This window comes from Arachis hypogaea, chromosome 9, assembly GCF_003086295.3.
Source record: "Arachis hypogaea cultivar Tifrunner chromosome 9, arahy.Tifrunner.gnm2.J5K5, whole genome shotgun sequence".
NCBI classification, from domain to species: Eukaryota; Viridiplantae; Streptophyta; class Magnoliopsida; order Fabales; family Fabaceae; genus Arachis; species Arachis hypogaea.
In genome coordinates, this window is record NC_092044.1 from 10,951,622 (window position 1) to 11,023,710 (window position 72,089).

General features: G+C 33.6%; 5 protein-coding genes across 8 annotated transcripts; 1 reads left to right on the plus strand and 4 right to left on the minus strand.

Annotated features, from left to right (window-relative positions):
* Positions 1-7,486: 7,486 nt before the first annotated feature.
* LOC112710354 (NADH dehydrogenase [ubiquinone] 1 alpha subcomplex subunit 2) lies at positions 7,487-11,182 on the minus strand. Of its 2 annotated transcripts, none has more exons than XM_025762531.3 (4): positions 10,862-11,182; positions 9,717-9,809; positions 9,476-9,582; positions 7,487-8,004 (listed from the first exon to the last, which is right to left on the minus strand). In XM_025762531.3, the coding sequence occupies exons 2-4, from the start codon at positions 9,800-9,802 to the stop codon at positions 7,901-7,903; spliced, it is 297 nt and encodes a 98-aa protein (XP_025618316.1). In that variant the 5' UTR covers positions 9,803-9,809; positions 10,862-11,182; the 3' UTR covers positions 7,487-7,900. The 2 variants fall into 2 exon arrangements, with proteins under 2 accessions (XP_025618316.1, XP_072058604.1); XM_072202503.1 differs by lacking the exon at positions 10,862-11,182 and adding an exon at positions 10,753-10,834.
* Positions 11,183-12,008: 826 nt separating this feature from the next.
* LOC112710356 (NADH dehydrogenase [ubiquinone] 1 alpha subcomplex subunit 2) lies at positions 12,009-15,170 on the plus strand. The gene is made up of 4 exons (XM_025762533.3): positions 12,009-12,184; positions 12,543-12,635; positions 12,739-12,845; positions 14,772-15,170. Exons 2-4 carry the CDS (start codon positions 12,550-12,552, stop codon positions 14,873-14,875), a joined length of 297 nt encoding a protein of 98 aa, XP_025618318.1. The 5' UTR covers positions 12,009-12,184; positions 12,543-12,549; the 3' UTR covers positions 14,876-15,170.
* A 7,662-nt stretch (positions 15,171-22,832) lies between these two features.
* Positions 22,833-31,302, minus strand: LOC112710363 (NADH dehydrogenase [ubiquinone] 1 alpha subcomplex subunit 2). Of its 2 annotated transcripts, none has more exons than XM_072202506.1 (4): positions 31,242-31,302; positions 26,402-26,494; positions 26,164-26,270; positions 22,833-23,338 (listed from the first exon to the last, which is right to left on the minus strand). In XM_072202506.1, the coding sequence occupies exons 2-4, from the start codon at positions 26,485-26,487 to the stop codon at positions 23,235-23,237; spliced, it is 297 nt and encodes a 98-aa protein (XP_072058607.1). In that variant the 5' UTR covers positions 26,488-26,494; positions 31,242-31,302; the 3' UTR covers positions 22,833-23,234. The 2 variants fall into 2 exon arrangements, with proteins under 2 accessions (XP_072058607.1, XP_025618327.1); XM_025762542.3 differs by lacking the exon at positions 31,242-31,302 and adding an exon at positions 30,686-30,918.
* A 679-nt stretch (positions 31,303-31,981) lies between these two features.
* Positions 31,982-35,774, minus strand: LOC112710357 (zinc finger CCCH domain-containing protein 62). 2 transcript variants are annotated; one of them, XM_025762534.3, is made up of 9 exons: positions 35,390-35,774; positions 35,199-35,290; positions 34,431-34,545; positions 34,280-34,341; positions 33,776-33,827; positions 33,406-33,517; positions 32,969-33,067; positions 32,736-32,863; positions 31,982-32,642 (listed from the first exon to the last, which is right to left on the minus strand). In XM_025762534.3, the coding sequence occupies exons 1-9, from the start codon at positions 35,542-35,544 to the stop codon at positions 32,147-32,149; spliced, it is 1,311 nt and encodes a 436-aa protein (XP_025618319.1). In that variant the 5' UTR covers positions 35,545-35,774; the 3' UTR covers positions 31,982-32,146. The 2 variants fall into 2 exon arrangements, with proteins under 2 accessions (XP_025618319.1, XP_025618320.1); XM_025762535.3 differs by having other exon boundaries at positions 34,431-34,662.
* Positions 35,775-46,191: 10,417 nt separating this feature from the next.
* Positions 46,192-52,431, minus strand: LOC112710360 (RPM1-interacting protein 4). The gene is made up of 4 exons (XM_025762536.3): positions 52,184-52,431; positions 47,984-48,496; positions 47,517-47,705; positions 46,192-47,146 (listed from the first exon to the last, which is right to left on the minus strand). The coding sequence occupies exons 1-4, from the start codon at positions 52,187-52,189 to the stop codon at positions 47,117-47,119; spliced, it is 738 nt and encodes a 245-aa protein (XP_025618321.1). The 5' UTR covers positions 52,190-52,431; the 3' UTR covers positions 46,192-47,116.
* Between the last annotated feature and the right edge of the window lie 19,658 nt (positions 52,432-72,089).

Below are 72,089 nucleotides of genomic sequence, written 5' to 3' on the forward strand. Positions count from 1 at the left end.
AACCGAAGCATTTTGGATTCGGGGAACCATAAAGCAAAGACCAAAGGGTTTAGATGCACGTTTCCTCACTCAAGAAGCCGCGGCATGGGCCCAAATCCTAGCTCACTACGTGCTTCCGAGCACCCATGGGTCATCCATTACCGCCGAGCTTGCCTTATTGGTATGGTGCATCCTAACCGAGAAACCGGTCGACATTTCGCATGCCATTCTCCAATCCATAGGGCGTATTCATGTTAAGGGAAACTTATCCTTCCCCGCTATGGTGACTGAATTAGTAGCGGCAGCCGGTGTCCACCGAGAGGCTAAGGATAGGAGGACCTCGATCCCGGTCGAGGGAGATGTTATTCCGACCAAGAGGTGCCTCAAGCCTCCGGAAGTCACCAAGGACCTTGGACTGACCAACTCAACTCGCGACACCACTACCTCATCCGCACCACAAAAATCCGCCACCCAACGCCTTGAAGACCTTCACAAGAAGTTGGACCGCTATGAGAGGCGTAACCAGCGCCGATATGCTCACGTGAAGAAGCTTCAAAGCATTGTCACCCCACCTATGGAGGAACCTGATATCTCCACATCCACCGGAACTTCAAGCGGAAATAGCGATGACAACGGAGATGAAGGACACTCGGGACTCGGCCACCCATTGTGCATCACCTATAGCACGGAGAACCGTGCTAAGTTTTAAGTGTGGGGAGGTCGGCTGACCGATCTCCGTAGGTAACACCCGAATAAATTTTTTTTTCTCTTTGAACTCCTTTGTAGTTAGGATAGGTTGCATGACTAGGTTTTCTTTGACACCATTTGCATGATAAGTTTACTTGGTTGGAACAATGAAACTCTCTCTTAGGAAACTAGTACTTTGGGGGCAACCTTGACATTGCCAATTTTGAATATTTTGATGCCAAACTTGCTTGAAGAATTGTATTTTGGAACATAGATTTTGAGTTAAGAACACAAGCTAGTGAGCTTTGAGCCTTGTTTTGTGGATACATCATATAGTCACTTATCCTCCTTCTTGTGTGTAATTGTTTTCTCTCTATAAGTGTGATCTTTACTTTGTTTGAGTCTATATGTCCATTATTCTTTGTATTCATGCATTTATATGATTGAGGCCATCACTTCATTAGCTCACTAACCAAATAGCCTTACCCTTTATCTCCCCTTGTTAGCCGAATTTGAGCCTACACTTAACCCACTTGTTCTTTAAATTAGCACATTACAAGCCTAAAGCGGAAAACCATAAATATCCCTCTTTGGATCCTTGATTAGCTTAGGCGAGTGTGTGTGAGTATTATTCAAATGTGGGAATCTTGGGACATTGGGTAAATAGAAGGGTAGTTTTATATCTTTATTGAAAATATTGGGAATTGGGTACATGCTCATGTATTGATCAAATGTATAAACCTTATGCATTGACGTTCTTGTATATTGAAAAAAAATGAGAAAAACAAAGAAAGAATATATATATATATATATATATATATATATATATATATATATATATGAAAAAAAAGAGAAGAAAAAGAAAGGAATAAAAGGGGACAAAATGCCCCAAAGCAAAGTGTAGCTCAATAACATCAATGCATGAGTGTTGTGAATTGGAAAAGGGATACATGAGTATGTGGTAAATGAAGAATGGGTAGTTAGGTTAGCTTTGAAATTGTATGGGACATCATAGGCTAGGTGGGGAGCTTAAGCTTATCAAGGACTCAAAAATTTCAAGCTCACTTAGCCAAAAATGTATCCTACCTTGACCCTAGCCCCATTACAACCTAAAGACAAGACCTCATGATATTTGTACGCATGCATGGAATAAATGTTGATTGTTAGATGGAGAACAAATATTGGAAAGCATGATTAGGAGAAAATTTAGAGAATCAACCCTAGACACTTGAGTGAATAGAGTGCAAACACCCCCGGTGAGGGTTCGATGCTCAATTCCATGATTCCCGGCTCTCACGAGCATTCTTCATGCAAAGTTGCGTATATTGCAGTTGATGGTTGAAAATTGGTAAGTCCCATATATTGGCCACTATCGTGCCCTATATGCTTGCATGTATCTTAGGAAGGTTGATTTGTTCCTAACCCAGTAGATAGTAGCACTAGTCATAGTTGCATTCATGTAAGTAGGTTGCACCTCATGAGTCTTATACCTGTATGATCCTTCGGTCTTTTGTGTTTCTTTTGCATTTCTCTAAGCATGAGGACATGCTAGAATCTAAGTGTGGGGAGGTTGATAAACCCCATTTTGAGGGTTTATCTTGTATTGATTTCAGGGGTTTTATCAAAGATTCTGCACGCTTTTCATATGAAAATACAAGACTTTGTGTTCCTTTCCTAATTTTTGCCTCCTGGATGAAAACATGCTTATTTTGTACTAAACTAGATACATTTCTAATATTCCTTTGGTGTCATTCGATGCCGTGACTTGTGTGTTAAGTGGTTTCAGAATATAGGGCAGGGATGGACCGGAAGAGAGAAGGAGAATGGGTGCAAAGAAAGGGAGCATGAGAAATTGAGCATTGGGAACTTCAGCAAGGGCGCGTGCGCGTACCTGGCGCGCCCGCGTGGATTGCGCAGCTAGAAGCCAAAGTCAGAAGCCAAGCTACGAGCCGGCACGTGTAGCGGCTAAGCCACGATCCCCATGGGTGCGCACGCGTACGTTGCGCTTCCGCTCGCATTGCAAGATGCCCCAGTGGCGTGCACGCGCAAATGCTCGAATATGATTTTTTAAAGAGTCACGTGACCTGGGTGTGGAGACAGTGGGAGATCCCATCTTGGGGAAGTGCCTTGGCGGGAAGAGCTTAAGAAGACCAAGGGTTGAAGGGTTAAGGGACTTTTGGTTTATTTTTAGATGGTTCTAGATATTTTTGCTATTGGTAGTTACACTCTTGGGTAGAGAGAGAGATTCCAAGCTCTCATTAGGGTTCATCTTCATCCATTTCTGAATTTTCAATCACTCTTTGGTGAGATCCATTGCAATTCTAAATTTACTTTGTTCATGCTATAGATCTTCTTCTCTAATCTCAATTAGTGCTTGTAATTGCTCAATTTTTATAGATCCTAGATTCAACTTTGTAGTTTTAGATTTTATCAATTTCTTGAGAAGTTCATTTCTATTGTTGTTCTTTGTTGATTGTTGTTAATTTCTTATGTTGGAGCACTTTTAATTCTAATTTCTTCTCATTCTTACTATGTCTTTCATCCTTACTCATCAATTGTTTGATAAAATGCCAACACTAGTTATGGAGTAAAAGTTTCTCACTTGGCATAGGGTATGGACCATTAGAAAGAGTTGAATAGTTAATGTCAATTGTTGATTTGGAATTAGGAAATGCTAATTGACTTGGAGTGCACTAAAGCTAGATTTTCCTAGGGTAAAACTAGGACTTGTGACTCAAGTTAGTTACTCTTATTTGACTTTCCTCTATACCTAGGGGTTAACTAAATGAAGCAAGGCCTAATTGTTATCATCATTGAAGAAACTATAAGGATAGAATTTCTAATGCCGACCCTAGGCCAAGTCTTCTAAAATTGATTGTTTGTCATCTACTTTGCTAAACCCTCAAAGAATCATAACAAGGCTTCCTACTCAATAAGATGCATTCTCTAGCAATTCCAAGGGAGGACGACTCGAGAGACTAGTACTCTCGGTTATAGATTGTAGGATTGTTTGATGCGAAGTTTGAATGTCGATTAGACTATACTCACGATTATATCCATTATTGAATTCTATATCGGCATGATAAATTTCGTTTATCAGTAAACGAAATAAGTATGGTTGTATCTCGTTTACATGGTAAACGAAATAAGGTATGTATTACATCGCGTTCATAAACGTGATACGTAGAAACGTCTGCATACCATATTGTAAACGAGATAAGGTTAAATATAAAAAATCGTTAATACTCTCAAAATTACATATATCAGTAATTATAATATTTATTTTATTTATTTAAAAAAAATCCTATACTCGTTAGTAAATTATATAAAATATTTTTATGAGTATATTATGCAAAGAGTATGTGATGTTTGTTACAATCTCATATTCTTTTAAATAAAATGGTACTATATTAAAGTGAATTCTAAAAAAATATGTGTTAAAATCATTTTTAATATATTTTTATTTACAATATATTTTAACAAATGATAAATACGTTTTTCACTCCCAACATTTATATTTGATTTTAATTTTGTTTATAATCTTTGATTTTTATTTTACTCCTAATTTTTCAAACAGGGGCATATAATATAAATATATAACATTTGATAATATATCTCCTAAGTACAACATTTATATTTATTTTTTTTTTGTGTCAAATTCACACACACACTTAAAATTAAAAATTCCATGTATAAAATTCAACTAACTTAAATTTTATAATTTTAAATAATTTAAAAAATAAAACAAAAACCCATTTAGTACACTTCTTAATTCTCATACTGACGGACTCAAACTCTCTCTTCTCTCTCACTGTTACTAGAGACTCTCTCGGTCTCACTCGAGTCTCGTCTCCTTCACACTCGTCGGTGTCTCGTCGTTTGTCTCATTTTGTTGCCGACATTTTAATGTCTCGTGGCCTTTCCTGGACTCCTCGTCGCCGGCGACAGAGGCGTTGCTCGTCGTCTTCTGGTTTCGGGTCCTCGCCGTCGCCGAGTCGCCGTGGACCGTCGTGGAGTCGTCGCGTGCTTCGTCCCTCGTTGTATTCTGGTTTCGAGTCCCCGCCGTCGCCGAGTCACCGTGGACCATTAGTGAGTCCCTGCATCATCGCTTCCCCTGTTCTGTCTTTTGCAGATTTTCCTTGTCCTTCTATTTTGAGATGATGTTGAATTGCTAATCAATTAGTTTGCCTTGTTGCTGATCTAAATGTTGCTATAAATCATGAATGAAGTAGGATTTGCTGAATTTGTTGCTGTAAGCTGAATTTGTTGCTGAAAATATCACTGAGATCATTTTTTTGTTGATAAAAAATCATCAATGAGTTGAATTTGTTGCTAATTATCGTCGCTGTACCTTGAATTTGTTACTGTCTTACTGAAATAATCACCTAGCTAAATTTTTTGTTCATGAAAATTATCATAGTTGAATTTGTTGTAAAAATTATCAGTGAGTTGAATTTGTTGCTGTAAGAATAGATTTTATTCTTAGGGCCAGTTTGGCTAAACTTCTTAAATAAGTTCTTTTGAAAAAGGAGCTTAAAATATAAGGACTTTTATTAATAACTTTTAAATAAGTTATTTGTGTTTGGAAAGTTATTATAGAAGTCTTTGTTTTAAAGTTGCCAAGTTAAAAATATATACGAGTCCTTCATGCACATTTCAAGAGGTAGGTTATAAGGAGTCACCACAACAGGCCAACAAGAGTACGTGTTATCGAGGTTAGCGTTTGGTGCAAACCTGTCAGAACACAAAGCTAATCTAACATTTCTACCCTCACTCGCAAATATAGGGTGTTCCCGATCAAAGTGCTTCCAAGCATCTCCGTGTGACAGGTGGGTCATAAAACCATCATCTCTCTTGTTTTTACTATGCCAAGTCATGTGAGGGATGAAATTCATTGATGCATACAATCATTTTAGCCTAGGGATTAGGGACAAGTACTGTATCCGTTTGTTTGGAATTCTCTTCCCCCCCCCCCGGTTTACCAATCCATTCTCTTTCGACCTAAAATCTTGGTGCATCACAAAATCTACAAGCAGTTAGGTCGTTGTCCGCCTTGTCCTCATTTGGATACGAAGAGATTTCTAGGAGATCCTTCCTTCCATCATGCTGAGTTAGGTAGCATCCGACCTCTTTTTTTCTGGTAGTTTTCTTCTATTGTCTGTGAATTTATCTTTTTCCTTCTGTGTAATTGTTAGGATAACAAGAATCTTAGGAAGTTGGTAATTGTAATTTCTCTGAAATTATAAAAAAATTCTATCATTGTTATGGTGGAGACTGGATATAGACCACATTATATTAAGTGGTTGAACTAGGATATATAGTGATGCAAGCTCTTCTTCTATGCTCTAACTTTTATACCGTCATTATGAGACAAAAATAATTGTCTTTTACAAAATTATTTTAATAAATACTGTAGTAACAAATCCTCGAATCTGTTTTAGTATTTCTTTTAAAAGATGACATAAATTTAACTCCCTTCTTTAGGTTATTAAAAAATTTCAATTTGTATTAAGAGACAAAGTCTCAAGTATCCAGTGTAACAACTTGGATGAAAGATCCAAATGGCCAACATGGAATCAAATGTGGTAACTTACACATTTATCGAAGAGTAATCCAATAAAAAACCTCCATCTTTAATAGCAAAAACCGCACCTATTAAAAGAAAAGAATAAAGATATTTGTATAGTTCGTGAATTATGATAATTAGAAGATAATCATGAATGTTTCAGACATTTTAAAGAAGACAAACAACGAAGGAGATATGGTTCATAAAAAAGAGAATAAGTGGGCTGATAAAAACAAGAAAAAAAGTGGAGCTCAATGCAAAGACAATCAACATACTACTCTGTGCTATTAATTTTGAGAAATTTCAAAAAGTTTCAAAATGTGAAAAAAAAATTGGAATAAATTTTAAATTACACCTAAAGGCACAAAACAAGTGAAGAAAATAAGGATTAATATATTAAGAAAAGAGTATGAAATATTTTTTTACAAAAGAAGGAGAAAGCGCTAATGAAATGTTTGAGAAATTCTTAATCATTTTTAACAACTTGAATGCTATGAAAATAACATATTTTAGACTAGTATTAGAGAAAAAAAATTCTTAGAAGGCTTACAAAAAAATGAAAAATGAAAAGCAATGTCATAGCCGAGAATAACAACTTTGACAAAATAATACATGAATACGGATCAGTTGAAAGAAAAATTTCTAGTTTATGAAACCACACTTCACCTAAAATAGAAAAAAAAAGAAAGAGAGATTATAAAATCCAAAATAGAATTGTTGAAAGATGGTTCTGGTTATGTAATGACGAACTTGTGTTTTTCTTTTTGCCATTGTTTGCCCAATTAGTTGAAGAAAGATAGGTCTTTTTAATATTAAAAAATTTTAATATGTGGCTGTACAAATAAAACACTTATCAAATAGTATATAAACTTTTAAATCTAACTAAATATATTTTTATAAATTATAAAGTTCAAATTTTAAATTCTAAACCATTTATATAAAAAATATAATAAAAAGAGAATTATTTTTTTAATTAATAAAAAATACAATATTTTCTATTTAATAAAAAATATTTAAGAATAATTTTTCTCATATTTTAAAAAAAAAAATATTAGTTGATTTTTTTTTCCTTTATCCCCCCTCCCCACCTTTTTATTTTTTGGAAGGAGTTTAGGGCAATTAGTTAATAAAAATAACCAAGTTAAAAAGTCCTAACAGGGAAAAATGAAAAATCCAAGAAAACAAAATATAAAGCAGTTTACACGAACCATTAAGAAAATGACTTAAGGCAATACTAAAATTTTGCACAAAAAGTTGCGAATATTTAGAATGTTTTTCCCAAAAATATAAATTGGTCCATGCCTTGTTACACCATATTATTTGACTTGATCAATACCAAAATTCTTTGGCAATGCAATCCAAAATGAATACATGAAAATTTAAATCTGAGTTCTTAATAAATCTCTCATCACAAGTGTGCTCAACATGCAGAACCCAGGACTATCAACATAATAGGATGATACCTTCTTTTTCTTTTTCTTTTTTTCCCTGACAAGAACAGAATCATACTTGAAATGACTATAAGATACAGAGAGACAGACCGAGTCAGATAACATTACACTTTTAAAAGGGGAATACATCTAAATTATTAAAAAGCAAATGTAATCTTCAATTAGAAGTGCAGCATGAGAGCATTATTCAATTTCAGATGGCTGAGAAGGTGCAATATCAGGCTTTCAAGGACTCTCCAGCTTTCACCAAATCTTCAAGTGCCTTGGAGATCTGTGCCTCCGACAAGCCTTCCAGTTTGATTCCTTTCTCAACACCAAAATCTAATATAAAGCAACAAATTACAAAAGAAACGAGGGCTCAACTACGCAGATAATTATTTCAAAATAAAAAAATTAAAAAAAATCATATTAGAAGAAAGTATCAAAGGCTCACTAATGATAGATATCATGAGTCATGACAGTAAATATGCAGTGTAATTAACATGAAATATGTGGATTTATTTCTTATACACATTTTATGTCAGTGGAATCCTTAAGCATTCATCAAGGTCCTCCAAAATCTGTAAATAATGGTAGGAATTTGTTATCTTTATCCCGTTTCTGAGTTGTTATTATTATTATTATTATTATTATTCACACAAGGTATCAAGATGTCTTTGTATTGAATTGTCAGACTCTTCATTAGTTCTTATTTGTGGTGCACAATTTGGTGGAATGCGAGGAGACAATGTATGGTAATTATATCAACTAGGATGTTATTGTCAAGATCCCCTTTTAGTACAACAACAACAACAACAACAACAAAGTCTTATCCACTAGGTGGGGTCAATTAGATGGATCAAATGATGTCATTGTGCCTTATATCACATTTATAGTGAGACTTTTTACACATCAATCTCCTTTAACCACCTTGTGTATGGTCTTCTTTTAGTACGATTAAACATTTTCAAAAATTTAGTATGCAATAGCAAGAAATAAGAAGAAATAATGAGAGGTGAGAATAAAAGACAGTAAGCAACTGAAGAAAGATGGAGTAGTTAATGGGAAAGTGGGAACATTAGTAGGGAAAACATGGAACATGAGTGGCTAAGGCAATGAAAGTAAACTGCAAATGAGTAACCTTAAATTTTTTACCCCAGCAAAAATTTGTTAATCAAATTGCTGAAAGGATGCAAAGGGAATCAATATTTGGAGACCTTTCAATGTTACTAATTTTTTAAGATTATCAATTTTGTTTTGGAACAAGTATGTACGAGCCACTAGAATGTGTTCCAACAGCACAGAGCGCTAGAGGTTGAAGATCAACAAGGCAAATACTAAAGCAAGAGAAATGATAGGAAGGAGGGCACTTTGCAACTTGGGAACCAGTTTGCAGGAATGAGCTTACTCAGCCAGAGTGCTGAGTAAACCAACAGCTAGTTAATCAAGTAGGCCACACATCACAAGATACGTAAATTGGGACGCAAGGAGAAATGACCACATGAGTGCCAACTAAATGGAGGCAGTTCATTCACCGGAATGTTCTGCTGCTATCCAATCCATCTGATCTATCAAATTCTTAAAAATTGTGTCTCCCATGATATGGAAGGAAGAAATCAGCAACAATGAAGATCATTGCTAATTGTAATAGGCTGTTCAGTGTGGATTCTACTGTTTCATTTGTTTTCATTCATTTCATCCTAGATATGCTTGCTACGTTACATATTATTCTAAAAGTCAAAATTAATTTTTATTAATAATATGGTGATAAATTCAGATTAAACAGATAAGAACGGGACTTAGATGGTGATACCATATCTTGCCCATAGTTGGGGTTCCGCTCCACTGCATTCACGGATCAGTATTGGAAATTTCGGGTTCAAAGTCTTGAGTTCCTTATAGTTCTTTTCCACAAATATCCTAAGATAATGAAAAAAACAACATTAATTGATACTCACCTATCTATAAGATGTAAGTAATCAAATCACACTAAGATATCTAAATAATAAAGCGGTGATATTTCCCCCCAAAAAAAAAGTGAATATAAATATAACCTTGCAGGTGAGCTTGCAGGTGACGACTGGCACATCAAAAACCTAAGCTCCCTTATGTTCTTTGAAAGATGTCCTCTCCATGCCATTGCTTCCCTAGCTCAATTTAATAATTTATTTCAGATTTTTCCTCATCACGAGGTAATAAAGAAGGGAGGTAAAACTAAAACCCAACAAACACAATGTAAGATAAACTAATACAGGCAGAACTGTCCAAAGTTGCAATGCTAAGCTACAAATAATTGACAATCAATTAAAAGGCCCCAAAAGTATACACAAAATTCTACTACTTGGAAGTTGGAAACATACTTGCAATGTTCTTTCATTGCACATAGATATAAAAGTCTACATGCCAATATTATGAAGACTGATCTCAAAAACAAAAGTTCCAAAAGCAAGAGAATTTTAAAGTGTCTGAACCCCCAAGCATTCACCCAGACAACAATTAACTAAACTCGGGTTAAGATTTCATGATTATTATCATTTTCAGCCCAACCACTATTGAGTTTTCTCCCAATAAACAAGCAATACTGAGCAATATGATCTAGCAGAAGTTCTACTGTCCAAAATTTGGCCCCTTATTTACTAGAATTTAAAAAACTTGAAAAAAGAAAATAGAAACTGCATATTCCAATCATATTACAAAAGTACAACTCTATACCTACACCCTGATTGCAGAATATCCTTGAAATTCAATAAAATCATAAACAAGAACCATGATAAAAATTTCATAAAAAAAATACATAAATACTTGGGAAGACTTACAACAACAGATCCAAGGTAAAATTGGATACTTCTACACAATACTAATTTCTGAAGAACAATTACAGCGAAAAATTGGAATGTACTGATCCAGGGAAGAAAAAATAAAATGAAACAGCATCTCCACAAACTATAATGAGAAAAAATTATAGACAAAAAAATTACAGATAAAGAAATTATAGCTAAGAAATCTTTGAAAATCAGTATGAAAATGTCATTAATTCTTATCATATTGCAAAATCCCGTATCAAATCCTCTAGGTTCCAAAAATGTCCACCTTGTGACTTGATATCAGTATCAAGAAGGAGGGTTTTAGATTAGACATGTATGTATACAATAAGAAAATCAAACCAAAATTTTGAACAGTTAATGTGTAATTAGTTTACCTGAATGTAATCACAAAGTTTGAATGGCGTTGTTGCGTAAGAAGCCACGAAGTGATGGATACTGTTCGAGTGTTCGGTTCACTTTTGGGTGAAGAACCAAAGCTAACAGGAGGGTAGGCTTGTCATTTCCATGACATTTATATTTGGTATTATAACTGCAAATTTAATAAATAAAAACATAGAATAAAATATTAGTATAAAATAAAATAAACAGCATTTTTATGTGATTTTTCTAAAACGAAATTGATTATATTTGTATTTTTATTGAGTATTTTGACTTTTCTACAAACAAATATTGTCTCGATTTAAATGGTGTAATATGTTATTTATTGAAATATGATAATCAGAATTTGTTATTGATGCATTGTATTTTTTAAAATTAAAAATAATAAAGAATATTCACTTTTGAGCCTCAAACACAAATTTATATATCCGAATTTCTATTTCAATGTCCTGTCCCTAAAAACAAACAGAAAAGTATAGGTAACGAACAATATTTTTGAATAATGTGTGAATAATGTGAATTAATATTGTTAAAAGAGTAAATTAATTTTCAATTTAATTAGTAGCATTAAATTAGGGTATAGTGTATTTTTATTTGATTGGTGATTGTTTACGTTGTTCAAGATAGTTAATGTTTACCTAGCACTCTCCAAAACAAACACAATCTTATCGAATTTACTTTCAACTTTTTTAGATCCAGCTCTAACAAAATCAAGAATAACAAAGAAAAATAAATGCGCAAACAATGGATTTGTTTGTGTGAGTTTTTAAAAAAAAAGACTTTTTTTAATTATCTTTTTTTAAAAGATTTTATGAAAAAATAAAAATAATTTTATGTTTAAATATTTCATGCAAAAAGATCTTTTTATCTATGAATTATGTTTGGGTATAACAATATAAAAATATTTTTTTGTTTATTTATTACATAAAAAAATATTTTTTTAAAAAAATCTTTTAAAAAATATAAAATACAGCTTTTCAAAAAAGATATTTTTTATTTTTTTAGTACTTTTATTTTTACTACTAAAAATTTATCAAACATGCTAAAAAATAAAAAAATATTATTTCATTAAATTTTTTTTATCAAAATAATGATGTGAATCACAATATCTACCGCTTTTGTCATTTTTTGTCTGTTTGCCGTGGTTTTGGTTGGTTTTTGAAATTGCAAAATGACAACACTACCCTCACTTTGGTTCTCACTTCTTAACCCCAACAGGCCAAAACTGAAGCCAGTCCCGAATCAGCGCATGGTTTCCGTGTCCATCACCTAGCGGCTTCTTACGCAAATACCTTGTTCGACTTTGGCATCACATTCAGGTAATACATCTTAAACTAACTACTCAGAAATTCTTGAAAATTTTGGATTGTATTTGTGCAGTTACTTCTACCTGTGTTAGTTTTAACTTAACAATTGGACTATTCATTTTAGAGAGGAAAAACATCTACAAAATTTTCATTTTTATATGAGCATTTGAGCTGTTTATATTTGAAGCTTGTAAAACAGAAGGAATGCTTTCTATAAAAACCACGAGTAAGTTTAATATTTTTCTCACAGTTAGTTTTGCTTTGATTTCATTGAATACATGCATACATGTATGGGGTTTTACTTTTACCTTCTTTTGTTGATGCCTGCTGATGAGGAAATATCTAAAAATAAAGTATTAAATTGAGGTAGGGAATCAATGGCGTGGAGTGGAAATCTTTCAAAGAACATAAGGGAGCTTCGGTTTCTGATGTGCCAGTCATCACCTGCAAGCTCATCTGCAAGGTTATATTATTTACATTTTCTTATCTCTTGATTTGATTATGTAAATCTTGTAGATAGTTAAGTAGTAATGACTAATGAGTGTTCTTTTTTTTGTTATCTTCAGGACATTTGTGGAAAAGAATTATAAGGAACTGAAGACATTGAACCCAAAATTGCCAATACTGTTCCGCGAATGCAGTGGAGCTGAACCCCAATTATGGGCGAGATTTGGTATCATCATTCTAATGCCTCATTCTTTTTCTTCTTATTTTTATTTGAATTTAATTTTGATAGTGTGGAGTAGTTTTACACATGCATCTAATTACATAACCACGTCAGTAATAATAACTACTTTTTATATTGACCGCAAGAATGGTCTTCTAAAAGAACAGATATGTGAACGACTCACTGTCAGTACATCAAAATTAAACTCTCTCTATATTTGAATTTATCCCCCTTTGATATGCTTTTCTGTTCTATATCATCATCAATGAGCCCTTCTATCCCCGTTTGTTCATTGGCACAATATACATAACTAAATATTAGTATACAATACTTTTCGTTTTTATCCTGAGTCAAGAATTCTCAACTTTCTTGCTTACACACTTAATGTATAGTGAGGCTAAAAGTTTTAGTTGTTCTGGTCTTGCACAAAGATCAATCCACACCAACTAGTCCAATTACAATCACAATTAGCAATGATATTCACCGTCAATGAATTGTTCCTTTAATGATTATCTTTTACTAACCTTGTACTCATGGGCATAATAGGACTAGATCACAGAAAATATGCTCGAATTTAGACTGAAATTGCAAGAATAGTAAAATGTGCATGCCTCTTCTAGAGGCCAAATCTCTTCTATAGTTGCGTATTCAAGAAACTTAATACTCTGCTAAGTCTGGTTCATTTCTAACTTCTGAGATATTCCCCTCAATACCCCTCCCCTTACCACTTCTAAAATATTCAGCCTCCTCTGTCTAGTTGGTAGAGTTAGTTTCTATTTTCTAAATCTATCCCCATAGAGCCTTGCCCACAATTCACTCTTCATCCTGCACACTTGACAATTAAAATTGAATCCCAATAGTCTATGGCTAGGTATCTATAACTTCACCTGATACACAAATGGAAGATTTTAATAACTTGGTACATAGATAGTATCAGAATAGGTAATTGCAGAAATAAGAAAGAAGTCTCACCATCCTCATACCTTCACTTTAATGAAGTGCCTCTTTTTAGTTGGAAATGCTCATGTGGTCACTTCTCCTTGCACTGCTATATTTCGTATCATGTGGCATGCTTGGTTAATATTTAACTAGCTCTTTGATTTACTCTTCCATTTTGGTGAGTTACCTCATTCCTACCGACCTGTTTCTCTTGCAACTCAATTTCGATGGTTGATGCTGTCATTTGTGACATAAATATATACCACATTTGAGAGAATAATTTTGTGGGGTTGGGTTTTACGACTTTTGAAACCCCTAGGATGCTTAATTTGTGGGTAAACAAACTGTTGTTACAAAACATAGTTTACATCTTCCTAATGACAAAAACTACCCCTTATTGTTCAATTTTAGATTATTTATTGAAAGAAAACATCATATTATATTCTTTTCTTAAATATCGGTTGACATCCTTCAACCTTCATCATGTAATGTGAACAAAATAGGTTTTTATAACAAATTTGATACAAGTCAAGAACCTAATGTAGGGAGCGATTTTTGCTCTTGATAAGTCCCTGCTTATGTTCATTTTTTTTCTTAATTAATAATTTGATATTGATATAATTGCTATGTAAAATGACTTGGTTAACTACCCACATTCCACCAAATGTGCACCAGATATTAGAATTTATGAAGAGACCTGCAATTCCATGCAAAGGCATCACCATACCTTTGGGAAAAAATTGGTGACATGGAAATAGAGATAACAAATTCCCAGTTTCCTACCCTTTTCTTCTCTAGATTTTGAGGGCATTAAAGAGTGCTTAAAGAATCCACTGACATAGAGAATGTGTATAAGAAATAAATCCCCATATTTCAGTGTATCTATTGTTCATCTATCTATGTCTATCGAACATCTTGATTATTTCTTGCATTATTTTGAAATAAGCACCTCTTTATGGCGAGCTCTCACTTTGTTCAATTTGTTAATGCTAGACTTTGGTGTTGAGAAAGGCATCAAATTGGAAGGCTTGTCTGAGGCACAGATCTCCAAGGCACTTGAAGATCTGGTGAAAGCCGGAGATATTTTGAAAGCTTGATATTGCTGCTTCTGAACTGTTTGGAATGGAATAATGCTCTCATGCTATACTTCTAATTACATTTGCTTATGGTTTATAATAAACCAGAGTTTTACCATTATTTCTAATTGTAATTTATCTGGTTTCATTCGGTCTCTATGTGCATCTTATAGTCACTTCAAGTATGATCATGTCAAGTTGAAAGTCTGGTTCTGCATGACTCTGCTGAGGGATTCATTCAGAACTCAGATTTATTCTATTCACTTTGACTTTGGTTCTTATCAATAGTATTTCTTGGTGAAAGATTGCATTGCCAGAGATGTTTTGTATTTACTGTAACAAGGGCAGAAACCGATTTATGTATTGTTTTCCCTTTGAGTTTTTTCTGCCATAAAGTTTCCAAAATTGATCGTTGTACACCATTAGCCATCACTCCCATCAGTCCCCAGCTACTATTCTTAAATATACATTTTAAGTTGAAAAAATACTTACATTTAGTAAATGTTTTTAAGACTTTTTTTTAAAAGAAATTTATTTAGTTTAGAGTTTAGATACATATTTGTATTAAAAGCAAATATGAAATTATGAGAAGTAATTAAGCATTATATACTCGTTAGATTTTTTTTAAATAAATAAAATAAATATTATAATTAATGATATATGTAGTTTTGATAGTATTAACGGTTTTTCATATTTAATCTTATCTCGTTTACAGTGTAAACGAGATAAGTATGATTGTATCTCGTTTACAAGATATGGTACGCACATGTCTCTCATTATCATGTTTATAAACATGATGTCATACATGCCAGTGTAAATCAGATAAGACTGAGTTTAGGTCGTTGACACAATAAACGAGATATAATAGGACAGACAAACATCTAGCTTCCATAAAAGGACCAGCAAACTATTGGTATTCTTCACAAAATTATCAAATCTTCCTTCTCTTCCGTTTTCCTTCCTAGAGCTTTGGAAAAAATGTCTAATAGTAGTGGTTTTTTTGTTACGACGGTTTATCCCAACTGTTAGATGAGACATAGTGACAGCAGGGTGATATTTGAGTGCGAGAGTCTGACGTTTTTTCGAAGTAGAAGAGTGGATTCGTTGTTAGAACTAAAGAGTATGATACTGTCGCACGTTGGTGGTACGAAGCCAAAAGAGGTTGGTCGAGTTGGGTATAGGATGCTAGTATCGATGGGGAATAAGGTGTTTTGATTTCGTCTGTTTTGCCTCGATGGCGACGAGCATGTCCGCCTTATGTTTGATGTGCACGGGAGAATTATGGTTGAACAAGTGATGGAGCTTTCAGCGGAGGTTCGTAACATTGGTGGGGGCGGTAGTGGTACCTCAGACTTTACCGAATGACCCTCCTCTCGCACCACGTCCGTTGCACTGTGCGAGTCTGGTGCAGGACTTGGAAGTTAAGGGTGAGGATCGGATGATGACTACATTGCCGATAGTGACGGAAGTGGTTCATCTGTGGGTGATGATGAAGATGAGTTCATACCAAAGACTCCCATTGGGGGATCACGTCGATACTTGTTGCCAACTCCCAAACCAATCCCGGAGTTATCATCTGTGCCCAGCTACTACCACACATTAGACTTGGATGTGATGTATGAGAAAATTCCGTACTCGAACACGGGGGCTGAGGATTACAACACGGATGGTAGTATGGAGTTTAGGGTTGGTCATAGATTCAGGAGTAGAGAGGCAGTGCTGCAAGGTGTGAAGAATTACAGCATTCGGCGAAGCACAAAGTATCGGGTAGTTGAGTCGGACCGGATGAAGTACCATGTATGATGCAGGCATTTCACGTACGGTTGTCCTTGGACCTTCCGGGTCACCTTCCGACAGAATCTCGGATATTGGTGAGTGTTTCAGGATTTTAGCTCGTCTTTAAAATCGCTGTTGTCATTTTGGTTAGATTTTAATTTGATGATACTTAAAAACTTTAGGGAGGTGCATAAATTTGGCAGACTGCATACGTGTCTAGCCCCCACCATGTCGCAGGATTATCAGCAGTTGGACAGTCATCTCATATGCAGCCTCATCTTGCCGCTCTTACAGTCAAGTCCATCAGTTTTTATCCTTGTTCTACAAAGTACACTGAGACAAAGCTATCACTTCAAGCCGCCGTACAGGAAGGTATGGATGGAAAAACAAAGACAATTACACAGATATATGGTGATTAGGAGGAGTCATACAATAGGGTGCCACGGTTGCTCCAAGCATTGCAGAGTTGTTGTCTAGGCACGTTATCTGACTTGAGTGCTGTGCCATACTATGATGGACACGTGATGGTTCCGGACTGCAGTTAGTTTGACAAGGTTTTCTGGTCGTACCCTCCATGCATTGAAGCGTTCAAGCATTGCAATCCCTTTATCTCAGTAGACGGCACGCATTTGTACGGTAAGTATGGAGCGATGTTGCTAATTGCAGTTGTCCAAGACGGTAACAGCAATATCCTACCTGTGGCTTTCGCCATTGTTGAGTCTGAGAGTATGGAGTCATGGTCGTTATTTCTATCCAATATGAGGCGCCATGTCATACCGCAGGAGGGGCTTCTTATTATATCTGTAGATTCCAAGCAATCAAGGCTGCGCTTAGAGCGGATGATAGCCTATGGAAGCCTCCTAGGGCGTTTCATACATATTGTGTTAGGCATATGGCTGCAAACTTCATGTCCCAGTTCAAGTCAGCTGAGGGCAAGCGATATCTCATTAATGATGCCTATAGTCCTAGCAGTGCTAGTTACAAGTGGTACATGGATGCTCAGAGGACCTTATCGCGTGAGATGGCTGACTGGGTCGGGAGATTTAAGAAGGAAATATGGCTGCAACATTGTGATGGTGGACGTCGGTGTGGTCACATGACAACAAGCCTTTCCAAGTGCATCAATGCAGTGCTGAAGGGAACAATGTATCTACCCATTTCAGCTATAGTGAGATGCACCTACGAGAGGTTGCAGCAGTTGTTCGTCCGTAAGAAGCGGTGTACAGCCGGCGATGTCCGTCGTATCACGATGTGCTGCATGGCACAAGGAATGGTACGTCTATGCAAGCACAGCGGACCCCCACAAAAGACCGCTGCACCTCCTAAAGTCCGCCAACAATGGCAACTACTTGATGTGCACCTGATTGTTGGACTTGTCGGTCATCAAGTATCTACCGATCAGCAGCATGATATAGCACTTGGTGTACTGTTGAAGGGTGGCCGGATCGGTGATGGCTGGCATCTACCAGACCCGATCTCTAAACTAGGTCTCGACTCCTTCCTTTGCGCACCCTGCTGCGCTGGAAGGGGCGGTCTGACTCCTAGGAGCTCCTCCACGTACTCCCATGTCGGCTGTTGTGTCAAGTCTGGAAGTCACGCTGGCACCCATCCACTGGCTCTCTGTCTGTGCATAACCCAAGGTGGTACGTAACATCCTGCAGGGTGATGGTGCACTCACCCCATGGTAGGTGGAAAGTGTGGGTCTCCGAACACCACCGCTCCAAAAATGCAGTGATCAGGGAGTTGTCAAAGACAAAGTCGCAGAGCTGCACCGTATCACCAAACCCAACTTCCCTCAGGTAAGGAACGATGGCATCCGGGAGTGCAAGTGTATAACAAACTAACTCACCTAGGCAATAAAAGGCGATGCCTTTGTTTAAAAGTAAAAAAGTTACAAATACAATACTTCAAACTAATTTCTCTAGCATGTTTAGATCTATAATAAAATATATAATATGCAACTCAGATAACCATCAGATAAACATCAGAAAAAATAGTACTTATAATTCCTATTTGCCAACTAACATACTTATCAAATTTTCACTACGAATAAACTTGACTTTTGCAAAATAAGTTGTCAACAAGTCTTCCCTATGAATAAAAAGTTCATTATGAATTAACTTAATTACTTATAAATATCTTAATCCATATTTGCCAACTAACATACTCTGTGTTACCTAAATATCATTCAATCTATCCTGTCTATTCACTAATTAAAAGACAATCAATTATTAATTTGAACCATAAAAGATAGCATCAACCTCAAAGTCGATGACTCCCGCAATGAGTCAGTACGCGTTTAGCCAATTTATGTCAGGGTTGCGTGCCATAACGTATCGGGAACTCAAAAATATCAATAAACTAGCCTAAGGATGGAGAGAAATGTGAGAAATATTGATCAGGAGTGGGGTCAGGCGATCTGTTAACGAGTTACATTTACAGGCGCCAGCTTTCCTTATCTCATTTATAATATAAACGAAATATGTAAACGAAATAAGTATGGTTGTATCTCGTTTACACGGTAAACGAAATAAGGTATGTATCACATCACGTTCATAAACGTGATACGTAGAGACGTGTGCATACCTTATTGTAAACGAGATAAGGTTAAATATAAAAAATTGTTAATACTCACAAAATTACATATATCAGTAATTATAATATTTATTTTATTTATTAAAAAAAATCCTATACTCGTTAGTAAATTATATAAAATATTTTTATGAGTATATTATGCGAAGAGTATGTGATGTTTGTTACAATCTCATATTCTTTTAAATAAAATGGTACTATATTAAAGTGAATTGTAAAAAAATATGTGTTAAAATCATTTTTAATATATTTTTATTTACAATATATTTTAACAAATGATAAATACGTTTTTCACTTCCAACATTTATATTTGATTTTAATTTTGTTTATAATCTTTGATTTTTATTTTACTCCTAATTTTTCAAACAGGGGCATATAATATAAATATATAACATTTGATAATATATCTCCTAAGTACAACATTTATATTTTTTTTTTTTTGTGTCAAATTCACACACACGCTTAAAATTAAAAATTCCATGTATAAAATTCAACTAACTTAAATTTTATAATTTTAAATAATTTAAAAAATAAAACAAAAACCCATTTAGTACACTTCTTAATTCTCATACTGACGGACTCAAACTCTCTCTTCTCTCTCACTGTTACTAGAGACTCTCTCGGTCTCACTCGAGTCTCGTCTCCTTCACACTCGTCGGTGTCTCGTCGTTTGTCTCATTTTGTTGCCGACATTTTAATGTCTCGTGGCCTTTCCTGGACTCCTCGTCGCCGGCGACAGAGGCGTTGCTCGTCGTCTTCTGGTTTCGGGTCCTCGCCGTCGCCGAGTCGCCGTGGACCGTCGTGGAGTCGTCGCGTGCTTCGTCCCTCGTTGTATTCTGGTTTCGAGTCCCCGCCGTCGCCGAGTCACCGTGGACCATTAGTGAGTCCCTGCATCATCGCTTCCCCTGTTCTGTCTTTTGCAGATTTTCCTTGTCCCTCTATTTTGAGATGATGTTGAATTGCTAATCAATTAGTTTGCCTTGTTGCTGATCTAAATGTTGCTATAAATCATGAATGAAGTAGGATTTGCTGAATTTGTTGCTGTAAGCTGAATTTGTTGCTGAAAATATCACTGAGATCATTTTTTTTGTTGATAAAAAATCATCAATGAGTTGAATTTGTTGCTAATTATCGTCGCTGTACCTTGAATTTGTTACTGTCTTACTGAAATAATCACCTAGCTAAATTTTTTGTTCATGAAAATTATCATAGTTGAATTTGTTGTAAAAAATTATCAGTGAGTTGAATTTGTTGCTGTAAGAATAGATTTTATTCTTAGGGCCAGTTTGGCTAAACTTCTTAAATAAGTTCTTTTGAAAAAGGAGCTTAAAATATAAGGACTTTTATTAATAACTTTTAAATAAGTTATTTGTGTTTGGAAAGTTATTATAGAAGTCCTTATTTTAAAGTTGCCAAGTTAAAAATATATACGAGTCCTTCATGCACATTTCAAGAGGTAGGTTATAAGGAGTCACCACAACAGACCAACAAGAGTACGTGTTATCGAAGTTAGCGTTTCGTGCAAACCTGTCAGAACACAAAGCTAACCTAACATTTCTACCCTCACTCGCAAATATAGGGTGTACCCGATCAAAGTGCTTCCAAGCATCTCCGTGTGACAGGTGGGTCATAAAACCATCATCTCTCTTATTTTTACTATGCCAAGTCATGTGAGGGATGAAATTCATTGATGCATACAATCATTTTAGCCTAGGGATTAGGGACAAGTACTGTATCCGTTTGTTTGGAATTCTCTTTCCCCGCCGTTTACCAATCCATTCTCTTTCGACCTAAAATCTTGGTGCATCAAAAAATCTACAAGCAGTTAGGTCGTTGTCCGCCTTGTCCTCATCTGGATACGAAGAGATTTCTAGGAGATCCTTCCTTCCATCATGCTGAGTTAGGTAGCATCCGACCTCTTTTTTTCTGGTAGTTTTCTTCTATTGTCTGTGAATTTATCTTTTTTCTTCTGTGTAATTGTTAGGATTACAAGAATCTTAGGGAGTTGGTAATTGTAATTTCTCTGAAATTATAAAAAAATTCTATTATTGTTATGGTGGAGACTGAATATAGACCACATTATATTAAGTGGTTGAACTAGGATATATAGTGATGCAAGCTCTTCTTCTATGCTCTAACTTTTATACCGTCGTTATGAGACAAAAATAATTGTCTTTTACAAAATTATTTTAATAAATACTGTAGTAACAAATCCTCGAATCTGTTTTAGTATTTCTTTTAAAAGATGTCATAAATTTAACTCCCTTCTTTAGGTTATTAAAAATTTTCAATTTGTATTAAGAGACAAAGTCTTAAGTATCCAGTGTAACAACTTGGATGAAAGATCCAAATGGCCAACATGGAATCAAATGTGGTAACTTACACATTTATTGAAGAGTAATCCAATAAAAAACCTCCATCTTTGATAGCAAAAACCGCACCTATTAAAAGAAAAGAATAAAGATATTTGTATAGTTCGTGAATTATGACAATTAGAAGATAATCATGAATGTTTCAGACATTTCAAAGAAGACAAACAACGAAGGAGATATGGTTCATAAAAAAGAGAATAAGTGGGCTAATAAAAACAAGAAAAAAAGTGGAGCTCAATGCAAAGACAATCAACATACTACTCTGTGCTATTAATTTTGAGAAATTTCAAAAAGTTTCAAAATGTGAAAAAAAAATTTGGAATAAATTTCAAATTACACCTAAAGGCACAAAACAAGTGAAGAAAATAAGGATTAATATATTAAGAAAAGAGTATGAAATGTTTTTTTACGAAAGAAGGAGAAAGCGCTAATGAAATGTTTGAGAAATTCTTAATCATTTTTAACAACTTGAATGCTATGAAAATAACATATTTTAGACTAGTATTAGAGAAAAAAAAATTCTTAGAAGGCTTACAAAAAAATGAAAAATGAAAAGCAATGTCATAGCCGAGAATAACAACTTTGACAAAATAATATATGAATACGATCAGTTGAAAGAAAAATTTCTAGTTTATGAAACCACACTTCACCTAAAATAGAAAAAAAAAAGAAAGAGTGATTATAAAATCCAAAATAGAAATGTTGAAAGATGATTCTGGTTATGAAATGACGAACTTGTGTTTTTCTTTTTACCATTGTTTGCCCAATTAGTTAAAGAAAGATAGGTCTTTTTAATATTAAAAAATTTTAATATGTGGCTGTACAAATAAAACACTTATCAAATAGTATATAAACTTTTAAATCTAACTAAATATATTTTTATAAATTATAAAGTTCAAATTTTAAATTCTAAACCATTTATATAAAAAATATAACAAACAGAGAATTATTTTTTTTAATTAATAAAAAATACAATATTTTCTATTTAATAAAAAATATTTAGGAATAATTTTTTTCATATTTAAAAAAAAAACATTTGTTGATTTTTTTTTCCTTTATCCCCCCTCCCCACCTTTTTATTTTTTGGAAGGAGTTTAGGGGAATTAGTTAATAAAAATAACCACGTCAAAAAGTCCCAACAGAGAAAAATGAAAAATCCAAGAAAACAAAATATAAAGCAGTTTACACGAACTATTAAGAAAATGACTTAAGGCAATACTAAAATTTTGCACAAAAAATTGCGAATATTTAGAATGTTTTTCCCAAAAATATAAATTGGTCCATGCCTTGTTACACCAGATTATTTGACTTGATCAATACCAAAATTCTTTGACAATGCAGTCCAAAATGAATACATGAAAATTTAAATCTGAGTTCTTAATAAATCTCTCATCACAAGTGTGCTCAACATGCAGAACCCAGGACTATCAACCTAACAGGATGATACCTTCTTTTTCTTTTTTTCCCTGACAAGAACAGGATCATACTTGAAATGACTATAAGATACAGAGAGACAGACTGAGTCAGATAACATTTTAAAGGGGGAATACATCTAGCTTATTAAAAAACAAATGCAATCTTCAATTAGAAGTGCAGCATGAGAGCATTATTCAATTTCAGATGGCTGAGAAGGTGCAATATCAGGCTTTCAAGGACTCTCCAGCTTTCACCAAATCTTCAAGTGCCTTGGAGATCTGTGCCTCCGACAAGCCTTCCAGTTTGATTCCTTTCTCAACACCAAAATCTAATATAAAGCAACAAATTACAAAAGAAACGAGGGCTCAACTACGCAGATAATTATTTCAAAATAAAAAAAAATTTAAAAAAAATCATATTAGAAGAAAGTATCAAAGGCTCACTAATGATAGATATCATGACAGTAAATATGCAGTGTAATTGACGTGAAATATGTGGATTTATTTCTTATACACATTTTATGTCAGTGGAATCCTTAAGCACTCTTCAAGGTCCTCCAAAATCTGTAAATAATGGTAGGAATTTGTTATCTTTATCCCGTTTCTGAGTTGTTATTATTATTATTATTATTATTATTCACACAAGGTATCAAGATGTCTTTGTATTGAATTGTCAGACTCTTCATTAGTTCTTATTTGTGGTGCACAATTTGGTGGAATGCGAGGAGACAATGTATGGTAATTATATCAACTAGGATGTTATTGTCAAGATCCCCTTTTAGTACAACAACAACAATAACAACAAAGTCTTATCCACTAGGTGGGGTCAATTAGATGGATCAAATGATGTCATTGTGCCTTATATCACATTTATAGTGAGACTTTTTACACATCAATCTCCTTTAACCACCTTGTGTATGGTCTTCTTTTAGTAAGATTAAACATTTTCAAAAATTTAGTATGCAATAGCAAGAAATAAGAAGAAATAATGAGAGGTGAGAATAAAAGACGGTAAGCAACTGAAGAAAGATGGAGTAGTTAATGGGAAAGCGGGAACATTAGTAGGGAAAACATGGAACATGAGTGGCTAAGGCAGTGAAAGTAAACTGCAAATGAGTAATCTTAAATTTTTTACCCCAGCAAAAATTTGTTAATCAAATTGCTGAAAGGATGCAAAGGGAATCAATATTTGGAGACCTTTCAATGTTACTAATTTTTTAAGATTATCAATTTTGTTTTGGAACAAGTATGTACGAGCCACTAGAATGTGTTCCAACAGCACAGAGCGCTAGAGGTTGAAGATCAACAAGGCAAATACTAAAGCAAGAGAAAAGAAATCATAACCTGCATAAGATTCTTGACTCCTACCAAATATAAACCTTGTTCACTTAAGGCTTTTCCAAGTGTATAAATATAAAGACTAGAAAAGCATCCCATCAAAAGGGTAGACAAGATGAGAGATAGCTACCTTAGTTAGGGACAGAGAAAGACCTAAAGAGACTATGAATAAGGTGATCGGAAGAAATCTGAGCAAAAATAAGCTAATTCCGTATATGATTCATGACAGGGTGTAACTGCACTGTCTGATCCATGCAGTTGACACCCACATAGTGGATAAGGATTTATAGTTGTTGATCAATATTTAAGAAAAGAAAACAATATTATATTTTCTTTCAGCAATTGTTTATATGGTATTTTTCTTTGAGCAAAAATGTGTAATTTCAGAACAGGGATAGATTTTGCAACTAGGAAGATGCAAATTTATTTTGTTTTATATCAACAGTTTGCCAAAAATTGGAGCATCTCAGTTTTCAAAAGATGTAAAACTCATCCCATAAAATTATTCTCTCTCAAATGTGGTTATACATTATGTCCAAATGATAGGAAGGAGGGCACTTTGCAACTTGGGAACCAGTTTGCAGGAATGAGCTTACTCAGCTAGAGTGCTGAGTAAACCAACAGCTAGTTAATCAAGTAGACCACACATCACAAGATACGTAAATTGGGACGCAAGGAGAAATGACCACATGAGTGCCAACTAAGGCTTAGTTTGGTAAAGCTTTTGCTTTTTAAAAGTAGCTTATGAAAGCTGTCTTTTAAAATACAGTTTTTTAAAAGCTGCAGCACTTACGTTTGGTAAAATCAAATTAAAAATGTCTTTTAATAAGTACAAGCACCATAATTGTGTTTGGTAAAACAGCTTTTAAAAGTTGAAAAAATTATAATAAACATGTTTATAACAAAAAAATAATTTTTTTTCAAATTCTTTAAAATTTTATATAATATTTTAAAATAAAATAATGTTAAAATAAAAAATTCATAATAAACATAAATATAATAAATAAATTCTTCTATTTTTTAACTTAAAAATTTTATATAAGTATCATAAAAATTTATTTTATCCTAAACATCATTACTAAAAATATTAAATTACCTAAATTACTATAATCTAAGAACAGAAAAAAACAAACAAATATAATATAAATAGATAGAAGTTCATACCTAATATGTGATAGAGATGTATTTGTGTTGAAATTTGTGAAGATTAGGTTGAAAAATAAAAAATATATGAAGATTGTGTTAGATTTTATGAAGGTTAGGAAGAGAAGTTAGAAATATATGAAGATTTTAATGGCAATATAATAGCGGGAAATATGTGCGGAAAAATGAAAAAAATTTGGTAAGCATAAGCCAGCTTTGAAAAGCTCCCTCCTAGGTGCTTTCAAAAACACCCCTAACTTTTAAAAGCCGCAAGCACAAGCACTTGAGCTTTTTAATTTACCAAACGCAAAATGACGTGCTTGTGCTTTTTAAAAGCACAAGCACCTCCTAAAAAAGTTTACCAAACCCAGCCTAAATGGAGGCAGTTCATTCACCGGAATGTTCTGCTGCTATCCAATCCATCTGATCTATCAAATTCTTAAAAATTGTGTCTCCCATGATATGGAAGGAAGAAATCAGCAACAATGAAGATCATTGCTAATTGTAATAGGCTGTTCAGTGTGGATTCTACTGTTTCATTTGTTTTCATTCATTTCATCCTAGATATGCTTGCTACGTTACATATTATTCTAAAAGTCAAAATTAATTTTTATTAATAATATGGTGACAAATTCAGATTAAACAGATAAGAACGGGACTTAGATGGTGATACCATATCTTGCCCATAGTTGGGGTTCCGCTCCACTGCATTCACGGATCAGTATTGGCAATTTCGGGTTCAAAGTCTTGAGTTCCTTATAGTTCTTTTCCACAAATGTCCTAAGATAATGAAAAAAACAACATTAATTGATACTCACCTATCTATAAGATGTAAGTAATCAAATCACACTAAGATATGTAAATAATAAAGCGGTGATATTCCCCCCAAAAAAAGTGAATATAAATATAACCTTGCAGATGAGCTTGCAGGTGACGACTGGCACATCAAAAACCTAAGCTCCCTTATGTTCTTTGAAAGATGTCCTCTCCATGCCATTGCTTCCCTAGCTCAATTTAATAATTTATTTCAGATTTTTCCTCGTCACGAGGCAATAAAGAAGGGAGGTAAAACTAAAACCCAACAAACAGAATGTAAGATAAACTAATACAGGCAGAACTGCCCAAAGTTGCAATGCTAAGCTACAAATAATTGACAATCAATTAAAAGGCCCCAAAAGTATACACAAAATTCTACTACTTGGAAGTTGGAAACATACTTGCAATGTTCTTTCATTGCACATAGATATAAAAGTCTACATGCCAATATTATGAAGACTGATCTCAAACAAAAGTTCCAAAAAGCAAGAGAATTTTAAAGTGTCTGAACCCCCAAGCATTCACCCAGACAACAACTAACTAAACTCGGGTTAAGATTTCATGATTATTATCATTTTCAGCCCAACCACTATTGAGTTTTCTCCCAATAAACAAGCAATACTGAGCAATATGATCTAGCAGAAGTTCTACTGCCCAAAATTTGGCCACTTATTTACTAGAATTTAAAAAACTTGAAAGAAGAAAATAGAAACTGAATATTCCAATCATATTACAAAAGTACAACCCTATACCTACACTCTGATTGCAGAATATCCTGGAAATTCAATAAAATCATAAACAAGAACCATGATAAAAATTTCATAAAAAAATACATAAATACTTCGGAAGACTTACAACAACAGATCCAAGGTAAAATTGGATACTTCTGCACAATACTAATTTCTGAAGAACAATTACAGCGAAAAATTGGAATGTACTGATCCAGGGAAGAAAAAATAAAATGCAGCAGCATCTCCACAAACTAAAATGAGAAAAAACTATAGACAAAAAAAAATTACAGATAAAGAAATTATAGCTAAGAAATCTTTGAAAATCAGTATGAAAATGACATTAATTCTTATCATATTGCAAAACCCCGTATCAAATCCTCTAGGTTCCGAAAATGTCCACCTTTAATATATATATATTTACATAATATGTATTACCTTTTTTTATTTTTAATTTATAATAGTATGTCTGCATAACTCTTTATATATATATATATATATATATATATATATATGTATATATATAATCAAACCAACTCACAAGCCAATGAGTTGAAATTACCCAAACTCAAACTGAACTCATTTAATATATGAGCTCAAATTCAAGTCTAAGCTCAACTCACAAACTCATGAGCGAAACTTATTAAGCCAATAAGCCATTAGCGAGTCAAATTTGAGCTGGCTCACAAGTTAACCTAAATCACTTCCAAACCTACTTATTGGTTTCCTCGTATCACAAAACTACCTAAGGCAATATTCTAGCATCTTTTCTACAATAGGTGATTGTTAGCGCTTGAGCATTACAGGATGCCCAAAGTCTCAATTTTCTAGCCATGTTACCGTGATCGCCAAAACTAATCCACATATTTTCCAAAGAAGAACTAAACTTAAGCCCTTTCTGCCATACGAATCATAACTTAGAAGACATAACACATATTGATTGAACTTCAACTACAACTGTTTTCTGTTATTTAATCAAAATGATGCTTTTAGCCATTTCTTAGTTCAATTTATAGTGATCAAGCTTAGTTTCCCATTATTTATGTTAACTAATACATATTTGCAACATCAGTTAAGTCTGAATCCCACAAGTTCAATTTTCATTATTTTTTTCCATCAGAACAGATGCCACCTGCAAAGTAATATTCTCAGGTATTGGCGTCTGGCAAGTTATCGCACCAAAGGGAATAACACCTGCAACCTTACAACCAATTTCACTTACGAGAATGGTTGTTTCATCCCTAAAATAAATGAATAAATATATAAAATGTCTCTCTAGTTAAACTAAGCAGGGAAGTTGAGATTTCCTTTTTTTTTTGTTACTCATAGTATTCTAAGGTTTGGTTTGGTAAAGCTTTTCGAAGAGGTGCTTATGCTTTTTAAAATCACAAGCTTCTTATTTTGTGTTTGGTAAATAAAGAAGACTATGTGCTTGTACTTGCAGTTTTTAAAAGATCGGAGTACTTTTGAAAGCACTAAGGTGGAACTTTTCAAAATCGGCTTGTGCTTTTCAAAATTTAAAAGTCTAATATAACCTCATATATTAACTAATTTTCAAATTTGACGCTTAGATTTATGTCTCTTATAGTATTTTTAAATTTTGAAAACTATTTTATCAAACGTAATTGTTGTTGCTTGTGTTTATTGAAAGTTATTTAATTTAATTTACCAAACATAAATGCTATACTTCTTAAAAAAAATTATCTTTTAAAAGCTAACTTTTACAAGCTACTTTTGAAAGCTACTTTTGAAAAATAAAGATTTTACCAAACTAAGCCCAAGTCCCTTAACAAGTCTAAGGGTCAGTACTCAGTATTTAAGGTGAACATTTCAGCTGATCAAAGTTATGCTGTTAACTCAAACGTAAGACTAAAGCATAAGAACAAACACCAATGTATATGTTGCTCAGCTGGAAGAAACTTTTGCTAGGTGAATCAGAGATTTTAGGTTCAATTCCTATGCATATAAGACTTGTTAAAACTCGGAAGGGAGAGCTTTGCTTCCTAAGTGGTCCTACCCAGCCAGAGCAGAGGAGTCCCTCCAAATGAAGGATTACTTGTTTCAACTTTCAACCAAAAAGGGCAGAAGAACAAACTCACACACAGCGCTCAAAGCTGATTGAGGTCTCTTTTCTTTGACTAATCCAAATATACAATTTAGCAATTCACTACAAGTACAAAGTATTATAGTTTCTTGATTAATTATGTAGATGATCCATACCCTAGAAAATTTTGAATTTTAAGATATATATCCACCCCTATACACAAGGCTACAAGCTAACTTCTTAAAGCAGCATAATCCATGGCATAAGAATCTTATTGAATTGCAGAAAAACTGAAGCTGCTAATTGTTAATTTGGCTGCAGACGAAACGAGTTGACCAAGAAATTTGGTCAACCATCTCAAAGTCTAGAAGATGAAAAGAAACTCAAAATACAGAAGAATAAGAAAAAACTCACCCTGAAATCAATAACTATTTCAACAAAAATTCAAAAACATCATACTTAAAAATTAAAAAATGGCAACAACAGCATAACAAATCCATTTTAATCAACAATTTCAACAACACAAAATCAATGATTTAATTAATTTCAGATTCAGAAATCACAAATCAGAATATCAGACATTCAAAACACTAAACCTTCACCTAGCAATTACAAACAAAGCCAGCAAAACTAGCACAACCAGCAACTACACATCAAAGCCATTAGCAAATTTGAACAAAAAAATTAGGAGCCATCAGCAAAACCAACAATTAGAAAACAAAGCCAGCAATTACAAAACACTAAACATTCACCCAGCAACTACAAATCAAAGCAAAACCAGCAACTACAACACAATGAAAAACAGATATGAAATTAAAAATAGCCCCACAACACAATGAACAACAACAAGTTAAGAGCCATCAGCAATTAAAAATAGGAGCCACAACACAATGATTAACCATATTCTTAACCTAAAGCAGGAGCCATCAGCAATTAAAAACAGGAGCCAAGACCCAAGAAGAGTAAGTTTTCAGCATTAACAAAACAGCAAAACAGAATAAGTTTTCAGCATTAAAAACAGATATGAAATTAACAAGACCATATCTAAATTCTGCCTACAGCATTCAACAATATTGCAAAACATTACAAGTTTCCAGCATTAACAAAACAACAAAACACTAAAACAGAGTAACAGTTACATAATAGAGTAAGTTTCCAACATATTAGGTGTTCTGGACCAAAACAGAGTAACAGTTACAATTGTCCAGCATATTAGGTGTTCTAGACCAAAACAGAGTAACAAGTAGAATTACAAAACAGCAAAACACTAAAACAGCAATATTAGCCTATTAGGTGTTCTGGATACAAATCACATAACAGAGACAGTTTCTAGCATTAGCAACCAATCCAAACATACATACAAGGAAGAACATAGATACAAGGAATTGAAGAACAAAGAACGAATTTCCACAGCAATCAGAACCATACATACAAGGAAGACTGAAGAACAAAGAACGAAGAACGAAGACTGAAGTCCGAAAAACGAAGACTGAAGACCAAAGAAGAAGAAGAACCAAACTTCAAACCAAGACCCAAGAAGAATTGAAACAATATGGATCAAAAATTGAAGAAGAAGCTCAGAGAAGATGAAGACGAGGAGCACTCACCTGGTTCGAAAAGCCAGCGAAGACGAAGAGACCTGCTGACTTACTGGGTTCCTGAGGACTTGGGACAGCGGCGGCGCTGACGACCTCTGAACGGCGGCGACGATGGAGGGCTACGGTTCGGGGTTCCTAGGGCTAGGGTTCGGCGATGATGGATTCCTTGGAGTGAGCTGTGAGGTGATTAGGTGAATCTGAGTGAATGGGGAAAGGGGGGGGGGTGGAGAACGAGTGTTATCGGGTTTTTTTTTTTTTTTTTTAAATATAAGAAACGACATCGTTTTAAGAGAACCGTCCGGTTACCGGTTCGGTCCAACCGGCCGGTCTCGACCGATTTACCGGTTTTCAAACGGTTTTTTTAGGCGGTTATAGGAGGAGGACCGGACTGTTTGCGTTGCCGGTTCCCGGTTGAACCGGTCCGACCGGCCGGTCCGGTTTTCAAAACCTTGCCACCTTGTGACTTGATATCAGTATCAAGAAGGAGGGTTTTAGATTAGACATGTATGTATACAATAAGAAAATCAAACCAAAATTTTGAACAGTTAATGTGTAATTAGTTTACCTGAATGTAATCACAAAGTTTGAATGACGTTGTTGCGTAAGAAGCCACGAAGTGATGGATACTATTCGAGTGTTCAGTTCACTTTTGGGTGAAGAACCAAAGCTAATAGGAGGGTAGACTTGTCATTTCCATGACATTTATATTTGGTATTATAACTTTGCAAATTTAATAAATAAAAACATAGAATAAAATATTAGTATAAAACAAAATAAACAGCATTTTTATGTGATTTTTCTAAAACAAAATTGATTATATTTGTATTTTTATTGAGTATTTTGATTTTTCTACAAACAAATATTGTCTCGATTTAAATGGTGTAATATGTTATTTATTGAAATATGATAATCAGAATTTGTTATTAATGTATTGTATTTTTTAAAATTAAAAATAATAAAAAATATTCACTTTTGAGTTTTGACAAATTATATTTTTAAAATATTAAAAAATAAAAAAATATTTTGCCATCGACGAATTCACTTTTAAAAAATTAAAACAGATAATTCGTCATGGACAAATTGCCAATGCGCTGCCAAATTCACCTTTTAAAATTTACAATTCGCCAATGATAAATTCTATTTATTCTCATATTTTTAAAATCACCAACAATCTCCACTTTTCGATATTTTACCTCCCAATAATCATATGAAATTTTTTTTACTTAGAAGAATATCATCTTTCCAAGTATTATGATTTCGCCAACAAGAAAGAGTGACATTTTGATTAACATATGAATTAACTAATTTAAAAACAACACTCTATATACCACTTTTCATTGATTTAAATAATATTATTTGATAGTATCAAACACCTATCTTCACCTATGTTGCATAATCCGTCTCAAGTCCGGATAAAGATACATGATAGGACGCAATAACATAGTTTGATCCATGTAGCTGACTTTATCTCTACTGGATAAGACTTTGTTCTTGATTTGATAGTATCAAATCATGTACAAATTTGCAATTGTCCCCAAAATAGCACCCCCCACCAGCATAATATCTACATAGCTGCTTTTGCTTGTGGATTTCTCTGTTGTTCAGCAACGGAAGAAGGTGATTAGCACTAGTCAAAGGATTTCTGTGTGCAAACCTGTTTCTCTCACTAGGATGGTATTGGTATTGCCCTTTTTCTTTGGAGTGGAGGTCACCAAGTTGAGCTTTAATGATTGGGTCAGATGAGTGCTTCCAATCTTGCTGGTTATTTACATGGTTAACACCAAATGATGTCGATTCATTCGATCGTCTAGAACTAGCAGACTTACTCCACTGTTCGGTCACTGCTGATGGGAATGGTGGTTTTTCTTGATTAATGGCAGATACAGCTGAACTCTTAGATGGGAATGCTGGTTTTTCTTGATTAATGGCATGAGGATGATGTATTACTGAATGCTTTCTGGAGACCCTGAATATTTGTAGAATGTAGAAAGGACATCACATAATTTTACAAACATAAACAAGAAGACTTGAATTTAAAGTCCTGAATTATTTATGGTACCTGTTTTCCACAATTGCTTGTCTGTTCACTTTTTCTTGTACCCTTGCTTCTCTATCTGCCCGAGCAATAGATCCCCTCGAGTGTTTCTCCGTCAATATTTTCTGCCTTTCCCCTTCATCCTCCCATTTCTGAAGTGGAGAATAGAGACACATATGGTAATAAAGATTAAATGATGAGAGGAAGAAGGTTAAAAAAGAATGATGGGGGAAGAAGGTCTGTCAAACAATGAGAACCTGTCTCAAAGTCTTCAACCTATAAAGGTTTCGACCCTTAATCAATAGGGGATGAAGCGGAGGAAAAGGCTTTTCTCCTTTGCTCCAGAGTACTTCAATCTACATCAGAAAGAAAAAAAGATGCACACATTGTTACTGGAAGGAAAAGGAAGAATGAATGGTTCAAAATGTTGAAAAAAAAAATAGTAGCTTAATTCATGAACTACGGGTTTAACAACGACTATGATAATAGCATTCTTCTACTTGGAAAATAACCTCGGCTTAAATCATTGATGACCAATGCCACCATAAAGTCAGCATCATATAAGAACATTTTTCTCAGGGAATTTCTTAGGTGAAGAGTAGAATTGGGTGAACTAGGAAAATTCTCACTAAAAAGAACAATCCTATTCTTCATTGAAAGGTACAATACACCATAACATTTCCCTTTTTCTTACCGTAAAAGTATGCTGCTGCTTGGCAGTGCCATAGCTTTCTTTCACTATGCGACCTGCAACAGTCCTTTTACCACATGATGGACCGCTGGCACTTCTAGATGCTATGTTGAACCTGAGAAAACCAATTCTGATAAGAAAACAGGAAAAAGATGGCAGTAATTGTAACATCAACAAAACCAATAAGGCAACTCTGTGTACTTATGTGTCAAATTTAAAATAAATGAATAAATAAATGCTGTCTATTAGACGTATTGTATGCTTTCTTGTGTTGTAAGCAAGGTAGATCTTTATTATCAATCACACACTGAAAGTTATTTGAAAAAGGACGAAAGAAGTAAATAAAGAAACAGAAGCAGAACAGCTTACATACATTTCATAAACATTCTGCTCAAACAAAACAACATCCCCAGTGCATGCATCACCTGCATTACACTTTTCATTAGATTCTGAAGACCGTGATATTTAATTATTCAAGAACTATAAGAATATGAGTGGCATAACCACCATAGTTACAACTTTCCAGTCTATAGTGAATTGTAGAAATTGTCTTTACATCCTCATTGACACTAGAATTGTAAAGTGTAAATTTCACCAACTGGTGAAAGGGAAAATATTGGAGTTGATGATGAGTAAAAAACATATACTTTTTAAAACAAAGTACTTAAGGGGCAAAAATGGAGGGGAAAACAAACATCTATAATGTTTCTTTTAATTTTTAAACATATTAGTGAGTATTATCATATTGTTACTTCTAAACATACCTGACAAAAACGAATTCTACAAAGAGGTTTAAAATTTAAATCAACGTATCTCACCAAAGAAAAAAAATTCAACACAAATTTTTTTATTTTGAAAATTATTAGTACTCACTCACCTTTACAGTCCAACACAAAGCTAGAGCGTGGGTACTTTCTTTCGCCTCCACCATTTATGATCCTGGAAATATAGCAGAATCAGAAATGCCATGTGGTTTACCAAAGTAAGAAATTGTTTTATTTTAAATAATAATAATTATAATAACTTACTGCAGATGCTCCTTAATACGCTGGACGAGTACATCCTTATTTCCAGATAGCCTAAGACAATTCTTTCGCAAATACAACTTGCATTCGTCAACTTTCAATCTCTCTAGCATTCCCCCTGCCAGCCAACACAACAACAGAACATCAAGGAAATCTTTCAAAACTAATAACAACCCACCTCAGTGGCTAACAGTTTAGCATTTCAACATCTCTTTGGCAGCGATTGGTTATTGTCCTGAGACAAAAGAGACAAGGACATTGAGGACAAATATATGTTTGGAGAAGGGAAACAAATCAACCAAATAATTCGGAAAAACCAATGAAAAGCCTGAAACATAAATCCAATTAATTTAAAAACCAGTACAGAAAAAACTACATCCCTTTCATTTAAATTCTGAATATGCCTCTCCCAAACTAAGTGCCATTAGAATTCTTTCTAGTTCCATATCTGACATCATAATCTCCAGAGCAGTCCCCTACTACCCTGTCCTTTCTTCCCTTGATCCAATAGAGGAACAATAAACATATTCCAGGACTAATTTTAAGCTAATTTCATTAGATACAAGAAGAATGGAGGCAGGAGGCATATCTCTACTATCTTTGCACAAGGGAGACTTGTTTTCACTACATGAGTAACTAATAATAGCTTAGGGTTTCATTGTCTGTCTACATTTCCTCTATTTAATTCCGCTCATTTGATCATAGACATAAAGAAATCAAGAAACAAATCTCAAATTATAAATATGTATGAGGGAAGAAATAGACACTAACCTTTGATTAACCTTTCAACCCTCTCAAAATTTACTTCGTTAGAAGCAGGTGTTGTTATCTCTATCTCTTCTGGATTTGTACCATCAACAACTCTGAAAGCAAACACCAAATTAAGAGAAGCTCACCATCAACTTGCATAGATTCTGAATCATGATTAGTTCAAACGGGAGAAAGATCAGACAAATAAATACCTTGCTTGTGCCTTGTTCGTGGAAGGTGAGAGTGAGAGGTATGAGAACTTGCTCTCCGTTTCTTCATAAAAGGGATCTCCTTCGAAATCGTCACAGTAGGAACCCTGGTCGCTGCTGAGTTCGTGTGGCTCCAAAGGTGAATGTTTGTTCGCCATTGATTCTGTCTGCTGCTTGAGGCTATTGGGTTCAGACTTGAGAGTTCAGAGGGTTAATACATATGAATATGATTTCATGACCGTTGTCAGAAAGACTTCAAAATTCTAGGAATAATAAATATTAAATAGGACAACAATTTATTTAAATGAATTAGGCGCAGAATGTGCTTGAAATTACAATTTTGTCTCCAACACAAACATCATCATCCCCATATATCGCCCATCTCACCGAGGTTATTCGTTGAATGGGGCGAGTTAAAAAGTTGAAAAGTTCACTCGATTTTTTTTTTTTTTTTAAATTAGGAGGGAGACTCGAACCGAGATTTTAGGCGAAGATGAAGAAATTATATGTCATTTATAACTCGTTGGCAAAGTTTATCTAAGTTAAACTCAATATAATAAAATAATAGAATAAACTATTATTTGTATCCATAAATTTTATATATATTAATAAAAATATTCATTAAATAAAAAAATTAACGTTATATTTATAAAAAATGAGTTTTATATGACAACAATTCTAATTTTTTGTTAACTTTAATAAAATTTTCCACTTTTTTAATTTTAATATGAGGGTGGCTTTGGTGTATTCCATCGATATTGGGGTGTGGCGTGCATTACAGGAGTGTGGTGGCTGCGAAGGTGAAATTGGACGGTCCGATTTGGGGAGTATGAAATCGGACGGTCCGATTACTGGCGTGGATGGTGAACAAATCGGACCGTCCGATTTGCGCACCATAGCCACGCGTCGAGCATGCACGAACCCAGGGAGTGGACCCCTTCTCACATTGGAGTAAAACCCCATCCTTCCATCCAATGCCCCAACTTCGTTCCTCTCTCACTCTCATGTATCTCTTTCAAGTTCCATTTTCTTTCTTCCATTGAAGTTTCAGCAGCAAAAAAATTTAAGGAGGGAAAGTTGAAAAATGCCAAGGAGAAGAAGAACAAAAGATGTGAATCGTCTAGAGTTACACATTGTTAATTATCTTGATCAACCTAATTATGTAAGTTTATTTTATTAAATTAATTTTTTTAATTTAAATAATAATAATAATTAGATTACATGCAATTTTTATAATCAGTGAATGTATGCTGTTAGTTAATTATTTCATGTGTTAGAGTTGTGTAAGTATAATTAGTGATTAGTGACATTAATTTATTTATCCTGAACGAGGTATTATTATTATTATTATTATTATTATTATTATTATTATTATTATTATTATTCTAGTGACCGTTAGTTTAGGGTTAGTTTAGTAAGTTAAACTAGTTTAGATAGTTAATTACTGTAAGAATAATAATAATGTGGTTAGTTAGTAGAATAATGTAATGTATGGTTGTTAATTTAATTTTCATATGTGCCCGTACAATTAAAATAATAATAATAATCATAATAATAATAATAATAATAATAATAATAATAATATACAAGAAAATAGTGGGGAATCAGTTATATAAATATAAATTAGATATTATTAATAGTTATTACTATAAACCAAATAGGATTTAGTTTAGATATTGGAGTTAGAATTAACAGATATAATTTTATATTGCTGTCGAGTAATAATAATAATTAGATTTAATTTTAAATTTATTTGAGTTTAACATTCATTCTATCTATTTACATTAAACGAATGGAAATCGTTATGAAGAAAGATTAGGATGTAGATATTAGAAAATATAGCTTTCATGGAAATAATAGTAATAAGTAGATGTTAAATTTAGTTTCATTTAATGTTTATTAATTATGTTATGTTGCTTATATGATAATGAGAATGCAAGAATGTTAAATATGGTATGTTAATTAAGCATGGTTATATTTGATTAATGTGATATATGGCTATGTTTTGTAGGTTTCACGAATGTTAATATGCGATCATTATATGCCACCGGATCCATATAATCCAATTGTGGAGGGGCATTTGCGGGAGACTGGATTTTATTACGTTTCGCAGATTGGAGTTGTCCAATGTCAATCGGCATTGGTTAACGCTCTGATCGAGAGATGGCGGCCCGAGACGCATACTTTTCATTTTCCAATTGGCGAGTGTTCCGTGACGTTGGAGGATGTGGCGGTAATTTTTGGGCTTCCGACAAATGGTCTTCCAGTTACAGGACCGACTATGAGTAGTTATGAGGCGTTAGAGGTCGAATGCCTCCATCATTTTGGTGTTGCACCCAGGAAGACAGAATGTAGAGGAAGTTTTGTAAAGTTGACTTGGTTTCGGAGACTAAAAGAACATATAGTCTTAGATAATGATATTCAGGTTCAGAGGTATGTAAAGTGTCACATAATGTTATTATTTGGGACTATTATGTTTGGGGACAAGTCTGCGGCAGGAGTGCACTGGAAATTTCTGTCGTTGCTCCGTAACTTCGGCGGGATTAGAGAATTTAGTTGGGGTTCGGCATGTTTGGCGCACTTGTATAGAGCATTGTGTAGGGCTACTCGTGTCAACTGCAAGGAGATTGATGGACCGCTGACCCTTCTGCTTACCTAGGCTTGGATTCGTTTACCATTTCTCTCGCCTATACCAGGCAATCCTCGAGTCTTTCCGCTTGCTAATAGGTAAGTTCAAACATCATCTGCTTTGAATAAGTGCATCACCTTTTAATTGAGAGTTTTATCATAAGTTGTTTATAATGGGCTGTTTGATGTCAGATGGCGTAATTGGGACCGTGATGAACGGGCTTATAGATATCATTCTCTGGCGCACTATAGGAGGGTATTGGACGATCTGCAGGAAGGACAAGTATGTGATATTCAGTTGTCTTTATATTTTTCATTAGAAGTATTATTATCTGGTGTGTAATACTCTATTATCTTCAATGTGTTCAGTTTGTTTGGGAGGCTTATGGAGTTGAGCGCATTGAGGCGGGTCTGATTCCGGCTGACATCCTCCACCACTCGGTTATTTGGAGTGTAACCGTGCCGCTTATCTCTTTTGAATGCATTGAGTGGCATGCGTCTGATAGGTTGAGGAGACAGTTTGGTTTGAGTCAGGGTGTGCCTCAGCAAGAGCGGAACCTAGGTCATGCACATGGCGAGGTCTTGACTGGACCTAAGAATGAAGATTGGTCCGATGTGCATTCATCCTGGGTCATGCAATGGACGAATCGGTATAGTCACATTCTTTCTGATCCACTGGTTCCATTACATAGTCCCTTGGATATTTACATGCAATGGTATCGGGGGGCATATGGTGCCCACTTGCAACTGACAGATCTCGCATTTCAAGAGAATCTAGAGGGCCACCCAACAGATCATCAGGATAACCAACCGCCGCCTCCATCACCGCCCCCACCACCACCCCCAGTTTCTCAGCCAGAAACACAAAAGGCACCTCAGTCATATATTCCTCAGAGTCATCCTGCAGATTACTTTACTCCATCAGTTCCATTACATCAGCAGTATTGGGGTGTTCCACATTTTGACTCAGGAGAACAAGCCTCATTTAGCCAGTTACTTGGATTCATGGCTCCGCAGGATCCGAGTGGTCTTGCTTCAGGTAGGATGTCATTAGACTCGAGAGCTCGACACCACACATCCTCATCACATTCTGGTGGTTGACATTCTATTGATTCGAGTCGGAGTGAAGTTGCCATGGGAGGTGTCATACAGAGCGGGAACCCACGACGTATTCCGATGAGTCTCATTCATGAGAGTAATAAGGCAGCTGCTGATGAGGCTGATGACTACCTAGTAGATCGTCTAGATGATGATGATGATGACGATGACGATGATGACGATGAAGATGAGGATGAGGATGATGATGAGGAAGGTAATGCGGATGATACAAATGGTGACGATGACTCCGACGGCAACGATCCAGCGCCTAGTGCAGGTATATTTATTTGAGAAATACGCTTTATTAGAGCTATATTTAATTGAGAAATACATTTTATTAGAGCTTGCTCTATTTCAATAGGTACGGCCACAAGTCAAAAGGGAAAAGGATATGACCTTAGGACTGATCCTCCACGCCGAAGCGCTAATAGATATACTCCATCTACTTTTAAAAGGGTTGCAAAGAAGTGCAAAAAGTTCTGTGACAAAATGAAGTGGGGAAGAAGAAAGTAGCCTTTTATTCGCGTTGACTATGAATAATTAGAGTTTATGTGATGTACTATTTTTATTGGAGTTTATGTGATGTACTATTTTCATTGGAGTTTATGTTATGTACTATTTTATTTGTGTCTCGTGCAAATAGTCATGTATTATTTTAATTCGCACGTACTATGTTAGTTGGAGTTTATGTGATGTACTATTTTCATTGGAGTTTATGTGATGTACTATTTTATTTGCGTATCGTTCTTTTAGGTCATGTATTATTTTAATTCGCACGTAATATGTCAGTTGGAGTTTATGTGATGTACTATTGTATTTGACATGTACTATGTTAAGTAGAGTTTATGTAACTAAATATGTTTGAGTTCGTGTAACATATTCATATAATGGGTTCAGATAGTCATGAAACAGGATCATAATTTCATACAACAAGTTCATGAGATAGGTTCAAATAACACAGGGTCATATAAGAGGTTCAAATAACACAAGATCATATAATAGGTGCAAATAGTCATGCAACAAAATCATAAATTAATATAGCAAGTTCATGTGGCTGGATCTGCACTTGCACCACCACGTTGACGACATCTGCTACGGCTATGGCCCTCGGCCCCACATTGCTTGCAGCGCCTCGGCGCACGCAGCATCCGAGTGTCCATCTCGTTCAAGAAGCGGGTCATCTTTGGCCGACCTTTGGCTACACGTCTAAGAAACGGATTGCCTACAAAACGAGGTCCATTATAAACGGGCCACGTTGTTGGATTTCCTAATGGCCTAAACCTAGCTCTGTAAACTTTTCGAATTTGATCCATCTTGTATACTTCATGAACATACACCTGCCAATCAAGTCGCTGATTTGCACAACAAGCAAATACATGTCGACACGGAATGCGATCCACTTGGAATTCGCCACAGTCACAAACTCTTCGACGTAGGTCGACTGCGTACTCCACGCCACTAGGCATCTCACGTACCTCAAAGACCTCATTCTGTCTAGCAAAGCAACTAACCTGGATGTTTCCCGATGCCCGCTGATTTGCATGCAATTTAGTCGTCACAACCTCAGAGAACACATGTCCAGCCTTAATACGTGCCTCAATATTGTTGTTGTTGTCTTGAGAAACTGCCACTAACAGACAACCTTTATATTTTCCATACAAATGAGTTCCATCTACCTGCACTATTGGCTTGCAATGTCGGAATGCTCTGATACATGGGTAATAACTCCAGAAGACTCGATGTAAGACACGGATGTCAGGAACCAATTCATCACCCTGGTACGCAGGCATTGTTTCAAAGTGAACGACCGCTGATGGCTCTTTGTGACACATGGCCTCAAACCATATGGGCAAAGCTTCATACGAAGCTTCCCACCCGCCGAAAATTGACTCCACTGCCTTCTGCTTTGCTAACCAGGCTTTCCGATAACTTACAGTGTAATTAAACTTCGACTGTACCTCCGCAATGACTGATTTTACTTTTATAGATGGGTCAACTTCTACCAACGGCTTAATTGCTTCTGCAATTGTGTCGGAACCCAATTTGGAATGATCTTGAGAAATGCATTTGGAATGATCTTGAGAAATGCATGCTCGAGTACACGTGTGACTACCATTGTACCTCCTTACCTCCCAGCAGTACTTTCGGGACATTTTACTCACCCTGATCAGCCAGTCACAACCGGAACCGTACTGTGTACATTTAGCATAGAATGTTGTTGGCTCCGACTCGTACACCCGATAATCCACGCCTCGACGGATTGTATAATCTTTCATCGCCTTAATCACTGCCTCCCTAGAACTGAATTCCATCCCGACCATAAATTCACCATCCGCTAAGGAAGCTCTGCTACATTCACACCAAAAATTATGTACTCTAATTAATAACTATATATTGATCACATAAATATAAATAAGTAATTAAATACATAAGAAATAAAAAATCAACCCAAAAAACTAAACGCTAATTACCGTAGTTATCATAACCGAACCGGTCATCAACCAGGTCAAATGACCGGGTCACTGGTTTATCCGGTTGAACCGGTCATAATTAAATCAAATTATTAAATTATAAGAATAAAATTAGGCTGAACAAAAAAATAAATAATAACACAATCAATATCAATATACCAATGTCGGAATCGGTTTAATTTGAGCCGGACCGGTTTGGTTCGAACCGGTCCGGCTTGGTTCGAACCGGTCCGGTTTGGTTCAAACCAGTCCGGTTTGGTTTGCTCCGGTCCGGTCTGAACCGGTCCGATTTGAACCGAACCTAGCATGTTCGTCATGCTAACTAATATATCTGTCATATTATTCTATCATACATTGTATCAAAACTGCATACCTGCATTCATATACTCAGGAAATTCCGGTGTATGCATGGCCTCCAAGTCCAGTGAGCGCATGAAAGTAGGCTCCACAAACGGATGCTGGTTTACTAGTGCATTTGCCACATCGGCCACCTTTGCCTGCATTGTGTCCTCGGCCTGATCTCCATCTCCACCCGGATCAAGGCATTTATAATTACTTTCGAACTCCTCCTCACTATCACTATTATAATTTTCCATCTCAATATTCCGGTCTGCTTCCGACTGCTCAAACTCAATATACAACTCGATGAATGATATCTGTGAGCGAGTTTCCATGTACACTGAAAACATATCTTGCATGCTCGCTTCATCGGTTACATATTTGATTTGAAACTGAACGAACCCACCAAATACAGATACTAGGTTCCTGTACAAAATGCACGATATTCTCCTACATATTTGAGAATCCATCTTCTCACAAATTACACCTTTTAATTCTTCAAACGACAATGTAAATGGAATAATAATATCCAATGAATTTTCACACACAAATTTTACACCTTCAGCTGTTTGTAATAAAATCTGCCCATGATAATAAATCTTTAATAATACTCTATCATCCATTATGATGTACTCACAGAAAATACTCTCAAACTTACTGCAAATAGGATCTTCAAACAATAAACATGAAAGCTGCTGCCGAAATAATGAAGAAGAAGAAGAAAGAACTAAAGGGGTTTCAGGAGAGAAATTTCACAGACTAACAAAAAATGGAGACTTCGGGTAATGTCGAGGTATATATAAAACCATAAATCGGACGGTCCGACCGCATGCCAATTTTAGTACGCCCTGAAATCGGACCGTCCGATTTTCCTCACTTTCAAATTCAGAATTTTTATCATTCAGCAAATCGGACCATCCGATTTCAGTTAAGTTAACCAAAAATATCGCAGCATCATGTAATCGGACGGTCCGATTACTATGCTCGAAATTTTTCCTGAACCACAAATCGGACCGTCCGATTTGTGCACCCCCTTCTCCAACAAAGAAATCGGACGATCCGATTACTAGCCCCTGCTCAGCTAACTAACGCCGTCACATTACTGTATTATCTCCTCAAACCATCATAACGTTGAATAACACACGTTACTTTCTCATATGAAAATTAATGAGCCAAAATTTTCAAATGATCCTTTTTATTTTTTTCTCCAAATTTTTTACAATTCTTTCCGCTACGAGTACTTTCTCTTATTACTTATTACTACTGTCTTCCCTTCCTTTCTCCAGTGCCACTACTTCCCTTCCTATCATCTTTATTCTCTATCAATTCGTAGTATGCAACACTCAAGAATCCTTTTTTTACCACCACCTCTCCTGATTTCAGAGTATTTGAGGACAAAGTAATTACACAGGAGCTTGTAGAAATCCAAAAACTCACTCTTCTTCGCCACGTCCATATTGACCTTGAAGACGTTCGGGTTAGATGCTGACCAGGTGGCTGTGGTGCGAGATGGAGGCAGAGATTGACTCATCGCAGGAAAGCGCGATCTTAATGTCGCCTGCTCCATGGCCAACTACGCATGGCAAGTTTGCTTTGTCTAAGAGAAGTCGGTTCCGCGCCAACCAAATAGCATGGAGATACTCTAACAGTAGCTCATGTCCCAACTGATCGACGGCACTTAGGAATCTGTTGGAGTTACCGTTGGAGAGAGTCCATGACGTTGAGTTCTACTTCTTTCTCTAGTTCAAAGAGCTGTGCTACTCCTTTTTTGATGTCGTTATTGAAGACTTCCTCTCCACCTTTTTTAATTGGATTAGAGTGTCATTCAATGATGCTAGTCACTTCCTCAGTTGATTCTGAAGCAAAATCAAAGGTATTCGACTTTTAAATTGTTCAATTTGATGCATGATCTATGATCTTTGAATGTTCTTCAGTTGGTATTAGATTTGGTTGTAGTTCAATAGTTCAAAATTTGGCTTCATTTTAATTTTTGCGAATTGCTGAGGTGTGGGAGCGCTGCTCGTTGGAGAAAGACATCAGGTGTTCGATTAAAGTCTCGAATAGGGATGGTGGCTGGCGGCGGCAATGGAGGAAGAACAAGAGTGAGCGTTGTGAAAATTTAGAATTTGGGGAAGAAAATAAAGGGTGAGAATAATTTGCAAATTTTATTGAAAAGTTAACATAAAATTAGAGTTTGAGTACTGCTATCACACAGAACCAATTTATCATGGGTATAACATTAATTTTCTTATTTAATGATATTTTTGTTCGCGTTTACAAAATTTATGGGAATTAATAGTAATTTATTCAATGAAATTAGTTGATATATGTCTTACGAATATATGTAGAAAAATTATTAATAGCATAAAACTTTATTTTTTTAATAAATATAAAATAAATGTATAAAAAACTTAAATTTTTTGTATTTTTAGTAAACTTTTTTAATTTATATTTGTTTTTTGCAGCACAAGTTAGGCAGTCAAACGATTTTTAAATCAAGTCCAATCAAGTGTGCTTATTACACGCACTTTTTCAAAGTCATTACCATCGTCGTTTTTTTCTTTTTCATTGTATTTTTTCTACTCAATTCTTTTACAACAATGTTGTCATCATCATTATTACCGTCGTTTTTTCTTCTCTTATTCTTTTCTAATGTTGTCCTTTTTTCCTTCTTATTTTTTTTTTCTTCAACGCCTTCTTCTTCTCTTATTTGATTTCTTCTATTTATTTTTTTTCTTCCTCCTCATCCTACTTCATTAACATCATGGTGTGGTCTTTTTCGTCTTCTTCTCTTATATATATTCAAAAAATTAGAGTACAAAAATTTTGACTCACATCACATAAATTTTGGTGCACTAGCAAAATATGCACAATATGAAAATTTTAGTATACAATACAAAAATTTTAGTGAACAACACAAAAAATTTGGTACTTTACATAAATTATAAATTTTTAAAATACTACGTGTCCAAAACATTGACACCCAATCAACAAAATGTATGCATTACATAAATTTTTGTGCACAATGCAAAAATTTTTGAAGAATCACATACCAGAACATTGACTCACCCAACTAATAAAATATATTTGCAATAAAATTTATGTGCTATGTGTAAAATGTTTTGTGCTATGAAAAAATTTATGTACTATGTAAAAATTTTTTATGATATATTGATAAGTTTGTGCTATGCACAAAAATTTTAGTGCTATATCAATAAGTTTTTGTATTCTCCAACAAAAATTTTCTGATAAAAAAATAAAAAAAAGTAATGACACTTGTATGTTTTTTTTGTTAGAGTTGTGCCAATTTAATTAAAATTAGTTACAAAATTATTTGTACGCATAGTATCACTGATATATAAAAATATATACAAATATATCTTTTATAAATATTTTTTGTATTATTAGTTTTGATCAATTAATCGCTACAAAATTGAATTGGTTCAAGCAATTTATGGGTTAAACGATTCTCGTATTTTTTTATTACTTTTAAAATTATCAAAAATTAATTCTATCGTACAGTTTGAGAATATGCTTTGTTCCTAGTCGTTAAGTTCAAAAGGAGTTTAATTATGGACTAACATTATAAAATTACAGTTATTTAATTATATTTTTTAAATAATTATTTATATAATTAATATAAAAAAATTATTATTTTTGTTGATGTATCCATATGTATTTTAATATATATATATATATATATATATATATAATTATTTTATATTGACAATACATTAAAATTAAATTTTTTTAAAAAATTTAAATTGCTAATTTAAAAATTCTAAATATAATGTCTAAAAATATATTTACAAAATATATTTTTTAATATTAAAATCACCGCCAACCCATCAAAAATTCATAACGCCCTCTTTCAAGGCAATGCTAGGTATTTTTAAGATTAAATATAAACATTAGATTTTATTATACAAAAAAAGCCAACCAAATCTCATTTACTAAATTAACGAATACATTAAAGATATAATCATTCATATATTTTTATTTATTAATTTAAGCTTTTAAGCTTTTGAAAAGTCATTTCATAATATTAGATCAAAATTTAAAATTTAAAATTCAATCCTTGTAAATTTGGAAAAAAAAATCTTAATGTAAAACAAATAAAAAAGGAGAAAAAATACCCATACAAAATTTATACAAAAGTAATGCTCTAAAATAACATAAAAAACTTGTTAGAGATATAATAATTTATATATTTCTGTCTATCAATTTCAAGCTAGATACGTGATTTTACTACATAAACAAACCCATAAGTTCTTTAGAAAAGAATTATATAAACAATCTCTTATGTCTCATGTAAATACAATTAATTTCTACTTTAAAAGGCACAACATTAACACCACAGAATAAGATAAAAAGAAAGAAAGTTCATCGTTTTTCCATACAAATTGTGTTTAATTGACAATCGAAGATAGTGGGAAAAAAAAAAGAAAGGGAGGAGGGGGAGGGTTGGGAAGAAAATATGCATAAAATAAAGTATATATAATAAATGCACTTCAATCATGTCTTTTTCGAGTAAATAGTCAAATTAGTTTCTAAAAAATCACTCATTTTTAAAATTGGTCTCCAAAAGATTTTTTTAATCAAATTCGTCCTTTAAATATTTTAAATTAGTCATGTTAGTCCTTCTATTATTTTGTTTGTTAATGGTGTCAAATTTGCTAATGTGACACATTAAATAACACTCCAACACATACCTATCAGTCTTAATTGACTATTAACATAATAAATTTATTAAATTAGATCAAATCAAAACCTAATTGTGAGGAGAACTTGAGGCATTGGAATACCTCAATTTGGAGTTGATTTTATCTAATTTTATAAACTAATCATGTTAATAGTCAATTAAGACTTTTAAGTGTGTGTTGGAATATCACTTAACATGTCACATTAGCATATTTTGACACCATTAACAAACAATGTGATCAAAGGACTAACATGAGTAATTTAAAACCTTTAAAGGACGAATTTGATTAACAAAATCTTTCAGGGACTAATTTGAAAAACTAGTGATTTTTCAGAGACTAATTTGACCATTTACTCTATCTTTCCCGCAGGGACAGAGAAAGAGAGAGCCTTGAATATTTACAAGTGCTACACACCCCTCATGATCATTCACACTATTTTCTCCCCTTTTGATCTCTTATCTGTTGAGAAAATAATTCACACATCCAATGGATCATTTGTTGCTCCACCAAAAGCAGCAACACTGAAGAAGCAAAAACAAACAAATACAAGGATCAGTATGGTGAATATTCCAAACTTATCCATCTATGTCTCATAACATTCCGCTAAGTTGGAAAGAAAAATGAGATTCAACAGGCTTATTTGCTTTGTCCTTTCTAATTTTAGGATTTTGTGAAAGAAAACCGTGAAAATAAAAGCATGTTTTCTTTTTCTACAATTTTTTTCACAAAATCTTTAAAACAAAAAATGCCAAAAATAAAAACACAAACCAAAACACATCCTTGGATACTTTAGTAGGTCCCACACGCATTGGAATTTATTGATTGAAGGGTGTTCAAACCTACTTAACCAATTTGTGTACTTTTGAGGAGGTTAATCCATTGCATGCATACCTGTGCTTTGTCATTGCTAGGTTGGTTCCGGATAAGGTGTGGTCTCTGGTTAGGTGTTCCTGGAGTAACTCCAGCTCCACCCTGTCTCTCCTCCCTCACTTTGTTAAAAATGTGAGTATAGCCATCAGCTGATGCAGGGTTACTAACATCCCACTCACCAAACTTTGGAACAGCTGCTCCTTTGTCAGGCTGCCATATCAGAATGCTTAAACTCAGCATTTTTTGTTAAGCTAACACGTATAAAAAGAGAGGTGAAATCTTGGAAGTTTGATGACTGATGAATCATTGATGTAATATGAAAAAAATTACGTGTACACATGGTGTGGAACACCCTAAAGACTCACACTCCATCCACTACGACATGTGATCCCAGTAATATAATGCAACTCATGTAATATATACCAAAAGCTCTTAAAGTTTCATATAATGCATGGCTATCAAGAAAGAATTGGACTAAGAAAACTAACAGTTTCATCGCCACGATTGGCTGGTCTTAACCGAGATCTTCCTGGTGTTCCGTGGCTGCTATCATAGGAATTCTTTCCTTCCCATGATGGACTATCCCTGCCGGGGGCTCTAGCCTGGCGATGAAGGGGAGAACGTTCAATGCTGTATTCAGAACCAGTACTTTGTCTAGAAGGTCTTCTGCGGTTATCAGCAGAACCTACTCCATGGCCTGCTTGACGAGCAGGAGAGTCAACAAAAGGCTTAGGATTACCGTCATCGTTGCTCTTCTGTAACTCATGTGATGATCTCGCTGATCCCTTTCCAGATGGATGCTCTGAATCAGCTCTCAGTTTGACCGGAGGTAGCTGATCAGATGATGAATTATCAAATGATAAATCCGGATTCTCCTCAGGGTCATTCGGGTTTATCATCTTCGTGCCTGTTCGATCTTTCCGGGCCTTGTCAAAATAAGCTGTATAAGGAACATTTTCTCCACTTTCCCAATTGCCAAATTTTGGTACATGAGAACGTTGCTGTCAAATTGAGACATTGAAAAGAAGTACGTTAAGTATAAAGAATAGCAGCAGAAATACCAAATAACAAGTTCTCTTTCTCTTTTCATGGCAATAAATGGTACTTTAGCGAGTTGAATCAAATTGAAGCAAAAAATGTTCCACATGTAAGGTTACTTTATAAGAGAACACAAAGATACAATTGGAAGAAATTTACACAGCATTTGTCCACATTTGACCAACTCATGAGTCATGACAATCTTTTACTAACATTGAAAAGTAAACACAGCCAATATTAGGTTGTGTAAATAAATATAAATATGATTTTTACTTTTAGTCTATAATCATTTCATTCAAACATGCTCAAGTCAAGAGAACGTAGAGAAATTTAGCTTCACAAGTTCCCTAAGTACTGTAGGCTAATAATCTTATAGCAAAGCTTTTTGCCACTAACTACACGGATCACAAGTCGTGTTAACCTAATCCAGAGTGTACACCATGTTTGTAGGCAAATAATTTGAACCTAAGCTTTTCGGCTACAACTTTACTCGGTCCCTCTCTACCTTTGACTACTGTATGGGATGTTTCCATCTGATCTTCTCTTACCAAGGGTTTCTACAAGCCTTGTCAGCATGGTGAAAGTGAGCCAAATTAAGCCGATCAAGGCTAAGTTCATGTTCATCTCACAAAAATTGAACTTGATTCACCAGCTCGACTAATCAATAATTGCGCCTAATGTAAGGTTCAAGCCAACTCACCAAAAGCTTATGAATTGTCTTGAACTCACAAGCTGACTTAAATAACATGAACATAATTGCTATGAACTATAACTTATTAAAAAACTATCAATTATATATATTTATTAATATATATGATACAAGACCTCTATCATAATTATATTTTACTAGCATATTACTTAATAGGCACTGACATGCCCATTAACCACCTTTCAAATAAAATAGTAATAACAAATATAAGGTTAGTTAAAATGGTAAATATGTAATATTCTAACTAAAAAATTTTAGATTCAAGTCTTCGAAATGGCAAAAATATATTTTTTTTTATAAGTTATATATCACAAAGGGCATTTTAGGGGAAGAATTTTGTGCACCAAATTCTTCACATAGTCCCTATATATATATATATATATATATATATATATATATATATATATATATATATATATGTATATATATATATTGCAGACATACTATTATAAATTAAAAATAAAAAAAGGTAATACATATTATGTAAATCTTTATAATAATATATATATAATCGAGTCAACTCACAAACTCATGAGCGAAACTTATTAAGCCAATAAGCCATTAATGAGTCAAGCTTGAGCTGGCTCACAAGTTAACCTGAATCACTTCCAAACCTACTTATTGGTTTCCTCATATCACAAAACTACCTCAGGCAATATTCTAGCATCTTTTCTACAATAGGTGATTGTTAGGGCTTATAGGATGCCCAAAGTCTCAATTTTCTAGCCATGTTACCGTGACCGCCAAAACTAATCCACATATTTTCCAAAGAAGAACTAAACTTAAGCCCTTTCTACCATACAAATCATAAATTAGAAGACATAAAACATATTGATTGAACTTCAACTACAACTGTTTTCTGTTATTTAATCAAAATGATGCTTTTAGCGATTTCTTAGTTCAATTTATAGTGATCAAGCTTAGTTCCCCATTATTTATGTTAACTAATACATATTTGCAACATCAGTTAAGTCTGAATCCCACAAGTTCAATTTTCACTATTTTTTTCCATCAGAACAGATGCCACCTGCAAAGTAATATTCTCAGGTATTGGCGTCTGGCAAGTTATCGCACCAAAGGGAATAACACCTGCAACCTTACAACCAATTTCACTTACGAGAATGGTTGTTTCATCCCTAAAATAAATAAATAAAATGTCTCTCTTGTTAAACGTAAGCAGGGAAGTTGAGATTTCCTTTTTTTTTTGTTATGCATGGTATTCCAAGGCTTGGTTTGGTAAAGCTTTTCCAAGAGGTGCTTGTGCTTTTTAAAAGCACAAGCTTCTTATTTTGTGTTTCGTAAATAAAAAATAATATGTGCTTGTACTTGCAGTTTTTAAAAGATCGGAGTACTTCTGAAAACACTAAGGTGGAACTTTTCAAAATTGGCTTATACTTTTCAAAATTTAAAAGTCTAATATAACCTCATATATTAACTAATTTTCAAATTTGATACTTAAATTTATGTCTCTTATAGTATTTTTAAATTTTAAAAACTATTTTACCAAACGTAATTGTTGTTGCTTGTGTTTATTGAAAGTCATTTTTAATTTTTTACCAAACATAAATGCTACACTTCTTAAAATAATCATCTTTTAAAAAGCTAACTTTTACAAGCTACTTTTGAAAAATAAAAGTTTTACCGAACTAAGCTTAAGTCCCTTAACAAGTCTAAGGGTCAGTATTCAGTATTTAAGGTGAACATTTCAGCTGATCAAAGTTATTCTGTTAACTCAAACGTAAGACTAAGGCTTAGTTTGGTAAAGCTTTTACTTTTTAAAAGTAGCTTATAAAAGTTAACTTTTAAAAGATAGCTTTTTAAAAGTTGTAGCATTTATGTTTGGTAAATCAAATCAAAAACAACTTTTAATAAACATAAGCAACATCAATTGTGTTTGGTAAAATAGCTTTTAAAATTTAAAAATACTATAATAGACATAAATGTAAACATTAAATTTGAAAATTAGTTAACATATGAGGTTATATTAGACTTTTAAATTTTGAAAAGCACAAGCCAACTTTGAAAAGCTCCCTCCTAGGTACTTTCAAAAGCGCCCCTAACTTTTAAAAGCCGCAAGCACAAGCACTTGAGCTTTTTAATTTACCAAACGCAAAATGACGTGCTTGTGCTTTTTAAAAGCACAAGCACCTCCTGAAAAAGCTTTACCAAACCCAGCCTAAAGCATAAGAACAAACACCAATGTATATGTTGCTCAGCTGGAAGAAACTTTTGCTAGGTGAATCAGAGATTTTAGGTTCAATTCCTATGCATATAAGACTTACTAAAACTCGGAAGGGAGAGCTTTGCCTCCTAAGTGGTCCTACCCAGCCAGAGCAGAGGAGTCCCTCCAAATGAAGGATTACTTGTTTCAACCAAAAAACGCAGAAGAACATACTCACACACAGCGCTCAAAGCTGATTGAGGTCTCTTTTCTTTGACTAATCCAAATATACAATTTAGCAATTCACTACAAGTACAAAGTATCATAGTTTCTTGATTAATTATGTAGATGATCCATACCCTAGAAAATTTTGAATTTTAAGGTATATATCCACCTCTATACACAAGGCTACAAGCTAACTTCTTAAAGCAGCATAATCCATGGCATAAGAATCTTATTGAATATCAGAAAAACTTAAGCTGCTAATTGTTAATTTGGCTGCAGACGAAACGAGTTGACCAAGAAATTTGGTCAACCATCTCAAAGTCTAGAAGATGAAAAGAAACTCAAAATACAGAAGAATAAGAAAAACCTCACCTAACATAGCAAAAACATAAAACATAATGCAAGACATTGAATTCCTCTATATAATTAAAATAAAAAATAAAAAATAAAAAGGAAAAAGAAAATTTCCTAACCAATTTGTACAATTTTCTCAGCAATCACAAACAGATAGAACGTAAAAAAACTATGACAAAAACTAAAAATTAAAAAACTTACTGTCATTTCTAACCAGGCTTGGGAAAATCTCCAGAAAGTTCAGAGCAGAACGGAGCAAAATGGAGAGGCGGCGGTGATTGAGCGAAGAGAAGAACGGAGCACTGGAGACGAGGTGGAGAAGGCGAAGAACGGAGCAGAACGGAGACGCGGCGGTGGCCGGCGAAGAAACGAAGGCTACACGGCGATGGTGAGGGATCAGAGCTGGAGCCTGTGACGCTGAGTTATGTGAGAAAGAGGAGAGAGAGCTTAATTACAAGAGAGAGAGGTTTATCAACCGTTAACCGGAGCCACCGGTAATGTTTGACCATTACTTTTTTCCCCGGTGTCTTTGTATTATTATTATTATTATTATTATTATTATTATTATTATTATTATTATTATTATTATTATTATTATTATTATTATAAGTTTTCTGTTTTCAAAATTCTGTGTCTACCAAGTCATTACATTTCATGAAATTAATTAATTAATTAATTAAGTAGTTTTAAAAAATAATTTGACAAGAAGTAAGAAATATTTCATTGAACTCATGTGACTCTATCACTCTAGGTTCCATGCCATAAAATTGGCAATACTTAATATGCACTTAATAATTAGGTATTTATTTTAGTACTATAGTAAATTTATACGTAATTGTGGGTAAATAATAAAACGATGTGAATTATATTATTTACGTTAGTATTTAATTTTTTTTAAAATATATATATAATATATTAATATTTTTATTAAAATATTGTTTATTTAATTTTATAAAAAAATTTAACTATTATTTTTTTATGTTTGATAAAAGTTACTCCTTTAAATTAATTAAAATTTAAAATTTAACTAACTTTAATTTTATGATTTTAAATTTTAAATAATTTTAAAAAAATAAAACAAAAATGTATTTGGTTATTCATTTACTCTAAAAAATTTTGCTTTAATCTTATTGATGCTTCCATGAACCCTAAAACATTTTTTTTAAAACATATTTTTTTAAAAAAGAAACTCATTTAATTTAAAAACATATATTTGTATTAAAAACAAATATGAAAGTATGAGAAGTAATTAAGCATTATATACTCTTGTTAGTAAATTATATAAACTATTTTTGTGTGAGTATATTATGCGAAGAGTATGTGATGTTTTTCATAATCTCATATTCTTTTAAATAAATTGGTACTATATTAAAGTGAATTCTAAAAAAAATGTTTTAAAGTCAATTTTAATATATTTTTATTTACAATATATTTTAATAAATGATAAATACTTTTTTTACTCTCAACATTTATATTTGATTTTAATTTCGTTTGTAAGGTCTGATTTTGATTTTACTCCTAATTTTTCAAATAGGGACATATAAGTATATGACATTTGATAATATACCTGCGAAGTACAATTTTTAGATCCAATTTTGTGTCAAATTCACACACACTTAAAATTAATAGTTCCTTGTATAAAAGTTAACAACCAACTCAACATCATAAACTTTTTCACAATATTAAAATTTGTTGAAAGTCTTTTAGGGTCGAGGCCCATAGCCCCTCGCCCACTAACCAACGTCCGTCATTGCTTATAACGCATTTGTTGCTTTTTAAAAGACCATATTTGGGTTGAAACTTTGATTTCCACGAATTTTATTTAAAGATTTATCGTTGGTCAATAGATTATTGTATACATAAGATAAAATTTGAATTTTTACATTTATTTAAACGAATAAGTAAGCTAATTATTCAACTAATCCAAATTAATTATATGTGTATATATATTGTAATACTTAAAATTAGAGATTATCCAACCCATTTAAAAAAAAAAAGTTAAAAGAAAAGTGTCTGACCATGTGCAACCACTTGGAGTGTTGCGTGGATTCTGGTTTGTTTTTTAATGTTATTACACAAATGAGATGTAAGAGATTTGATTTTACGACCAAATATTTTTATTTTTTATTTTTTATGGGGATTTAACCACCAAATTATAGGCTAAAGGAAAAAAAAAAAGAAGAATCAAATGGAATGCAAGAAATTTAATTGAGTTTAACGTTCTTAAGAATTTAACTATGGCCTTAGTTAAAGATTTTTGGGTGCCCATTGAACCATCAATATTTGAGTCCTATTTTTTATGATGGTGTTAGACAAAAAATATTATTTTTTATAAAAAAATTATGAAAAAAATGTTAGTTATAAGTTGATATTTTTTAATATAATATTTATATTTATTTTATTTAAATTAGGTCATTTGACCGTTTAATTTTTTTTTTGAATTGATATCAAGCAAGAATAGTTATAAAAAGAGTAATTTAAATTGGCCGAAAAATAGAGTGTTGTGTATAATAGTTGACATAAAAAGTCTATAAATAGGTCTCAAACAAGTATTGTAAGAGAGTTCAATTCTTTTAAAAAATATTTAAAAATCCAAAATATTCTCAGCTCCTCACAAAATAAAAATTGAAAATTTTAAGTAATTCTTCTGAACTCAAACACTTATAATTTATTTTTTTTCTATTTTTATTAATACAATTTTTTTACTTTTATGTATTTTTCTCTTTTGCGTTCATGTTTTTTTCTTTATCTTTTTTTTTTAATTTTTTTTGTTTTAATTTCTAGAATTTACTTTACTTTTAACACTTTGTATTTCTTTATTTATTTATTATTTTTATTCTTTTAATTTTTATTAATATTATAATTGTGATATTAAAATACCTATAATTTTTTTAAACATTAACAAAATTTAAATAAAACATATGAACATAGAAATTTTTCAACGATAATTTTTTTCTTTCAATATTACCACTAGTTGAGAGACCAAGATACTTAACCACTTTAATCAATCTTACACTAGTTGACTTGGTGAAAGTTAATAATAATAGTTAATGTAGCAAATTATAAATTTATTTTATTTATTTATAATTATGATAGTTTTTTTTTCATTTAAATAATTATGACATAGTTAACGTGACGACGTGAATCCACCAACTTGCCACAAATGCCCAACAACCGAAAACGATCACTCTCAGCCTTAAAAAATCCAAACCATACACAGCTCAGAGACCTCATTTCATTACACAATAATGTCACTAATGCCCCACCTTTTCATCAATGGCTGGCATTATGTACCCCCTTTGTGAGTACTCAATTTTACCCAATTCGATCAATTAGAGTATATTCTATCTATTCTATTCGTATTTTTAATATATTATTAATGCGGTTAGATATTTATTAAAATTTATTCTTTAATTAGTCAACATTTATAAAAATTTAAAAAGTTAATTATAATAATTATTTTTAAATATTATATTTCAAATCTTTTCTCTTATATATCTAAATTTTAAAATTATATCTCCTTGAGTTAGAATATTCAAATTTAAATTTAAATCTAATAAAATAAAAATAACAAATTAAAATTAAATTCTAACAAAATTAAAATTAAAATAATACTATTAAAATCAATTTTTTATTCTAAGTGTGATATATAATTATTTAACAAGAGTAATAAATATAATTATTTTGGATGAGTTTTGGATGTATTAAAAAATAATTTATGTTAAGAAAATATAACTACGAATTTTGGATATATATCAAAAGTATTTTATATGTTATTTTATTATTTTAGATGTGTTAAAAAATTATTTATGTTAAGAAAAATATAAACACAAATTTAAACAAATTTTAGATGTATGTCAAAATATTTTATGTTAAAAAAGTAAAATGCATAATATTAAATTTAAAGATTGAGTGAAGGATAACATTTAAAAAAAATAATACTATTAAAATTAATTTTTTTAGTTCTAAATGTGATATATAATTATTTAACAAAATAATAAACACAATTATTTTTGAATAAGTTTTGGATGTATTAAAAAATTATTTAGTAAATAATTTTATAATTTTAGATGTGTTAAAAAATAATTTATGTTAAAAAAATATAAGCACGAATTTTAATATATATCAAAAATATTTTGTATGTTATCTTATTATTTTAAATGTGTTAAAAAATTATTTGTATTAAGAAAAATATAAACACAAATTTTAGATGTGTATTAAAATATTTTGTGTATTATTTTAGATATATTATAAATATATAAAGTAATAAATAATTAATTTGATTATTAATTATTATAATAATATTTTTTCTCAAGAATAAAAATAATGTTTACTAAAAAAAATATACAACGATCAAAGAGAAAAAAAAAAAGGTTGAAATAAAGAGAATAAGAGGTAAAAAAAAAACTCACCATAAATAAGAAACAATCCAACTTGGGAGCTAATTTCCTATCAACCAATTTTAGCCAACAAACAAACTAACCAATTTATTGACAATTTTTTTTTTTTAATTTGGAAGCGCCCTTCCTTAGATCCAATTAACACGAAATACTTGTATATTAGGTTACTCTTTTCAGTTTTTCTTCTTCTTTTTTTTTTTTACCCTTTTTCACTTTTTTTTTCTTTTTCCCAACACCACAAAATCACCCACAAGTCCACAACCACCACCTTTGTTGCCCGCTACAACCCCTCTGCCACCGCTGGTTGCCACTGTCTCTCTAATCTTAAACTCTAAACTTTAAATCTTAAATCCTAAATTTTGAAACTTAAATTTTAAATCCCTACATCTTAAACTCAAACCCTAGATTCTAGGAAGTTGAAATCCAAATTCATCTAAATTAAACTGCTCATTCAATTCAATTCAAATCGAAAATCAATTAAAATCGCACTAATTTAAATTTGATTGGATTCTATTTTTTGTAAATCACATAGATCAGATTGGATTTCGAATTTACTTCTAAAAATCGATCCGATCCAATCTAATTCAACTGCACAATATGCTATAATATTATTATTTTATTATTATATTTATAATTTTACTTGTAATATGTTTAATTTGTTATATTTTTATATTATTAATGTATTATTATTATTTAATAAATATTTTATGTTTAAAATAATATTTATTTATTTATTTTAACTAATTTATAATTTTATTTCTATTATTATATTATTATTGATTTTTCAACATATTATTGAGACTTGTTATGTATGTCATTGTTGTTGAAACTTGTTATACATATTTAATTTTTTAATTTAAAAAATTGCAAATCCAATCCAATTCAAACTACTTAAAATTGGATTGAATTTTTTTTTAAAAACTCTTCCAATCTAAACTGCACCGCAAGTAAAATTAGTGTTTTGATCAGATAAATTTTTTGTTCAAAACCAATCTAAATCATACCACAAACACCTTTACTAGGTTTTATATTCTTAATCCTAACTCCTAAATCTTAAATCATAAATCCTAAATTTTATATCTTAAATTAATTTTATTTTATTTCACTTTCAAATGTTTTTTTTTAATGTGAGTTTCGAATGTTTTTATTCTGACTAATTTTGGATTTTTTTATGTTATTTTTTTGGCTGATTTTTAAATTAGTGGCTTGAAATATTGTTGGTTCTCTAAATTTTGTAAATAAAAAATAAGAACAATAAATAAAAAAATGCTACGTAAATTAAAAGAATAAATTTAGATACTTTATCCTAAAAAGATAGCATTTGGAAGGAACAGTGGCCCAGAAAAAAGTTAAGTGAAAAAAGACTAAAAAAATTAGAAAAATAGTGACGCATTCAAAGTTGAAAGGACTCATTAATTTTTTTTGGTGACTAAAGGAATCATTAATTTAGTAACCACTATGCTTTAAGTAACCATTAAATTAATTATTTAAATTATTAATTTAGTATATTTATTATTTAAAAAATAATATTATAAAAATTTAAAACAAAAAATATAAGATATATATTTTTGTTTGTGTTATTTTAATTTTATTAAAAATTTGATGATAATACTATTTATAATTTTAGGTTAGATTTTTTAAAAAAAAATTATACTTTTTATTTTAATTTAATTTTTATTTTTTTATTTTTTATTTTTTATTTTGTTAATATGTATGAAACATGGAATAATTAAATTTTTTATTTACTTAAAAAAAATTTAATTTTTCTATTGGTAGAATTGGATAAAACAGTGTTGAGAATTTTAAAAAGTAGAAACTTAGGTGCATTCATCTTTACGTGAAGTTAATAATTGAGAATCGTTAGATGAAAATTTAATTAAATCAGTCAAATTATTTAACATACTTAACTATCAACTTCACGTAAAATTAACTACACCTAAATTTTTATCATTTTAAAATACAAATTGAGTTAAAACTAAAAAAAAAAACTTAAAAAAAATTTAACTCACAAATAAAATTAAGATAAAATTCAAACTTTATCCTGCACTATTTCCTATTTCCACCCCCAAATTCTCAAACTCAATTTTTTATTTGTTTTTTATTCAAACAATCGTTATTTTATTTCAAAATCAAGAATCCATCTAAGATCTAAGCACTAGCATATTTTAACTTTTCCAAGATTCTGTACTCGTGTATAAGATAATATCAAATATTTTTCTAAAAAAAAATTGTTGATTAACATATTCAGATATGCTCACTTTTACAAACTTCACGTGCTCTAATCATTATTAATTGCGAGAAAAAAAAATTAAAATCCCAAACGACTTAACAATATATATTATAAGTAATTCATTAATAACTTTTTGTTTTCGTTAAACTCACTCCATTTTGAGAAATTATAACGTATAAGTTGATATTCCAATATAATTATTAAGTGCATATTAACTTATTACCAATTTTATGACATAGAACTTGGAGGCATATGACTTCAATGAAATATTTTCTTACTTCTTGTCAAATTAGCTTTTAAAATTACTTAATTAATTAATTAATTTCATGAAATGTGTGACTTGGTAGACAAAGAATTTTAAAAACAGAAAATTTATAAAATATTTATTTCGATATGATGATAAATTCATACGTACTGATACGATAAAAACATAAATAAATAATAAAATGACACATGAATTATATTATTCATATCAATATTTAATTTTTTTAAAAAATATATATCATATCAAAACTTTTTATTAATAACCTTATAATTTAGTAAAAATAAAAAAAAATTATTCTATTTTATAAAAGCCCTAAATATTTTTTTTTTCTTATGTTTGACAAAAATTACACATTTAAATTAATTAAATATTAAAATTTAACTAACTTTAATGATATAATATCAAATTTTAAATAATTTAAAAAATAAAACAAAAACACATTTAATTATTTATTCACGCTAAAAAAAACTAATTCAATTTTGTTAATGCTCCCATGAGTCATTTATACTAAAAAAATTTTAAAAATTTAAAAAAAAATAAAAAAAGTCTGTCATTTTTACTAAATTTTCTCAGGTCACTTTCACATTCTCAAAGAACATTTCACTCTCTGCATTCTCAAGTCTCAATTCTCAAATCCAAACTTTCTTCTGTCCCTGCCATTAATTCATTGGAGTCTTTCTTAGTCTCATTCGATTCTGTCTTATTACAAGTTTTGTGAAACAAACTAAAAACTGTCATATGTTAATTGGTAGGAGTGATCACGGGTATCAGGTATCTGATTACCCGTTCAAACCCGAACCGAACCAATTAAATTAATTCTGAAATCAACGGATAATTAGGTCTAATCGAAACCAAATTAATGGCTCTCTGTAGTAATTGGTTCGGGTAACGGTTCTGAAGATGCAGAATATAAACCAACCCGTGGACCCGACTATGTGTTAATTAAATAAAAAATTAAAATATATATGCCTTTTAATATGTTTGAATTTTAATGTGTTTGGTATTTAACATGTTTAGATTATTTCTATTGATTTTACATGTTTATTGTATTTACAGAATTTTTAAGATAAAAATTTTATTTTTTTAATTTTATTTTTATGAATTTCTGGTTTATCTTGGGTACCCAATTTTTTGAATCGAACCAATCCGTTCTTAATTGGTTTGGTTTGATTCGGATACATACACAAAAAAACGTAAATCTGAGTCAAACATAACCAATTACAATTGAATTGGTTCGGTTTTAATTTTATCCCAAATCCAAACCAACCCGACCCGTGATTACCTCCTACCAATTGGTTCAATTACAAGAACAACTAAGAGAATAAAAGAAGATTTTGTAAACATGGCTAAATTATTTGTCTTCTTCTTACGTTCATTCTTTTTTCAACGTCTTGTTGTTGTTGTTTAATTTCTTCTTCTTTGTGAATTGGATATATCTTTTTTATTGAGTGAAATTAAGAAGGCACGAATGTCTTTTATATTATTTTTTATGCTCAATATTTGTATACTATATGTATGAATTTGTGTGCTATGTTGAATGAAAATGTGTGCTATACTTAAATATTTGTATGCTGTAATAAACAAGAAATTGTTTAATGATTTATGACAAATTAGTGTGAGCTACCAGACTATTAACTTCGATTATTTGTGTTATTTTTCTATACTCGATATTTGTGTGCTATTGTATATGTTTTTTTCTTGATTATGGTTATTTATGATGATCTTAGTTTTTTTAATTGAGTTGTTTATTAGAAAATTAGTGTTATTCTATGATTTTGATTTTTGTGCTATATGTATGAATTTTTTTGCTATACTGCACAAAAATGTGTGCTACGCTTAAATATTTGTGTGCTATGATAAACCAGAATTTGTTTAATGATATCTGTCAAATTAGTGAGTTACCAAACTATTAGCTTCAATTATGTGTGTGCTGTAAAAATAAAGGGGTGTGTGTTGTTTCACTTTGCTTGATTTACACATATAATGTGGTATGGTTTGTTTGTAGTGTTGATGGACAACTGCAAGAAAGACGAGGCGATCGCTGAACTTTTCAAGAGTCATTGCATTCAAAACTGATTTGCACATCTTGCTTCTAAGGGCAACACTCCATGAACACAAAGGAGATGTGTTGAGTGGTCAGAGATTGTCGTGTCACACTTTCTGTGGACCCTAACCACCAAGAAATGTTGGAACTGCACATCAAAGTTAATAGCCATGAGCTATGATGACATATTTAAAAAGAGTGTCATAAGCACCTTTTTATGTGTGTGCCTGTAATGTAATATTGGCTTGCAATGAATTGTGATCGGTTTATACACCATAAAGAAAAAGAGAAAGAAAAAAATAAATGTGTAATAGAAATCAATAAAAGAATATACACATAAATTTTGGTGCAACAAAAATTTGTGTGCTGTGCTTTAACAATTTGTGTGCTATGGTTCGAAAATTTGTGTAATATGTGCAAAAATTTGTATACTATATCGATAAGTTTGTCAATAGTATCTTTTTGTGTGTGTCTGTTGAAAAATGGAACCTGTAATGTAACATTGGCTTGCAATGAATGGTGATTGGCTTACACACCATGAAGAAAGAGAGAGAAAGAGAGAAAGAGAGAAAGAGAGAAAGAGAGAAAATAAATGTGTAAAAGAATTCAATAAAAAAATACACACACTTAAATTTTGGTGCAGCAAAAATTTGTGTGCTGCACTTCGAAAATTTGTGTGCTATAGTTAAAAAATTTGTTATGTGCAAAAATTTGTGCGCTATATTAATAAGTTTGTGTTATGTACAAATTTGTCTGCTATACTTCAAAATTTTGTATGCTATGCTCCAAAATTTGTACCCTCTCCAACAAAAATTTGTCTACGGCAGAAAGTGTAGAAATACTTGTACAGGTAATACAATCTCTTTGAATTGTGCGCCAGTGGAGCACTAGAGCGCGTCATGCGTTTCATTTTGAGAATGGTTTTTATTGTAATTGGTTGAACTTAGTTACCAAAAAGACTTGTTCATATACTATTACTTCACAAAAGATAAATGAGATACATATTTGAAGGTAAAATATGCCTTCTGTCCATAAAATTTTCAAAAAATTTTAAAAATAGCACGTTGTTAAGCAGTCCCTACAGCATTGTCCAATCAAATAGAAATCAATCATTTCGTAGTATCTGAAAATTAATTTCCCTCATTTTGCTAGGCATAAGCCAAGAAAAACAACAAATTAAAAATACAAGACAGTGTTATTCATGCTTCTTTACTGGTTCTCAGGAGTTGGGACGTTTCCTTTTGAGTGATCCACTTAAAGCAGCCTTAGCCTTCGCCCACTCTTTCAAGGAAGAACAGCTTCTCATGAATGTGCAAGTATCACCTACTTCAACTCTCGCAGTGGATCTCTCTTTTTGTACTGTTTCTTCAGATGATCCTTCCTTTTCTCTTGTCTCACTCTTTTCTCATATGCAGTATCATTGGCACCACCACCATCATGTTGACTCTTTTCCGGTATACGTCCATCACTAGTAACAACTTCATTAATGGTATCCTTATCTACATTATTATGCTTGGGATTGCTGGAATTTGCAGGGTCCATGGTAGACCCTTTGGGCATTGGCTCTGAGAATGTAATGCCTGCCAAAATCTGTGAAATGCTAAATGAACTATTGTCTCCAGCAACCAGTTGTCTCCATGATTGCTTTCGTCGCCATGATGCACCTCAACCGGGCTTCTTCAACTCCACATTATTGTCAGCAGGCTGAGCTTCAGCATGCTTTCTTAATGCTAATGTGTTGGTATAATTATCTTCAGTGAGCTCCTTTGTCGATTCTGTATCGGTGGGTTCACTCCGTAGGTGTTCATGCCCTTCCATGTTTTCAGTTTTGTTGTTTAAAGATATGGATTGGGATGGAATATCAGGTCTTTCTTGTTCTGTAGGAAATATGAGAGTGGCATTGAAAGCAGTATTACCTCCATTACCAAGTAGTTCTTTCCATGAAGATTTCTGAGACCATGAAACTTTAGACGGTTTGCCAAAATCATCTTCTGACTCAACAGGTTGCACTCCAGATTCTACCTCATCTGGAAGGGTCTGCACATTATTCTTTCCTTTAGCAGTAGTAGACACATGTTGGTGCACGAAATTGTGATCATCAATGGCGCCATCAACATGGTATGCTCAATTGTAATCTCAACTCTTTATCACAACTTCGCACAACTAACCAGCAAGTGCACTGGGTCGTCCAAGTAATAAACCTTACGCGAGTAAGGGTCGATCCCACGGAGAGTGTTGGTATAAAGCAAGCTATGGTCATCTTGTAAATCTCAGTCAGGCGGATTTAAATGGTTATAGATGACTTATGAATAAAGCATAAAATAAAGATAGAGATATTTATGTAACTCATTGGTGAGAATTTCAGATAAGCGTATGGAGATGCTTTGTCCCTTCCGTCTCTCTGCTTTCCTACTGTCTTCATCCAATCCTTCTTACTCCTTTCCATGGCAAGCTGTATGTTGGGCATCATCGTTGTCAATGGCTACAGTCCCGTCCTCTCAGTGAAAATGTTCAACGCGCTCTGTCACAGCACAGCTATTCAGCTGTCGGTTCTCGATCATGTCAGAATAGAATCCAGTGATTCTTTTGCGTTTGTCACTAATGCCCCACAATCGCGAGTTTGAAGCTCGTCACAGTCATTCAATCCTTGAATCCTACTCAGAATACCACAGACAAGGTTTAGACCTTCTAGATTCTCAAGAATGCCGCCATCAATTCTAGCTTATACCACGAAGATTCCGATTAAGGGATCCAAGAGATATCCACTCAATCTAAGGTAGAACGGAGGTGGTTGTTAGGCACACGTTCATAGGTGAGAATGATGATGAGTGTCATGGATCATCACATTCATCAAGTTGAGGAACAAGTGATATCTTAGAACAAGAATAAGCTGAATTGAATAGAAGAACAATAGTAATTGCATTAATACTCGAGGTACAGCAGAGCTCCACACCTTAATCTATGGTGTGTAGAAACTCCACCATTGAAAATACATAAGAACAAGGTCTAGGCATGGCCGAATGGCCAGCCTCCCAAAGAGGGTTCAATCATAAAAACATGATCAAAAGATGTCTAATACAATAGCAAAAGGTCCTATTTGTAGAGAACTAGTAGCTTAGGGTTTACAAAGATGAGTATATGACATAAAAATCCACTTCCGGGCCCACTTGGTGTGTGCTTGGGCTGAGCATTGAAGCTTTCATGTGTAGAGACTTTTTTTGGAGTTAAACGCCAGCTTTTGTGCCAGTTTGGGCGTTTAACTCCCATTCTTGTGCCAGTTCCGGCGTTTAACGCCGGGCATTCTTGAGCTGATTTAAAACGCCGGTTTGGGCCATAAAATCTAGGGCAAAGTATGGACTATTATACGTTGCTGGAAAGCCCAGGATGTCTACTTTCCAACGCAATTGAGAGCGCACCAATTAAGCTTCTGTAGCTCTAGAAAATCTACTTTGAGTGCAGGGAGGTCAGAATCCAACAGCATCTGCAGTCCTTTTTAGCCTCTGAATCAGATTTTTGCTCAGGTCCCTCAATTTCAGCTAGAAAATACCTGAAATCATAGAAAAACACACAAACTCATAGTAAAGTCCAGAAAAGTGAATTTTAACTAAAAACTAATAAAAAAACTAACTAAAACATACTAAAAACATACTAAAAACAATGCCAAAAAGTGTATAAATTATCCGCTCATCACAACACCAAACTTAAAGTGTTGCTTGTCCCCAAGCAACTGAAAATAAAATAAGATAAAAAGAAGAGAATATGCAATGAATTCCAAAAACATCTATGAAGATCAGTATTAATTAGATGAGCGGGGCTTTTAGCTTTTTGCCTCTGAACAGTTTTGGCATCTCACTTTATCCTTTAAAAATCAGAATGATGGGCTTCTATAGGAACTCAGAATCCAGATAGTGTTATTGATTCTCCTAGTTAAGCATGATGATTCTTGAACATAGCTACTTTATGAGTCTTGGCCGTGGCCCAAAGCACTCTGTCTTCCAGTATTACCACCAGATACATACATGCCACAGACACATAACTGGGTGAACCTTTTCAGATTGTGACTCAGCTTTGCTAGAGTCCCCAATTAGAGGTGTCCAGGGTTCTTAAACACACTCTTTTTGCCTTGGATCATGACTTTATTATTTTTTTTCTCTCTTTTTTTTGTATTCACTGCTTTTTCTTGCTTCAAGAATCATTTTTATGATTTTTCAGATCCTCAGTAACATGTCTCCTTTTTCATCATTCTTTCAAGAGCCCACATTCATGAACAACAAATTCAAAAGACACATGCACTGTTCAAGCATACATTCAGAAGTCACAAGTATTGCCACCACATCAAAATAATTAATCTGTTATAAAATTCAAAATTCATGCAATTCTTCCCTTTTTCAATTAAGAACATTTTTTTGATTGAAGAAAGGTGATGGATTCATAGGACATTCATAACTTTAAGGCATAGACACTAAGACACTAATGATCATAAGACACAAACATAGATAAACATAAGCATAGAAATTCAAAAAACAGGAAAATAAAGAACAAGGAGATTAAAGAACGGGTCCACCTTAGTGATGGCGGCTTGTTCTTCCTCTTGAAGATCTTATGGAGTGCTTGAGCTCTTCAATGTCTCTTCCTTGCCTTTGTTGCTCCTCTCTCATGATTCTTTGATCTTCTCTAATTTCATGGAGGAGAATGAAATGTTCTTGGTGCTCCACCCTTAGTTGTCCTATGTTGGAACTCAATTCTCTTAAGGAGGTGTTGATTTGATCCTAGTAATTTTGTGGAGGAAAGTGCATCCTTTGAGGCATCTCAGGAATTTCATGATGAGTGGGATCTCTTATTTGCTCCATCATTTTCTTAGTGATGGGCTTGTCCTCATCAATGAGGGTGTCTCCCTCTATGTCAATTCCGACTGAATAACAGAGGTGAAAAATGAGATGAGGGAAGGCTAACCTTGCCAAGGTAGAGGACTTGTCTGCCACCTTATAAAGTTCTTGGGATATAACCTCATGAACTTTTACTTCCTCTCCAATCATGATGCTATGAATCATGATAGCCCGGTCTATAGTAACTTCGGACCGGTTGCTAGTGGGAATGATTGAGCGTTGGATGAACTCCAACCATCCCCTAGCCACGGGCTTGAGGTCATGCCTTCTCAGTTGAACCGGCTTCCCTCTTGAATCTCTCTTCCATTGAGCGCCCTCTTCACAAATGTCTATGAGGACTTGGTCCAACCTTTGATCAAAGTTGACCCTTCTAGTGTAAGGGTGTTCATCTCCTTGCATCATGGGCAAGTTAAATACCAACCTTACATTTTTCAGACTAAAATCTAAGCATTTTCCCCGAACCATTGTAAGCCAATTCTTTGGGTCCGGGTTCATGCTGTGATCATGGTTCTTGGTGATCCATGCATTGGCATAGAACTCTTGAACCATTAAGATTCTGACTTGTTGAATGGAGTTAGTAAGGACTTCCCAACCTCTTCTTCGGATCTCATGTCGGATCTCTGGATATTCACTCTTTTTGAGTTTGAAAGGGACCTCGGGGATCACCTTCTTCATGGCCACAACTTCATAGAAGTGGTCTTGATGCACCCTTGAGATGAATCTCTCCATCTCCCATGACTCGGAGGAGGAAGCTTTTGCCTTCCCTTTCCTCTTTCTAGAGGTTTCTCCGGCCTTAGGTGCCATAAATGGTTATGAAAAAACAAAAAGCAATGCTTTTACCACACCAAACTTAGAAGGTTTGCTCGTCCTCGAGCAAAAGAAGAAAGAAGAGAGTAGAAGAAGAAGAAATAGAGGAGATGGAGGTGGCTTTGTTTTTCGGCCAAGGGGTAGAAGTAGTGTTTAGGTTGTGTGAAAATGAAGGAGTGAAGATGGGTTTATATAGGAGTGGAGAGGGGTGTATGGTTCGGCCATTATGGGTGGGTTTGGGAGGGAAAGTGGTTTGAATTTGAATGGTGAGGTAGGTGGGGTTTTATGAAGGATGGATGTAAGTGGTGAAGAGAATAGTGGGATTTGATAGGTGAGGGGTTTTTGGGGAAGAGGTGTTGAGGTGATTGGTGAATGGGTGAAGAAGAGAGAGAGTGGTGGGGTAGATAGGGATCCTGTAGGGTCCACAGATCCTGAGGTGTCAAGGAAAATTCATCCCTGCACCAAGTGGCGAGCAAAAATGCTCCTTCTACCAATTCTGGTGTTAAACGCCGGGCTGGTGCCCATTTCTGGCATTTAACGCCAGCTTCTTGCCCCTTCCTAGCGTTTAACGCCAGTCTGGTGCCCCTTTTTGGCGTTAAACGCCCAGAATGGTGCCAGACTGGGCGTTAAACGCCCATTTGCTGTCTTCACTGGCGTTTAAACGCCAGCAAGTTTTCCTCCAGGGTGTGCTATTTTTCTTTCTATTTTTTATTCTATTTTTGCTTTTTCAATTGATTTTGTGACTTCCCATGATCATCAACCTATAGAAAACATAAAATAACAAAAGGAAAATAGATAAATATAACATTGGGTTGCCTCCCAACAAGCGCTTCTTTAATGTCAGTAGCTTGACAGTGGGCTCTCATGGAGCCTCACAGATACTCAGAGCAATGTTGGAACCTCCCAACACCAAACTTAGAGTTTGAATGTGGGGGTTCAACACCAAACTTAGAAGTTGGTTGTGGCCTCCCAACACCAAACTTAGAGTTTGACTGTGGGGGCTCTGTTTGACTCTGTTTTGAGAGAAGCTCTTCATGCTTCCTCTCCATGGTTGCAGAGGGATATCCTTGAGCCTTAAACACAAAGGATTCTTCATTCACTTGAATGATCAATTCTCCTCTGTCAACATCAATCATAGCCTTTACTGTGGCTAGGAAGGGTCTGCCAAGGATGATGGATTCATCCATGCACTTCCCAGTCTCTAGGACTATGAAATCAGCAGGGATGTAATGGTCTTCAATTTTTACCAGAACATCCTCTACAAGTCCATAAGCTTGTTTTCTTGAATTGTCTGCCATCTCTAGTAAGATTCTTGCAGCTTGTACCTCAAAGATCCCTAACTTCTCCATTACAGAGAGAGGCATAAGGTTTATGCTTGACCCTAGGTCACACAGAGCCTTCTTGAAGGTCATGGTGCCTACTGTACAAGGTATTGAGAACTTCCCAGGGTCCTGTTTCTTTTGAGGTAATCTCTGCCTAGTCAAGTCATCCAATTATTTGGTGAGCAAAGGAGGTTCATCCTCCCAAGTCTCATTACCAAATAACTTGTCATTTAGCTTCATGATTGCTCCAAGGTACTTGGCAACTTGCTCTTCAGTGACATCTTCGTTCTCTTCAGAGGAAGAATACTCATCAGAGCTCATGAATGGCAAAAGTAAATCCAATGGAATCTCTATGGTCTCAATGTGAGCCTCAGATTCTATTGGTTCCTCATTAGGGAACTCATTGGAGGCCAGTGGACGTCTGATGATTGGATTTTTGACGGTTTAGAATTTCACAAATGAATTCTCGTCGAAGTATAGTCTCTAAACCAACAATAATCCTCTCATACAAAAATTTGTTTGTCACAAGTACAAACCCCTAAAATCTATAAACCGAAGTATTTAAACCTCGGGTCGTCTCTCAAAGGACTTGCAGGGTAGTGTTCTTGTTATTGGTTATGGCCTTGTTTATTTTGGGGTTTTGGATGAGAAATATGAATAGTAAATGGTAAGAAAACTTTATTAACAAAATGGTCTTAGCAAGGTTTGGTTGTCAAGGGTCTTCATCATTATCACTAGCCACAAGTATGGTAGTTGCAAGGATTAATCCCACTTAGTCATCCTTAAATCAATTAACAAAGGAAAGTCAAGTGAGTTATATCAATCCTAGTCCATAAATCCTAGCTTTCCACTAATTGGATTAATGAAGGCTAGAGTTAATGGCTATCAACTATCAATCAATTGGACACTAGTGACTCAAAAAATCCTAAGTCACCTTCTCAAGCCAAGAACATAGAATTCTACTCTAACATCCTCTCAAGCATTTCATCAAACACTTGGAGGGTAATGAAAGAAAGCATTTTAATTTGTAAGAATAAAAGGAATCAACAACTAACAATTACAAAGAATTAACAAAACAACAATCAACAACATCACAATCACATGAATTATCTCAAATTGCATTATTAAAAGAAAATAAAAGAACAAAAATATCTCAATTACAAAACCTAGAAACAAAATAAGAAAAATTTCAACAAGAGGATAGGGATAGAAAGAAGAACCAAAGTGTAGCAATCATCAATTGAAGGTAGAAGTAGAAGGAGACTTGAATTAAACCTAGAACTATAAGATCCTAATCTAACCCTAATTTCTAATCCTAATTCTAGAGAGAAGAGAGAGCTTCTCTCTCTAACTCTAACTACTTCTAAAACTAAACTATGACTAATGACCAAAAGTATGAAAAGTATGTTCATTCCCCCTTCAATCCTTGGCTTAAATAGCATCAGAAATGAGTTGGATTGGATCCACAAGGCTTCTAAATCGCTGGCCACGTGTTGCATTAAGTGGGTCATGTGCCACCATCGGCGCATCCGCGTACCGTGCGCATGCGCGCCCCTATGCGCGATGCAACTATGGCAAATCTTATATCGTTTTGAAGCCCCGGATGTTAGCTTTCCAACCCAACTAAAACCGCATCATTTGGACCTCTGTAGCTCAAGTTATGGTCGTTTAAGTGCGAAGAGGTCAGCTTGACAGTTTTCCGGTTCTTTCATTTCTTCATGAGTTCTCCAACTTTTCATGCTTTCTTTCTTCATTCCCTTGATCCAATCTTTGCCTCCTAAACCTTAAATCACTTGACAAACATATCAAGGCATCTAATGGAATCAAGGTGAATTAAATTTATTTATTTTAAGACCTAAAAAGCATATTTTCACATTCAAGCACAATTAAAAGAGAATATACAAAACCATGCTATTTCATTGAATAAATGTGGGTAAAATGTGATAAAATTCCCAAAAATCAATACAAGATAAATCCTACAAATGGGGTTTATCAACCTCCCCACACTTAAACCAAGCATGTCCTCATGCTTAAGCCAAGAGAGAAACAAAGGGTATCAACCTTTATTCAATGTAAATAAACTATATGCAACCTAAACTATATGCAATTATCTAAATGGATGCAACTAAATGCAAAATGGTTTTACCTACTTGGTTAAAAATAAATAATTCTGGGAATTGGGTACATACTCATGTATTGATTAAATGTATAGACCTTATGCATTGATGTTCTTGTATATAGTTTGAAAGAAAAAGAAAAATGAAAAGAAAAAGAAATAAAAGTGAAAAAGAAAAAAAGAAAAGAAAAGAAAAAAATATAGAAAAAGAAAGAAAAAGAAAAGCAATAAAGGGGACAAAATGCCCCAAAGTAAAGTTCAAATAAAATCAATGCATAAGTGTTGTGAAATGAATAGAAAATGCATGAGCATGTGAAAAAGTGAGGAATGGGTAGTTAGATTAGTACTTAATTGTATAGGTCATTATATAGGTTAGGTGGGAAAGTTTAAGTTAATCAAAGATTCAAATCCTAAGTCCACTAGCCATATATGATCCTACCTTGACCCTAGCCCCATTACAACCTAAAGAAAAGACCTCATGATACATGTATGCATGCATTGAATAATTGTTGATTGTTAGATGAAAAACAAATCTTGGAAAGCATGATTAGGGGAGAATTGAGTGAATCAACCCCAAACACCGAGCGACTAGAGTGCAAACACTTCCGGTGAGGGTTCGATGCTCAATTCCTTGATTCCCGGCTTTCACGAGCGTTCTTCTTGCAAGTCTATGTGAACTTCATGTTTATACTTCAATTGGTAGGACTCATGAATCGTTATATGATCTTGGCCCTACTTGTGCATGTATGCCTTGGAGGAATTATTTATTTTTAACCAAGTAGGTAAAACCATTTTGCATTTAGTTGCATCCATTTAGATAATTGTATATAGTTTAGGTTGCATATAGTTTATTTACATTGAATAAATGTTGATACCCTTTGTTTCTCTCTTGGCTTAAGCATGAGGACATGCTTGGTTTAATGAATGAATCCATCTCTTGACCAACCTCTTCATATTCTTCAATTTCAATATACACCATGCCAACTTTTTCCTCTTGGTAGCTCTCTTTTGATTCACTCTCTTCTTCATTGTTCACCAAGGGTATGGGAGGTTGTGCACACTCTTTTGTAACTTCAACTTTATGTCCAATGGGAGAGGATTCCATTGTAAAGAGAAATTCATCCATGATTGAATCAATTTCTTGATAAGCTTCTTCCAAATCTCCGACGATGATATGCCTTGGAGGTTGCGCACCCTCCTCAACATCAATATCAAGCTTCTTGGAAGAGTTCTCCGTGATACTACATTCCCATGGACTTTCGACATCTCCTAGATCTTCAACCACTTCTTCCTTTTCTTCAATAATCATGGCTTCCTCTAGTTGCTCCAATACAAAATGGCATCTCTCATCCCCCACCGGAGTTTCCAATTTCCCCTTCATGCTTTGCTCTTCTTTTGCGGTTCCACATGTGGCTACGGAAGCACCTTGAGTATTCAAACATTGGTGGGCTAAAGTGTGCACCACCTTGGTCAAATTGGTCACAAACTCAAGTGTATCCCGCTTCATGGCCTCTTGTCCTTGAAGTAACAAAGCGAGAGGATCGTCTATTGGGGTTTGGGGTGAGTAAGAAGGTTCATTATTTTGGAGAGAGGGTTCATAATGGGAAGGTGGTTCTTTTTGGTAAGGGTATGTAGATGGTGAGTATTGAGGTGGTTCTTGGTAATAATCATGATAGGGTTGTGGTGGTTCTATAGGTTCTTGCTCATAATGATCACAAGGATGTGGTATGGGTGATTGGTTATATGATGGATAAGGGTCACATAAAGGTACTTGGTAGAAAGGAGCTTGTGAGTATGGTTGAGCATCATGTTGAGGATAAGATGCATAGGTATATGGTGGTGGTTGATTGTCATAAAAGGAGTCACCATAACCATTGAATTGACATGCATTAGGATGAGAATTATACCTATAAGTGTCCGGAAGTTGATGCCAATAGGAGTGATCAATTCCTTGAGGCTCCTCCCATCTTGGAGTGTTCCATCCTTGGTACATGTTAGCATTGAAGTCCACATTTCCTACAACACAATTAGAACCAA

What these genes read in the sequence shown, in the direction of transcription:
- LOC112710354 (XM_025762531.3), bottom strand. Translation starts at nt 9,802, where the DNA reads ATGGCATGGAGAGGACATCTTTCAAAGAACATAAGGGAGCTTAGGTTT. An exon ending in CCTGCAAGCTCACCTGCAAG is followed by an intron (nt 9,583 to 9,716) that starts GTTATATTTATA and finishes TCATTATCTTAG; the next exon opens with GATATTTGTGGAAAAGAACT. An exon ending in CCAACTATGGGCAAGATATG is followed by an intron (nt 8,005 to 9,475) that starts GTATCACCATCT and finishes GCTTTATATTAG; the next exon opens with ATTTTGGTGTTGAGAAAGGA.
- LOC112710356 (XM_025762533.3), top strand. Translation starts at nt 12,550, where the DNA reads ATGGCGTGGAGTGGAAATCTTTCAAAGAACATAAGGGAGCTTCGGTTT. An exon ending in CCTGCAAGCTCATCTGCAAG is followed by an intron (nt 12,636 to 12,738) that starts GTTATATTATTT and finishes TGTTATCTTCAG; the next exon opens with GACATTTGTGGAAAAGAATT. An exon ending in CCAATTATGGGCGAGATTTG is followed by an intron (nt 12,846 to 14,771) that starts GTATCATCATTC and finishes TGTTAATGCTAG; the next exon opens with ACTTTGGTGTTGAGAAAGGC.
- LOC112710363 (XM_072202506.1), bottom strand. Translation starts at nt 26,487, where the DNA reads ATGGCATGGAGAGGACATCTTTCAAAGAACATAAGGGAGCTTAGGTTT. An exon ending in CCTGCAAGCTCATCTGCAAG is followed by an intron (nt 26,271 to 26,401) that starts GTTATATTTATA and finishes TCATTATCTTAG; the next exon opens with GACATTTGTGGAAAAGAACT. An exon ending in CCAACTATGGGCAAGATATG is followed by an intron (nt 23,339 to 26,163) that starts GTATCACCATCT and finishes GCTTTATATTAG; the next exon opens with ATTTTGGTGTTGAGAAAGGA.
- LOC112710357 (XM_025762534.3), bottom strand. Translation starts at nt 35,544, where the DNA reads ATGGCGAACAAACATTCACCTTTGGAGCCACACGAACTCAGCAGCGAC. An exon ending in ACGAACAAGGCACAAGCAAG is followed by an intron (nt 35,291 to 35,389) that starts GTATTTATTTGT and finishes GTTTGCTTTCAG; the next exon opens with AGTTGTTGATGGTACAAATC. An exon ending in CTTTGTGTTGGACTGTAAAG is followed by an intron (nt 33,828 to 34,279) that starts GTGAGTGAGTAC and finishes AGTGTAATGCAG; the next exon opens with GTGATGCATGCACTGGGGAT.
- LOC112710360 (XM_025762536.3), bottom strand. An exon ending in CCAATCGTGGCGATGAAACT is followed by an intron (nt 47,706 to 47,983) that starts GTTAGTTTTCTT and finishes CTGATATGGCAG; the next exon opens with CCTGACAAAGGAGCAGCTGT. An exon ending in CTAGCAATGACAAAGCACAG is followed by an intron (nt 47,147 to 47,516) that starts GTATGCATGCAA and finishes TTGCTTCTTCAG; the next exon opens with TGTTGCTGCTTTTGGTGGAG.